The sequence below is a fragment of the Neltuma alba genome, unplaced genomic scaffold, assembly GCF_004799145.2.
Source record: "Neltuma alba isolate B1F8T4 unplaced genomic scaffold, ASM479914v2 tig00010238_pilon, whole genome shotgun sequence".
NCBI lineage: Eukaryota > Viridiplantae > Streptophyta > Magnoliopsida > Fabales > Fabaceae > Neltuma > Neltuma alba.
In genome coordinates, this window is record NW_021635168.1 from 1 (window position 1) to 53,269 (window position 53,269).

The 53,269-nt window shown below is 34.6% G+C and overlaps 4 protein-coding genes and 1 non-coding gene across 5 annotated transcripts; 3 read left to right on the top strand and 2 right to left on the bottom strand.

Annotated features, from left to right (window-relative positions):
- Positions 1–2,505: 2,505 nt before the first annotated feature.
- Positions 2,506–5,477, bottom strand: LOC114755211 (PXMP2/4 family protein 4-like). Its single transcript, XM_028944080.1, has 4 exons — positions 4,950–5,477; positions 3,341–3,572; positions 2,850–2,974; positions 2,506–2,717 (listed from the first exon to the last, which is right to left on the bottom strand). The coding sequence occupies exons 1-4, from the start codon at positions 5,265–5,267 to the stop codon at positions 2,652–2,654; spliced, it is 741 nt and encodes a 246-aa protein (XP_028799913.1). The 5' UTR covers positions 5,268–5,477; the 3' UTR covers positions 2,506–2,651.
- A 4,640-nt stretch (positions 5,478–10,117) lies between these two features.
- On the top strand, positions 10,118–12,662 carry LOC114755210 (protein COFACTOR ASSEMBLY OF COMPLEX C SUBUNIT B CCB3, chloroplastic). Its single transcript, XM_028944079.1, has 3 exons — positions 10,118–10,219; positions 10,331–10,374; positions 11,709–12,662. Exons 1-3 carry the CDS (start codon positions 10,174–10,176, stop codon positions 12,228–12,230), a joined length of 612 nt encoding a protein of 203 aa, XP_028799912.1. The 5' UTR covers positions 10,118–10,173; the 3' UTR covers positions 12,231–12,662.
- Positions 12,663–13,357: 695 nt separating this feature from the next.
- LOC114755208 (uncharacterized aarF domain-containing protein kinase At1g71810, chloroplastic-like) lies at positions 13,358–31,902 on the top strand. The gene is given in 22 exon segments (XM_028944077.1): positions 13,358–13,799; positions 13,965–14,009; positions 14,915–14,953; positions 15,533–15,650; positions 15,653–15,702; positions 15,820–15,972; positions 16,259–16,294; positions 17,722–17,765; positions 18,672–18,762; positions 19,562–19,603; positions 19,715–19,823; positions 26,376–26,490; positions 26,584–26,633; positions 26,762–26,840; positions 27,700–27,750; positions 27,831–27,972; positions 28,103–28,147; positions 29,655–29,759; positions 29,836–29,877; positions 30,027–30,209; positions 30,737–30,853; positions 31,456–31,902. Coding segments are annotated over 22 exon segments (2,181 nt in total). The 5' UTR covers positions 13,358–13,379; the 3' UTR covers positions 31,561–31,902.
- Positions 31,903–34,999: 3,097 nt separating this feature from the next.
- LOC114755209 (cleavage stimulating factor 64) lies at positions 35,000–42,338 on the bottom strand. Its single transcript, XM_028944078.1, has 10 exons — positions 42,080–42,338; positions 41,800–41,878; positions 41,142–41,316; positions 40,173–40,206; positions 39,826–40,070; positions 39,669–39,746; positions 38,646–38,681; positions 38,080–38,565; positions 37,205–37,540; positions 35,000–35,451 (listed from the first exon to the last, which is right to left on the bottom strand). Exons 1-10 carry the CDS (start codon positions 42,108–42,110, stop codon positions 35,302–35,304), a joined length of 1,650 nt encoding a protein of 549 aa, XP_028799911.1. The 5' UTR covers positions 42,111–42,338; the 3' UTR covers positions 35,000–35,301.
- An 8,661-nt stretch (positions 42,339–50,999) lies between these two features.
- TRNAL-CAG (transfer RNA leucine (anticodon CAG)) lies at positions 51,000–51,080 on the top strand. The gene has a single exon. It is a non-coding gene; the product is annotated as a tRNA-Leu (tRNA).
- Positions 51,081–53,269: the final 2,189 nt, after the last annotated feature.

The following is a 53,269-nucleotide window of genomic DNA, read 5'->3' on the forward strand; positions in this document are numbered from 1 at the left end:
TTTCTTGCTAAAGCATATGTCAGCCAAAATACTCATAAATTTATTAATATACCTTTGGGTATCTCGTTGATCTGATAGGCAAAAATCAACATGCTATAGATTCGATGATACATCCATCCTCTTTGTCTTCATTGTTTTCATAAACTTTCTCTGGTTTGATGATTATCTACACAAAAGAAAGCAAATACTAACACAATAATTGATTTTTCTTAGGTATAGTGTTTGTTTATTTTGAATCTAAATATTTGTATTTAATTACACAAAAAAAAAATGGACGCCAAAATCAAAATGGGACCCCAAAAAAAAAAACTTAAGGAAAAGGTCGAAATGACACCACCACAATATGAACAAGGAAGCTCCTAGATCCTAACCATCACCACTATAAAGACTTAAACCACTACCTCCCAGTTTACCAACCACAAAGCCTTTCATACCGAATCAAAATAAAATTGAAATAGTTGATGACTTTGATTCAAAAGTACCTTCATCATAAATCTAGATCCGAACGATTCGCCATCAATTAGTCTATTAGATGATGGATTCTCCACCACCATCACTGTCCACACACAAGAACCCTCAAAAGCCACAAGCCACAAACACAAGCAAAGGAAAAATTGCTCTCACAGAAGGGAGAGAGAAACGGAGACTTGATCATTTGCAACATATATAGATAATTGATTCAGTACTGTGTTCTCTCTAAAACATCTCGTAAATGAATTGGAAATAAAACCCTATAACAATTGTGAGCGTGCGGCATGAGAGAGAGAGAGAGAGAGCAAAGAGAGAATTTTCAGTGTCAAGAGAGGAGGAAGGGATGAGGTGGCTAGGGCTAGAGAGGAGTGAAGGAGGTTTAAACTAAATGCTAAGAGTAGTGGGTACATAGTTATAGATAAATCCTAACCATCAAGTTCAAAATAAACCCTATAGGTTAAAAGATAAGACTAAAAACAAAAACAGACAGGTCTCTTGATTTTTCTATGAAATGTTTTGCCCATTAAGGGTAATTGTTAATTAGGGGGAGAAGAGTAACTAGTTTAAATTTTTATTTATACAATGTATCTAATTATGTACTGTATATGTATTTAATTTTCCTTTCCTTATGTTGAGTGTGAATGGACGCCAAAAATGTACAAGGAATTGAGTAATTATGGTATGACACATAGTTAATAATTAATAAACCCTTTTAAATGTTTTGACCAAATTTTCAAATAAATTTAGATCTTTAGATTTTTATTGTTTACGTTCATTTTTATTCTCTGATGCATTTCCTCAACTTTTATTTATAAAATACAAATAATCAAATTATATAAATAAAAATGTTAGTTAAATTGATTAAAGACAATAAATACATAAGAAAAATGCAACGTATTTTTCAAGATATTTTTTTATTTATGAAGAATGGTAATAATCCTGATCAACAGACGCTAGCATGGCACCACCAACCGACATGCCCAAATGTTGATTTTAATTTTAATGGACAAAGTCCAAGTAAATTTGTCTCATAAATTCTTGTATTTTCTTTTTTATTCGTTATTAATTTATCAATTTGTTCGCACTTTGACAGCAGAAATGTATTAATAAGTGTGAATTGTCATGTATGGTTTCCTTGCAAGGTTGCTTTTAAATAGTGTCATTGTTCGATATTGTTATTCTTAGAAAAAATTTAAATGTGTAAATATTTTCTTCCATCTCTTATGCCAATACAACCTTATTGCAATAAAGAGCATAAGAGATAGCAAAAGCTTTATAGCCCAGTGACATAAAGATTCTCTTGTAAGGGAGATTGCGAATTTGATATCACTTATAATTTTAGGTCGCCAATACCCCTCGAATTCGTGGGAAAAAAGGAAGGGGGCGCCGGGGGACGACAAAAGATGGAAACAAATTGAGGAGAAAAAATCAATTGGATTTGATTTGACCATCATGATGACTATAATTCTCATTCAAAGTTCACTTGTTTTGATGCGAAGAAACTTTGATCCACAAACACCACCTTCGATTGTTTCAGGACAAAGTTGAACAATGTTCACACGTACAAGAGTAATTTTGAGCCTAGTAAGAAGAAAAAAACCCTTTCAAATCATTTACGGCAGAAAACAAACATATAGATCGATGTCACGTATCAGATCAAGCAAGGCTACGCTAGCCGATTGGACTGTGCAACTCAACCCAATCAACCTTCCCCTTTTAGCCTTTGACTCAATTTGGTTAAATTTGGCCAGAAAATAACATGGAAGGCATGCTAGATGAACATCCCTACTATTTACTTAAGAACATCATCAGAAAATAAAGCTACAACTTTAGAAGAGAATGTGCTTTAGGATATTAGAGATCATGAGTCCTCTCAATTGAAAAGACTGATAAAGTGACAAGGGAGATCAAAATTGTTTTAGTCTAAATTGCAGTTTTCCTTCTTCATTTTGCGTTTTTTTTTTTTGGCCCCCAATTTTGTTCTCTTTGAAACCCAAACGAACACGTCACTAGAGGGGAACCCAAGAAATAAAAAAAAAAAAATTTGAGTGCTCTCATCAAAACTGAATCTTTCAAAATCAATAATTGACCACTACATGGACCTGTTACCATTGAGAGGAATTGCTGCAAAAAGGAAAACATGAAAATCCTAGCCCTGACCAAACTGGCACTTCATCCGTTCATCGGTTTGCCATGTATGTCAAATAAATAGTCCACACATAGGCGCAGGAACTGTTCATCAATGGCTGCACCATTCGCAAAACGAAGATAAACATTAGTTGAGCAGCTAGAAGAGTTCATTCATTAACATCAAATTGAAAGTTGAAACAGAACAAAAATTATGAACAGAGAGGGGCCTTGGTTTATAATATACAAACCTGTAACTGAACTTGAACGAATTTGAATGTCACAAAATCACAGACAGGCCAAAACATAGCACCGCCCAGAAGTGTGGGAAGCAGATCACGCTTCAACTTAGCAACGATTTCAGAACCACTTTCACCTGAAATTGGCACAAAATTATTCATCAGAATTACAACAGTGTTATGCTACAAAATGAGGAGGAAAAAATTGTATCAGCTGACTTGAAATAAGCATTAATGAGACATCAATTTAGTGTGTTACATGTAGCACAGAGCATGCCCATTATATGACCCAAATTTACACTCTGTTGAATCTGAATGAAAAGCTGTGAAGGACCATCATGCAAGTATAGTAAAGACTCCTATAGACCTCTAGGAAGTAAAAAAAACATATCTTGATTGATCAAGATTCCTTACTGATGAATGATTACACAAACTAGGAGGCTTTTAGATATATGAGAAAGTGGAAGGTGACAACATTCTGGAAGGGAAAAGTTTTGAATTACCTCGCAGAACAGAGGTATAAGAGAAGAAAACAGTATTGATGATAGGACCAAATACCGCCTGCCCCATGAAAATTTTCTTCAAGGTTGATGGCACATCTGTCTTTGGGAAAACCTTGGACAAGAAGTTAAACCACATATGTTGTGATGGCCCCATAATGAATAACGCATATGTTCCCATGCTCAATGTCCTTTTCAAGTCATAGGAAGCAGACTCCGATGGCATGGTAATTGTCTAGCATGTATAAATCATTAAGTTAACTAAGGCACAAATACTAAGATAAAACCGGGAAGGATAAGACAAGCAGTGAAAAAATGTTCTCTAACTGGACAACATAATCATGGATAAGGTTCATTGTCAGGAATTTGTTAGAAATAGAAAACTGCTTCTTTGTTTGAATAAATATATAAATGAAATAAAAAGGACATTTTACTAAAGATTTTTCAAAGGCATTTCACATGAAGCATACATTGACTGTCCACTTTTTAATGTAAAAATAAACTAGGAGCTTATGCAATAAATTATTCAAGCAAATAAACTTGGAATTTACATTCACAGAAAGGAAGAAACCAATCCCAACTGGGGGAAACCCTGAAACTGGTAACAAATCTTATGTGCCTCACATTGTACAACAGAGAAAAATTTTTACGCCACTGCCTCGTAATAGGGATGAAGACCAACTTGTGCCTTGGACTGGAAAAAATTACTAGAAACAGAAACTGATGGCCAGTATTCAAAACTTAAGTGGAAGTCTTTTCTGTGCCATTGCGGAAAGAGAGAAAATGTTTAAAACAAACACTGCAAATAATTGAGTATACGTAATTGTGAAACAGTGGCAAATCAAACCATGTTAAAAGATAAACAAGAAGACAAAAGCATTAAAATTATTACAGTCACAAGCTCAATGAATATTATGAACGGCAACTAGCATGAATGTTAAAAAAGGAACTGTATTATTGACCTGAAGACAAAAGTAGTTCTAAAAATCTATTCCACAAACCTGCCAGAAACGGAGGTAAAGAAAAGCAAAGCATCACGGAAAAAGGTCTGACTTCGTAATGCACACGAACAAGTGGGTGCTAACCATGATCAAGCCAAAATAGAATTTCTAATGACTTTCAAGGCTAGTGAGGGAAAAATGATGCATATAGAAACTAGAAAGATCATGAAATTAAATTGGGAATAGAGTTAGCTCATTTCGAACCCCTTTCAAGGGAAGGGTTGAAGCTTCGATACTCTGATGATTAAACAAATTGTAGGCACAAAGCCCTCCAAACTCACCCAAGGCACATTTGGCTTAAACAGTGACAAGTCACGAGCCTACAGCTACATGCTAAAAAAAATTAATTTAAATGCATAAACAAAACAGTTCAGCTCCAACTCATTGTCAGCTAGTGCCATTTTAGGGAACTATGCATTTCAAACTATAAAATGTTAAGTAAAAACCCAAGCAGGGAAATTATCTCGAACAATTAATTATATTTGCAGCATTCCACTTTCCATAGATTCACGGCGTCGTTGCATAAAATACATACAAGTTGAAATTAGCCTATCGCAGCTACAATATCAGAGCAATGAGAATCTCTAGGATGCAAAACAAAAACCTTTCACCTGCGAAGTCAAGTCAGCTGCAATAAAAATAAGTGATGATGTTATGCTCTTTGTGATAATTGGCTGGGTTTCGAGCTTCCGCAGATACCAACTCACAAACCCAAACTTCAGAAAAAACGAAGAAGAATTCGATGAAGTAAACGAAGGCGAAGACCGTTTTCTCATTTCGTGATAATATCGAACACATGGTGGGCACTGGCGCAAATATGTAAAAGAACGGAATTCGCGTAAAGCACCGCCATCTAACGCTAATTTTCTATCGCGCGGTTGGAGGAAGCAGCGTTTGGCGATGTCCCGCATGATATTGAAGTTGCTCATTGCCAGAGATTTTTGTGAAGTTGTTCCTATGAACTATAAGCTTCATTCACGCAATCTTGCAAACGTTGAGCAGAAAACTCAAAATTTGACAAACTTTTTACGTAAATTCAACATGAAAATCTAATGACGACCAGGTATCTAAAGCTATTCAGGCACAACCGCGAGGGACATCGAGAACCCGACGAAATTGGAGAAGAGCATGGAGAGTCGTTTTTTGTTTGGGCCAAAGCGAATAGAGAGTCGGCAAAATCTAACGCGTCTTGTTGCACGCCTCAAACGACGTGACGTTCTGACTCTCAAATTGACAAAAGAAAAGTAAAAAGGAAAAATAACTCACCGATGAATATCGTGTTATTCTCCAGTCTAGCCTTCACTCATGATTAGGCTAATTTACATTTGGCTACTGGCATTATGTTGTTTCTGAATCAATTTGTAAATTCATTAATACCATTTGTTGGACCATTATACTGCATAAAACTAGAAGCAGAAAAATATACGTTATTTTTTATCATTCTTAATATTTTTTTCAGTCCTAATTATAAAACCTCATTTACAGTCTATAAATAAAGTTTTATAATTATGATAGGAAATATTTTATTTTTAAGGTCAATTTTTTCAACACTTTTGATGAATTGAAAAATAGAGGGGGATCACTTATTTAATTATGAGTATCTCCATTTCACTCTTTTTAAGATTATTGAATTCTCTCTTTTCCCTTCTAAGATCACATCACTACAACTTTTGGTACCCATTTAGACAATTTATTCAGGTGGCTGGTCAAATGAAAGGAATAGGAAGTGTAGTCTTGAGAATATTTTGACCTCTCTCTATTTACTATAGTTAACTGTGGTAGTAGTTAATCATTCTTCATTTATATTTGCTAACCTTTTTTTCCTTCTTTGGTATTGCCTTTATGATATACTTTATATTTATATTATTAATATTTTTTCCCTTTTTATCCAAAAAAAAAAAAGTTTATCCATCATCCTAAGGGCTATTTGCCAATTAATTTTTCAAGGAGAGATTTACTCCCATTTCCCCCTAAAATTTAATAGTATTTTACTAAAATATGTTTTTTTTTTTTGCCAACCTAAAATATCTTTGATTTAATTGCTATAATTTTTACCAAAAAGAATTACGGCATGAAATATATGATTGGAGTAGATTGAGACATAAGAAGGTAAAATAATTGGTAAATGAATAGTTAACGTTTCCCTTTTATTTTAAAAAAAAATTCTGAAATGGAAACCGTTAGTTTACAGATTACTTGCATTAACTGTACGCTAATCAGTTATGTCATTTGAAGCTTATAATTGACTTTTCTGAGGCATTCCTCAGCTAACGTGCTTTTTTAAAAAAATAATAAACTAACATATGCATGTTATAATTGTATTTATTATAGTAGTATGTTTAAAAATCCACAATAATTACCCTCCAAAAGCCCCTAGAATTTCAGGCCAAAACAGAAATATATGATAAATGTGGGAGCTGTTGTATAAATTTAACTCTCCTGAAGCCTTCCTCCATCAGCAGTAGAGAGTTACAATTCTTTCAGGCTTTATAGTGCTGTGAGAAGCTCCATTGCATATGGCGAAGTTTTTGTTTGCTTCATTTTCCTGCTACTCAGCATCATGTAATTTCATTCATTTATATATTACACTTCTTATCCTTTAATTTGTTCCCATAAAGTGATAAATACGTATTCTAACAAAACTTCGGCCAAGGTGCCTTTGATTTATCAAGTTGAGTAAATATACAAGTATGCATACGTATTTTAACAACTAGGAATAATAAAATACTCCTCCGGTCCTTAATATAAAACCTATTTAACTAATTTGATTAGATTAAGGAAGCTAGGTAAGTTAGTTAATTATAAGAAATATGACATGTTTTTCCTAAAACATCATAATCATCTTTCTTAATATCCTTCCTCTCTCTTCTACTTGATTATGGTTGAGGAAGTATCCATAGAGATAATTTAGGAAAAACTGATAAATATGAGAAATAGGTCTTATATTTAGGACCAAAATCAATTCAATAATTAAGTCTTATATTTAGGACTGAAGGAGTAACATGTATCCATAGTCTATAGGTAATTTTATAAGTGCATATATATATATATATATTTAAACAACTAACAATAACAAAAAATATATATCAAGTGTGACTGAAGAACCTGCCCGGATGAATGTTCCCTTTATTTTGAAGCAATGCACAAACTGGGGGGGAAAAAGTCATCAATCAATAAATAAGCTAAATTGCAACCAAATATATACAAACAGTGATTTAATTGAAAACTTTTCATGTCATTCCCATTTAGGTCCGATTCGGATCCCTCCATTGTTTCAACCGATCCATTCCTTATCGACAGAATTGGACAAAAGTTGTAACATGGGAAAACCACAGAAAACACAACTTATTTGAACAAGTTATTTATAGATTATATAGATACTTCTCACCGATTACTTCTTCCATTATTTTTTAATCCGTTGCTTTAATTTTTTTTTTTTGCATGGATTTTGCTTGAGATGTAAGATTTCCTGAAATTAATTAATCGATCACCAGCTTTATACAGTACGGAAAAAAATTAGATAAACATTTATGAAACTTGCAGGCTGGTGTTCATGTGGCAACAGATGACTATGGTTCCTGTGTTCATGCATTGAGTTTTGTAGTGGCACCGCTGGCAAAATCTGTCCTATTTGTATTGATAATCATTGTCATTCTAGCTGTGTTGCAACTTGCAAAGCCAAGTTTCCATCTCAAGTCTCAAAAGGCATATCCCAATAACCCATAGGATTTCTTTTATTACCTGGTTGTTCTCTATTTGTGGTACCCAATAAGATATCTAAGAGATGCTGGCCAAGACTGATAGGGGAAAAAAATATTTATGGTACTCCTCCGATCCTTAAGATAGGATCTAATTGTTAAATTGATTTAGTCCTAAATATAAGACCTATTTTTCATATTTATTAATTTTTTCTAAATTACCCATACGAATACTTCCTCAACCATAATCAAATAAGAGAGAGAGAGATATTAAAAAAGATGATTATGGTGTTTTAGGAAACACATGTCATATTTCTTATAATTAACTAACTTACTTAACTTCCTTAATCTAATCAAATTAGTTAAATAGGTCTTATATTAAGGATTAAGGATCGAAGAAGTATCTCGTTTGTTTATTCTCTTCATGTAATCAATATCTATAATGAGATTAAGGGTGTGTTTGGCAAGCACCCCAAACCATGGTTTGGGAAAAATGTTAGCCAAACACCCTTAAAAAAATCAAAACCATGGTTTGGGTTCAAAACCATGGTTTTGGGAAAAGCAGAAATTTTTTACTTTTAGAGAAAAAAGGGAGAGTGTGAGAGCCTATAGAATATGTATCTTGTTGTTTTTTTATAAACATATTTAATCTTATATCTTATAAATATATATACATATTAATTATTTATTAATTATATTATATTATATATTATTAATATATGTTAATAAAAAATATATTATTAACAATTTTATTCCTTCAAATTAAAATATATCATAAAATATATTTTTTCTATAATTATCATATTAATTTATGCCAATTTGTATATATAAAAAGTACTTCTAATAACAACTATCCAAACACTCACACTTCTCAAAATCACTTTTTCACAAAATCTATTCTTCCCAAAATCTATTTTTTTCAGAATCTATTCTCCAGAAGCTATTCTCCAAACTATGGTTTGGTTTCATCTAAACACACCCTAAAACAGAAGTAAGGAAAGAGAAAACAAGGAAAGTAAGGGGGAATAAATTTTCTCCTTTTTATATAATACTCCTCTGGTCCTTAATATAGGACCCAATTCTTGAGTTGGTTTTGGTCCTAAATATAAGACCCATTTCTCATATTTATCAATTTTCTCTAAATTATCCCTATAAATACTCCCTCAACCATAATTAAATAGAAGAGGGAGATGGAGTATTAAAAAAGATGATTATGGTGTTTTAGGAAAAATGTGTCACTTTTCTTATAATTAACTAACTTACCTAACTTTCTTAATCTAATCAAATTAGTTAAATGGGTCCTATATTAAGGACCGGAGGAGTAAGAGAAAATGTGAATGAAATAAAATCGAGAGAGAGAGAAGCTGAGAGACACTAGCTCATCATATGTTTTCTCCCAAAGTTCTTTTGAAAAATGGAGAGACTTCATGTCATCAACAAATTTGGTCTAATGATAAGCGCATAAAGATTTAATTCTAAGATAGAAGAGGTATCTGCAGATCAATTTTATAAAATGAGAAAAACCATACAACTAAAGTTAGACTAACAGAAACACAACATCAGTTTTTAAAAAAGGAGTGGCTAGTAAACGTTTAAAACAATGCATGAACATTCTTTTGTGAAGCGCCACTGAAATTTGAATGGAGAAAAAGACCATTCAACAAATTCTTCTTGCATGTGATAATGTTAAATCAATAATGTTGAAAATGTTCATAAAAAAAAAAAAATGTTGAAAATGTTAGTACAACCTGAGTAACTCAATTCAATACAAGTCTTAAACAGGAAAAGCAAAATAGGTGAGATCCCAAAATTGAACCCTACTCAAATAGTTTGTATTTCTTCACAATCAAAGTAAGTTATGGCAATACAAGAAATATGTCTATGAAGCTTTAACATTTTTGCGTGTAAATTTTTCACTCGTGTGCGGATTGGAGAATGTTGCCTATGTAGCAAGTGGGAGAAGCACACGTGGCACAATAGCTTATCAAAAGAAGCCTCCACGTCGGATTCGGGTCATCTTACCATTTCACCCGAGGTTATTTGTTATTCACGACAGCGTACCCGGAAAAATGCAGTTCGATATCAAAAACCACGGTCTCCCTCACTATCGTACTCTCTCTCGTTATCACTGCTGATAATGCTAGCTTCGCAATCTTATCTTCCGAACATCGTTCATGTAAAAGGTATTGTTCTTTTTTATTTTTTTTACTTTTTCCGTTTTCACTCTTTGTGGATTTTCCAAGTGGTCTTCTTTTTCACTTCCATCTCCTCTCTTTCTGTATTCAATTATGTAGGATGGAAACCTTCTATATATAAGCCGAGCAATTTCAATGTCTCTGTGAGTATCTTCCGCTCCCCTTTATGTGTTCTTTAATTTGAAAATTCCGTGCAGCTTCTATTGTAGCCAGTAGGAAATCCGTAAACTTCTTGTGGGAATGCTTCGAAGGGCTGAATAATTTGGAGCATTCACTTTAATTTTGCTTGTTTTGGGGCTTCAATTGATGTTCTTATTTGCTCTTATCTTGAATTTGTGTGGTTATTGCTGATGATAAGGAAAGGGGAAATACAAACCTAACCCAAATGCTAACGAGAAAAAGATAACATGCTTGCCTCTACCAAGATTCAGCCAACAAGCTCGTATTCCTGATTTTGAGAATGATTTTGTTTGCCAGGTCACTCTTTCTTGAGTAGAATGAATTCTTGGTTCCAAAGGTTAGGCATTAGTGTCTCATTTCAGTCCTTCATAGATTTTTATTTGAAAATGGTCCTCAGGTGAACACCAATAACGGACAAGGATTAAGTATCTAAGTTTTGATCTTATATTGGCACTAAGCAGCAGTAGAGTATTGCTAGGGGATATCTGAAACTAGTATTCTGCTTAAATGTTGAATAGGTTCACAGATCATCCATAACACACTTTTTATATGGCCTAGGTTCAATTTCTTTTTAAAGTAATATTCATTTGATTTTGCTGTTGTTCAAATTATTTATTGTGTTTGAATTGTCTATTAATCCATCTCTCTCTCTTTCACTCTCTCTCAGCATCTTTAGATCAGTGAAGAAATGCAGAACAATTACAGATTTAGCAAGCTTAATTTAATCAGTTTTCAACAATTTTTATTGCAACTTGACATTCATCTATGTGTGATTCATGAGATTGGCATTAATCGGCATTCTTCTAATTGAATTATTGATATGCTAATTAAAGTTGCTTCCATCAAAACAGAGTTGCTATCCACCTCTGCTTTGCTTATTTCTACTTGACACTGAATGATTCCGTTTGGCTTAACTTAGAGAGTAAATATGAAGTTGTATTTGGTACTCCGAGGAGATCACTTATCACCTACAGCCATTTACGAAATTTCATCGTTTTTTAAAAAAAAAAAAAGCCAAAGAAGCATGGATACTGTACAAATTTTCATAACTGGTCATCGTTTTTGTTTTTGTTTTTCTGAATTCCATCAAATTCAAATGCAACTCTTATATTACGCTTAGCATTCAAATGCAACTCTTATAGTACATTTAACCTACTGCTATATATGTTAAATTGGTGGCCACACCTTACTTTATAGGATCCGGCACTTGAATGACGACTGAATAGAATGCTTGGCTTTTGTACTTACTGGTACCATGTTCTACTTACCTTATAATCTGACGTTTCAAGTATTGCAGGAAAGATCAAGTTTTCCAACCAAGAGAGCTGCAGATGGTCGATCTCAAAACTTGCAATGTAGTGCCGGCACTGTATTCTCAACGTTGGATGCGGTGGTGACTTCATCGATGGCCTCTTCCAACTCAAATGCAGTTTCCAATACTCTAAAGCAGGCCACAACAGAAATAACACATGCACTTCCTCTTACAAACTTCAACTTGACGTTGGCTCTTGCAGATTTGGATCCTGCCACTGCAAAGCTAGCAATTGGGTTTTTAGGTCCCTTTCTGTCAGTGTTTGGATTTCTGTTTATCTTGAGAATAGTCATGTCCTGGTATCCCAAGCTTCCTGTGGGAAAGTTCCCATATGTTATAGCTTATGCTCCCACAGAACCACTTCTTGTTCAGACCCGCAAAGTGATCCCTCCGCTCGCTGGTGTGGACGTGACTCCAGTGGTTTGGTTTGGTTTACTCAGTTTTCTTAATGAGATATTGGTGGGACCTCAAGGGCTGCTTGTTCTTCTTTCTCAGCAAGTCAATTAGATTACATATGTGGGATTTGGGTGCATGATCAGAATGTGTTCCATCGTTCCTTTGGGCACATCCGATGAAATTGGAACGATTTGGAGATTGTAGCCATTACATTCTTGTCAATGGATGTATATGAGTATACAAATTTGGTCACTTTGTTGTGCTAGTGGCTTCAGTAGGTACGTGGATAATGAGATGGTTGAGAACAGACTACAGAGGAATCAAAATCTTGTACTTCTAGATCAGATCTTATGATTCAAGAAATCAACAGAGTCAATGGTTGAATCAACATCAACAATTGTTCTGGATCGTGTAATTCGCAATTCAAATGTTATGATTTGTAACAAGTACTGAAGTTAATGATATAAACCGATTACTGAATTAATTGTAAACTATGCATATCAAGTTAATATGCCGTAATAGAATGACTTTGTGATGTAGAAATATGCGACAACAATATATTGTCCTGACTGTTTTTTATATATAGTTGAGAAGAAAGAAAAATGATGCTGTTCGAGATTGTTTTAGTAATTAAGTAATTATTTATTAATTATATGAGCGATGGGTTAATTAATGAGTTATAATAAGTATTGTTTGGACACTGGAATTATATTTACTATACATAAATAATTTGTGAACTAATTTATAAGTTTAAGAGACTCTTTCATTTGATAGGATAGTTTTTTTAGATGAGAATCTCTTTTTAGATTTACACTTATCATATTAATGATATTTATCGGGAGAGTTAGTTGTGGAAGGTTCTAATAGGCAAGCTTGATGCCACATTATTCGCATATTCTTTTTATCTGTTTTTTTTTTTTTTAATTTTCTTTGTGCCAACATCTATTTTTTTATTTAAAAAGGATAAGAATTTTTATAAATATATGCCCTAATGCCTGTAGCTTGATGCTTACGTCGATATAATTTTAGCATCTTGAAAATCTGACAATAAGGTAAGCCACACGGTTCTGGTCAAAAAAAAGATAAGCCATGCGCGGTCCCGAAGCTAGCTTGTGGCATTTTCAAATATTTTCTTCACAAAAATTGAGGTCGAGACTTTCTGAGAGTTACGGAACAAATAGCTTCTGCAAAATTCCACTCCATTCCTTCCCACCTTCATACTGTGACTCCACTTTACAGTTGACGGTCCTCCCGCTACAAATGCTTATACATCCTTCTCTTTCTCTCTCATCGTTTCCCGCCACTCGCAAACCCCAATCTTCTTCTTCTCTATGCCTCAACCAATGCCGTTCGTCTCGCCCCTTCTGGTTTCTTCCACTTTTCCCTCATCCCCGTCAAATTTCTGGGACCCACCGATCCGGCATATGTGCTGCCATCGCTGCCGGTGGTGAGCGTGGTGAAGTCGATACCTTCACGGCGAAGTCTGGTTACCTCTTCGAGCTCAGCGACTCGGAGGCGGACTCTCTGGCTGAGTACAGGATATCTAAGATTGCTGCCATTTATAGGAGAAAGCCTTTGATTGTTATTCGCCGGTTGTTTCAGATAGGAACTACTTTTGGCAAATGGTTTGGCCTCCGTTTCATTGACAGACTGATGGAGCGGTCTGATGAAATGTTTGAGGTTTGTAAATTTTGTTTTGTGCAACCTAATTGGTTTATTTGCAGTATGTTTCTGATGGAGAGATTGGATTTTCATTATTACGCGAGGATAAATATTTTTGAAGCTTATGATTTGCGGGTTGCGTTGGCAAGCACTGAATGTTCCGTTTTGTTTCTTTACTTGTAGGTTAGAGCTGCAGAACTCAGGAAGATATTGGTGGAACTTGGGCCGGTATGTCAAGTTTTTTAAACTATAATAAAGTCTTGGGCTTTTTTCTGATCCCCTTTTCCTACAACTTGGTGTCATTCTGATTTTGATTGGTAATGATAAATGGGGTCCATACTGTTTTTCTAAGACGTCGAATTACCGTGTGACTTTGTTCAAGTGGTGTAAATGGATCAGCTCAATCATTGCAGCTTTCAGTTTGTTCAAGCCGAGGTTTCTGCATTTCGTTTTCTTCAATAAGTTTTCATGAACTTTTTGGGTTTTTGGATTTTCATCTTGTTGTTGAACTGAATCATTATGATTCGTGAGTGTCCGGTTGAGTTATACTGTTTATTATAAATGTTCCCTCTGTTTTCTTCATTCTTTTTCTCACTCCAGGTTTTGCCTTTGACGTCCTTTTGAGCCATATATCTGCTATATTCTTTGGCAGCTGGAGAAGAATGAAGTACATTATGTAATTTTCAGAATGTCAATCCTCTAAATTGGAAATCCTCGGGCATGGAGCACTGTTTAAGTAAAAATTCAATGTATCGCTTGATAATCATCTTAAATTTGTAGAAGTGTCTGCATCAACTCACCTTTACTGATATTTTTTATCAAGGTTCTTGTTGTAATGCCTAAGAGAGTCCCATGCCTAACTGCCATTTTTATGGAATATCTCATAATATTTGGTAGGTCCAATGTGCATTTTTTGTAACCACAACGGTTCTGTTATTTAAGGCTACTCTGCTATGGATGCTGAGTTTTGTGGATGATATTGTTTATTGTCGCATGTCAGTATTTTGTTTATATGATGCTAGTGTACTAAAATTTCTAATCTAATCCAGTGATATCAGTTACAACTCTTTCAATCGCTTTGGATAAAAGCAACTTCATTTTAAAAATTGAAGTGTTTTGTTACTTTCTCGCAGGCATATATTAAAATTGCTCAGGCTGTCTCATCTCGTCCAGTAAGTTACATCCAGTCTGATATTTTTTTTTTTTTAAGTGTTCCTTCTATGTGTTGCTGGTCTTTTAATACACTTCATATAACTTTCCTGTTGAATTGTTATTTACTTGATGATAAAGCTTCTTTTTCTTGTCAATTTTCATTATGCTAAATGAGTGCAAATAAAAACGTCATTTGGGATTAATTCTCTCTTCAAATTCAGTTATGCTATTTAAAGTACATATACAAAGCATGCCATTCTGTTGCACTTCGTATTAGAATGTTCCCTATTGATGTATATTCTTACTTTTGCTCTTTTTGATCTTTTGTTGTAATGGGCCAATGGCCTATACGTAGGCATTTGATAGTATTTATAACTTGATTGTTGTTTGGGTATTTAATTCACCATTGGTGTCCTATCTTGGTAATTACTTGCATAAGATATATTAACTTTATTAATCTCAATCACTTTCTAAACTCCATGTCTGTTTTCTTGCTTATCTAGGAGGATGGGAATTCATTTATGTGTTTGCAGGCTTGTTTCCATATAACATTGACGAAAATTTGATATACAAAAATTTTAAATAAATTATTCTTGTAGGATTTGTTACCACCATCATATGTGGATGAACTCTCATTGTTGCAAGATCGAATAAGCCCGTTTTCTACGGAAGTTGCTTTCAGTATGATAGAACAAGAACTTGGTTTGCCTATTGATGAACTTTTTCAGAGATTTCACCTATGCCTGTAGCTGCAGCATCCCTGGGCCAGGTTTACTTATTTTTATGGTTTTATCTTCCTAAGGTTTTGGAAGTTTTGTGAATTCTTAATTGTTTTTCCAAGTGTATCTCAAAATTCCTGAAAATTTGAACTTCTTTGTGTGGGTAGGTTTATCAAGCTAGGCTTCGCCAAAGGAGGCAGGTTGTTGCTGTTAAAGTCCAAAGACCAGGAGTCCAAGCTGCAATTTCCCTTGACATGTTAATATTACGTTTTCTGGCAGGTTTCATTAGGAGAGCTGGCAAATTTAATACTGATCTTCAGGTAGTGTAATGTCTGACAGAGATTAAATGGCAGAAGTATAAAATTTAGTTACATTGACACCAAAATGATTGTCATTGCTATTAATGGCTCTTTTATTCAAGGCTAGTTTACTATTGATTATTTTCATTTAACTCCACATGGGGCTGAATAAATTTTAATTTTTGACAACAATTAATCTTCTCTCTCTCTATGTATGGTTGTGTGTATATGTATATTTCTATGCATGTGTGGTATGTTTCCAGGATGATATTGTGTTTGGTTGCTAAAAATGATCTTACATATGCAGGCTGTTGTTGATGAGTGGGCATCAAGTCTTTTTCGGGTATGCATTGATATCCTTGTATCTTAAATTGAACCTTTCAATATGCATGTTTATATGGTCGAATGTGTGCGAACAAGGATTTAATGATAGAAAAAAGTTTGATATCTTCTCGTCAACTGAGGACTATTTAATTTATGCATGGATGATTTGACTACCTGGTTAAAGGCATGTAAGACATTGTTGTACTTGCTGCTGCGAGCCTGCAAATATACTTTGGATCCTGATCTGTCAATGGATTGTATTATTAGTTGGTCTATATGGGTTGAAGTCCAATTACTGACAGTGGAGCTTGAGTTTCAGTCGGGAGTAATAACTATAACACTTAGCCAGAAGCCAGAGTCATGATTAGAACTCTTTGCTAGAATCCAGATCATCCCATTTAGTGTCTGTGACTGTAAATGTTAATATTACCTTTAAATTAGCGTTCATAACTTAAATATACTTAGTTCCTTGTTAGTACTGGGTTTGATATTCTTTCTTTTGTGATTTTTCGGTTCAATTAGCTCATGAGGGGGGGGGGAGGAGGAAAGAAAATTAGATTACGTGAGCAAGGTAAGTCAACTAAATAATTAGTATAATGACTTCAACAATTATTATTGTTGGCTTGTGACTTATTTTTTGGGAAACTATTTTGCAGGTACCTATAGTTTCCCTCAATTTTTAATTTGGTACCTGGGTTTTTTCCCCTCTTAATTAAACACTCTAATTATACTCTGTTAGCATTATTAACTTCTGTAATTTTGCTCTATTAAAGCTAATTATGCTAACAAAACAAAATTATAGTGTTTATTAAGAAGAGAAAAACACACAGATACCAAATTAAAAATTGAGAAGAACTATAGGTACTTGCAAAATGGTTTTCTCCTACTTTTTTTATTATTTTTTAAGTAACTTGATTCCTTTTTTTCAGGAGCATACATGTTTTATCATCTTTTTGTTTTGCACCCTGGCGTAATACTTGAGCCCATAGGGCTCTGGACTCAAATGAATTCTAAAAGCTGGGTGATATTTGACAGAGCTTTTTTTTTTTTTTTTTTTGGTTAACTGGTTCTTTTCTTCTCTGCCTCCCCCAAAATCCAATTTTTCTTCCTTTTAAATGATGGAATGAGATGATATTTTATCCACATGATTTGTATTTTCCACTTCCTCTTCTGCTTAAAAATTTATTGCTTTGTGCTAAGTGATTCTATTATTATAAAAACTCTGATTAAAAGGACAACCTTACTTGATTTAAATTTTTAATCAGTGAAACTTATTCTCAAAATTATTCTTTCATTTCCTAATGCTGTTAGGCTTAAAACCTTAGAGAATTGGATAATGCAAGGATTTGTAATGTTGCTTAAGCTTGTCAAATCTTGTGTATATTTTATAAAAGTTATAATTCTTAGAAATTAAAATTGAATACAGGTAAATCACCTTGAATGCAGGAGATGGACTATAAGAACGAAGCTAGCAATGGTCTCAAGTTTAGGTAAGTGCACGCTATCAGTGCTTTTTTGACGTTCTAGTCTTTTTTAGAGTGGTATGCTTTGAAAACATAAGGATTGGTTTACCTTGTAGTGGCTGACTCGTTTTACACATTTGTATTACTGTCATCATCAGTCAACTTTCTCATATTGTGACTTGGTTTGGAAGTTATGAATTGAGCCCTTTGTTTTTATTTTGTTTTCTTTTTGTTTTTCTTATCAATTAGCCGATTCTTAGAACTTGGAACAAAATTATTTTTAAGCTTAGGGTGAAGAAAGGAGCAAAAGGCCTTGGAAAAAATGTGCATCAGTTGCGGGGACTTGGTGCCTTTGGTTGGAGCTTTACACCCTTTGGATTTTATTTTATTTCCCACTCCCATCCACTCCCCCCACCAAAAAAAAAACAAAAAACGTTTTTTGGATAGACTTTTACTGACTTTCTTGTTCTTTGTTCAGTCGACATCATTTTAATTCTTTCTAAACAAGCATCTCAGACTGACTTTTAACTTTTTACTCTATACATCTTATGGTAATAGGAGACAAGAGTGCTGATGAAAACACTCCGACTTGTCCAACACTTGAATTAAAGTAATTTGTTGCACTTTTGGGATGATTTGTCCCCATTTCCCCTGCTTTTCTAAGATTTGGGCTTTTAGGAGGCTGAAAGTTTGTCTAGCTAGCTCCTTATTCGTTATGTCACTGACTTACAAAGCCTCTGACTTGCTAAAAATTTCTTTATCTGCGTTTACCATAGCAGTCCCTCCCTGGCCCTTGAATGTTTAATTTTGTATATTTTTGTACCAAATTTGAGACCTAGCACTGCTAATGATGATGTTTTTTCAGTTCTCATTGAACATTAATTGAGGCATCATGGGTTCCTTTTTCTGTTATTCATTATCTGTGATGAGCAGGGAGTTATATGGCTCCATACAAGATGTGGTGGTTCCCTTAATGTATATGGAGTACACTACTCGCAAGGTCATTGTCATGGAATGGATTGAGGTATTTGTTTCATCTTTGTCGAGTTGTCTATTTACTTTAGTTGAGTAGGAACTAGAGATTTGTCCCACATTTTGCATGAAGCATTAGGAATGAACCACATTATCTATGGCTTGTGAGCAATGTAGCTTGTTATAGATTCAAAACACCCCCCCGGGGGGGGGGTCCTTATACATCAGTTGTCTTCTAAAAGATAAGGTTGGTCCAATTTATAAGTTGTTGTGTCAAAATATCAAATGATTTACCTTTTCACCCGTAGGATTTTAACTTGTGGTCTCATGACTTGAGTGAAGGTTCTATGATCTCTTTTACAAAAAATGAAGATGACTAGGGTTATGATTGGAATACTTCAATGCTTTTGGATAAATAAGTCCATGTAACAACTTTTCTTAATCTGCATGAAAATGTCTGAAGCATCTTATATTAAGAACTGGAGGGAATATTTCATATTGGTATATTGATAATTCTATGCATCTGTGGAGTTAAATTAACGTGGGGCATGAGATGTGTGACCCTAAAACTTTTCAAACTATTCTGAATCTTCCTTTCAGTGCTGGTATGAATTAGAATATTGCCGTTTACAAAATCAAATAATGAGAAAAATAGCAGTCATATTGTAATTTCTTTTATCAAACTCTTAAGAGTAATTTTCCAAGGATGCCTGAAGTTTCCTCCCTTCTAAATTCAAGAGAAATATAGAGGCCATTTTCTCTTGTAGGGGATAATTTTCCCCCTTCGGAATAGCTCTGAGACTTCTGAAGTAATTCTCTTTTTAATTTTTTTACATGCATTGTGATTGTAGGGGCAAAAGTTATCAGAAGTGAAGGATCTCTACTTGATTGAGGTCATTTGTGAACTGAATGCAGACATTCTTTTTTTAGTATTTACTCTGCTAGCAATCAGCTTTTACACAATGGACTGAGCAAGTTCATCTTTCCTTTCTGGTGATAATTAGGTGGGGGTCTCCTGCTCATTCAATCAACTTCTTGAGTGTGGATTCTATCATGCAGATCCACACCCTGGCAATCTTCTCCGTACATATGATGGAAAACTAGCTTATTTAGGTAACTTAAAAATGAAAAATTTGAAATATACAAATCCAGTGTATTTTCCTATGCGCTTTATTGCTTGCTTTATGTATGCTCTGTTGGCTTCGTGGTTGATTTCTGCACTAATCTTGTTTGACAACTTAACATTTCAAACACGTTGAACTCTTGGAATACTTACCTCATGGTGTGAAACCTTGCTTTCTCTCTGTGTAGAATTAGGATGCAGAACTGATTGATTTTATTCAAATGTGGACTCGGCACATATAGGAAGAGATTAGGGTTAGTTAGCCCATAATCTCCTAGAATCTCGGAAGCTTACAATCAAAGGAAAATCAAATCTGTAAAACAAATCTGAATATTTCTAACAATCTATAATTTAAAAGGATAAATATTAAATATTTAAATATTAAATATTCCTACTAAAACGGCGCTGTTCAACACTCCTCCTCAAGCTGGCAAATAGATGTTGATCATTCCCAGTTTGGAATTCAGAGCTTCGAATCTGTCCCTTGTGAGCACCTTAGTTAGGATGTCTGCCACTTGTGCCTTCGTGTGTATGTAGGCCAGATCAATAGTTCCATCTTGAATATGATCCTTTATGAAACTTCGGTCAATTTCCACATGCTTAGTTCGGTCATGTAAAATAGGGTTCTGTGCTATTTTCATTGCAGCTTTGTTGTCACACCAAACTTTCATAGGTTTATTGATTTCTATATTGAGGTCCTCCAGTACCCTTTTTATCCATACTATTTCACAGATTCCATGAGATAGGGATCTAAGTTCTGCTTCAGCAGAGCTTCTTGCAACCATACTTTGCTTCTTGCTTTTCCATGTTACTAAGTTTCCCCAAACATAACAACAATAACCTGTTGTGGATTTCCTATCAACCACACACCCTGCCCAATCTGCATCAATGTACAGATCAATATCTTTTTCCTCGTTTTTAGCAAAGAACAAACCTTTCCCTAAGATATCTTAGTATTCTATACAAGGCATCCATATGTTCTTTGTGAGGATCTTGTGTGAATTGACTTACTACCCCGACGGCGAAGCTAATATCAGGTTTGGTGTGAGATAAATAAATAAGTCTTCCAACTAGCCTTTGGTATCTTCCTTGGTCGACTGAGGGAGTTCCTTGTTTCTTGAACTCTGTTTTATAATTTGATTCTAGTGGAGTGTGTGCTGGTCTTGATCCTAGCATTCCTATTTCTTTTAACAAATCAATGGTATACTTTCTTTGAGAGACACTAATTCCTTTACTGGATCTAGCAACTTCTAAACCCAAGAAATATCTAAGTTTTCCCAAATCTTTGATTTCAAATTCCTTTGCTAGGCATCTCTTCAATCTTTGCAACTCATCCAAGTCATCACCAGTTATAACAATATCGTCGACATAAACAATTAGAATGGAAATTTTCCCATTATGGTGTTTCACGAACATGGTATGATCTGATTGGCACTGCTTATAATTTTCCTTTATCATTGCTTTTGCAAATCTATCAAACCACGCTCTTGGTGATTGTTTTAACCCATACAAAGACTTGTTAAGTTTACATACCTTGTTTGGGAAATTCTGCCTTTTTACACCAGGTGGAAGTTCCATATATACCTCTTTAGATAGCTCCCCATTTAAGAACGCTTTCTTGACGTCTAGCTGATGTAGTGGCCAATCCCTATTAGCTGCAAGCGACAAGAGAATTTTGATCGTATTGAATTTAGCAACGGGAGCAAAAGTCTTCTCATAGTCTACTCCATAGGTTTGGGTGTACCTTTTTGCCACTAGTCTGGCCTTGTACTTATTGACGGTACCATCAAGGTTGTGCTTGATAGTAAACACCCATCGGCATCCAACTGTCTTGCTACCTTTGGGCAAGTCAACTACTTCCCAAGTATTATTCTTTTCAAGTGCTTGAAGTTCTTCCATGATGGCCTCTCTCCATTTAGTATCAATTATGGCTTCCTGAAAATTTCTAGGGATTCTTTCTTCAGCAATATTAGCAATAAAGGTTCTCAAATTTGAAGATAATCCCTCATAGGAGACATACTTACAGATTGGATGCTGTGTACATAATCTCTTACCCTTTCTTACGGCAATAGGTAAACTCAACTCATTTGTATCTAGACTTTTCCCGATTGTAGACTCTTGACCAGGCATAGGCTTTGAGTCATCTCTACTATCTTTTCCTCTCACATTTGTTCCCTTATTTCGCTTGGCATACGTTCTCACCTCCTTTCCTACCTGGTCATCATTCGTTTCAGCTATATTATCAGGGTCTCCTCATTACAGTTAGGTTCTGTCATTGGTGAAGTGGACTGTTTGTCACTTAGTTCTGGTGGGATAGGAATTAGGTTGAGGTTCAGGCTCGGGAAAAAGAAGAGGGAAGGAGTAATTGTTGTTCCTTGTACTAACATCTGATTGATTTTGATCTTGACAAAGTGTCCATTCATTATTCCTATCACACTCCCCCTAAATGGGTAATTTAGAATAAAAAGGCTGATGTTCAAGAAAGGTTACATTCATCGTGACATAAAATTTGTGAGTTGTGGGAGAATAGCATTTGTACCCTTTTTGAGTAGGAGATTAGCCAAGGAAAATACATTTAATGCTGCGAGAATCAAGTTTGCCCCCTTTGTCGTTTTGTACAAAAATAGTACATCCAAAAACTTTTTGTGGAAGAGAGTTAATTAGGTGAGAAGTTTGAAAATAGTTTTGGAATGTGGTTAAAGGAGTTTGATATTGAAGGGTTTTAGAGGGCATTCGATTGATTAAATAGGCAGATGTAAGAAGAGCTCCCCCCTAATAAAAATGCGGAACATTGTTAGTGAACATAATTGCACGAGAAACTTCCAAAAGATGACGATTTTTAAGTTCAGCAACTCCATTTTGTTGTGGAGTGTTAACACAAGAGGTTTGATGGTGAATTTCATGGTTGGACAAATAAGTTTGAAAATTGGAGCTTAGGTACTCTCCCAAAATCACTACGTAAGATTTTAACGTCAGTTTGAAACTGATTTTTGATAAATGTGTGAAATTTCTTGAAATAGTAAAAAGCCTCGGATTTTTCTTTCATCAAAAAGACCCATGTTAGGCGAGTGTGATCATCGATAAAAGTAATAAACTATCGCACGTTAGACAACAAAACAACCCATGAGGGACCCCAAATGTCACTGTGAATTAAAGCAAAGGGGTGAGATGGAGTATAGGAAGAAGGTGGGTAGGACGGCTTTTTTTGTTTAGCCAAGTAACAAAACTCACAAGTAAAAGGGCTAATTTTATTATTGTCAAAAAAATGAGGAAACAAGTGCTTCATATAGCTGAAACTAGGATGACCTAACCTATAATGCCACAGCATTAAATCATTACTTGAAACAGTAGAATGTGTTTGAGCTAGCTCACATTTGGATGATTTGCCCTCAAGATAGTAGAGATCCCCCAATGCCTCAGCATGACCAATTGTCTTCCCCGAAGTCAAGTTCTGGAACAAACAGAATTCATGAGCAAACCAAACACCACAGTTGGATTGTTTAGTAGACCGCTTAACGGAAAGTAGGTTGCAGGGATAGTTGGAACATAGAGTACATTAGTCAATGTGATAGAATCTGAAAGAACCACAGTGCCAACTCCCAATACTTGGGCGTAGGTGTCATTAGCTACTTTGACTCTTGTATGCAGTGTATTAGTGGTGAAAACAGAAAACAAGTCTTGAAAACCATAGATATGATTAGTGGCCCCCGAATCAACAATCCAAATATTATTATGGTTGGAAACCGATTGAAAGGCTGCAGTAATTGATATACCTACTTGTGCTAAGGATACAGAGGGGGTTTTGTTAACCTGAACAGATTTGGAGTCATGTTTGTCAAGAAGGCTACGAAGAGCAGAGAATTCTGCGCGACTTAGAACCACACTGTCAGTGTTGGTATTTGTCATGTACCCTCTGGTGTCATCTTGTCCTCGAGGTTTGCTTGAGGGTTTGCCGTGCAGCTTCCCGCAGACTTCTTTGGTGTGTCCACCTTTATTACAGTGTTCACACCATCGGGAAGATTTTCTAGTGCGTTGATCAGAAAAATTATTGTTGTGGGAGGCAAAGGCCGATGCATGAAGGGGATTGGATGAGTCACCAATGTCATTGATGAGAAGTTTTCGACTTTCCTCACACTTGATCATATTAACCGTCTCTTCAAGAGAGGGTAGAGGTTTCATGCCCATAATACGACCTTGAACATCCTCAAAACGATCATGTAAAACAAGGAGAAACTCATAGGTTCTCTCCCTTTCGATTAGTTTCTTAAAATAAGCAGAATCAATAGAGCAAGACCATTGGTGTACCTCATATAAGTCAATTTGTTGCCACAGATGAAGGAGAGCACTATAGAATTGTGTGACAGACTTGTCGAGTTGTTTGAGTTCACGTAGTTTGCCCTTGAGTTGGAGGATAGCAGCTGTGTTTTCCCGAATTCCGTAAGTTTGTTTGGCAGATTCTCATATTTCGTGGGTAGTGGTGGCAAGTATCTAATTGGCGCCTATCTCAGTAGTCATGGAGCCCAGCAACCATGTCATCACCATACTGTTTTCTGCAATCCAGGTCTGATAAGATGCATCTGTTGGTGAGGGCTCCTTTGAAGCACCAGTTAAGTATTTCTCCTTGCCCTTGCCGTGGATATAGAGCAAGATGTTGTGTGACCAGAGGAGGTAGTTGTGCTCGGTGAGCCTGTGGGTGATGATAGCGGACGGGAAGGAGTCAGAAGCACCCATCGCAGAACCGTGCGACACATCTTGGGAGGGCGAGTCAGATGATGGTTCCGAGGTCGCACTTGTCTCACTAGCAAAGGCCCTCATAGAGCCAAAGGATAAGTTCTGCATCGCAGAAAGTGTTGCGCTCTGATACCATGTAGAATTAGGATGCAGAACTGATTGATTTTATTCAAATGTGGACTCGGTACATATAGGAAGAGATTAGGGTTAGTTAGCCCATAATCTCCTAGAATCTCATAAGCTTACAATTAAAGGAAAATCAAATCTGTAAAACAAATCTGAATATTTCTAACAATCTATAATTTAAAAGGATAAATATTAAATATTTAAATATTAAATATTCCTACTAAAACGGCGCTGTTCAACACTCTGTTTCTCACGTACATGTGTAAGCTTGGTCATTTCTGTTGATTTCTCCCCTGTTATGTTTTTCCTGGCTGCTCATAAAATCACATCCTCAAATATAAAAATAGACAGCGTAGAGTAATGAAGAGTTAAGGTATATGTTGATGCCTGTCATCCTAACTTTTTCATTTTTCTTTAAAAGAATAAAAATCGAGACCCTTATTCTGGACCAGGTCTTTGGATAGTTCTGATACTTCTTATTAAGATAATAAGATCTTTTGACTCTCATTCAGTTTTTGGGACAACCCCCGGGGGGGGGGGACTCTTTTTTCTTGCCTTATTTGGAAGTCTAAAGTCCCTTTAATGAAGAACTAAATCGTTCCAAAGGCTTAAGCTGTTTGGAGAAGACCACAAATGATATTTTTACGCGCACAAGCATAGCCCCTTGTGTTATTTTCACCAGGCCTTGAAATGTTGTCAAAACATATCGGGGGAGGTAAGCATTGAATGGTTGAATCCCTAAGCAGGTCATAGAGGTCCTAAAAAACTGTGCGAAGAACTGATTCATCCCCAAAGCTGAAGCTGTTTGGTGAAGGTCTAGCGATGGTATTCACATACACAACATATAGAAAGCAAACCCTTACAAAAAAGTTGTTAGGGCTTGAAGCATGTCAATGGTTCAATGGGCCCCAAGTACTCTAAAAAAAAAAAAATGTAATAAGGAAAAGTGGGAAAGGCAAGAATTGAACTCCTGACCAGATAACAGGACTTAATACCTGGTGAAGAACCAAGTCAGCTTAAGTTTCTTAGAGAAGTCTCACATGTGACATTGATGTACAATTATACATGCTTAACTTTTATTTAACTGTGATACATAGCAAGATCAAGTCTGTGATCTGTTGTGGGTAATTTCTCAAAATGCTCCCCCCCCCCCCCCACAGTGTCGATGTTTATATGTTTTATAATTATAATACCTATTTAGCCTAGCATTGGAGGTGAGGAAGCCCAACATTCCTAAAAAATTCTAAAGCAAAGCCATATTTTGCTTGAAACATGAGACTTTTCTGAAAGGACAGGATTAAACTCGAGGTCCTAAAATTCTGAGCTAAAGCAGGGAATCAATTAGACATAGTTCAGTAGTATTAAGTAAAAATTGTTTCTCAATCACCAGTTGTGTCTGAGATGGCTAAATTCATGCTAAAAATCAGTTGACATCTGGTACCTGGCAGTCATTGTGATGCCTCAAATGTTAGCAAAGTGGCTGGGTCTCACTTGTAGGAAATTCATAGCCATTGAATAGAGTAAAAGTGCCTTGTATCTATGGGCATGAACTTCATTGGCAAAGGTCAAGCCTTTCTCAGCTACACACTACTTGCTTACAAGCGACTCTGCCTGCCTAGCTCATTAAACATAGTTATACTTGTAAAAACTTTTTCCCTGTTTCTTATTTCTCCTTTTGCCACCAGATTTTGGTATGACAGGTGAATTTAAACAAGAATTGCGTGATGGTTTCATTGAAGCTTGTCTCCATCTTGTAAATCGTGATTTTGACTCATTGGCTAAGGACTTTGTCACTCTTGGGTATTTTTGAAATATGTTTATATGCCTTTATTTTTCAGTTTGAGTAGACTATTCTCATTTAGATGGGTCTAATTTAATTGTAAATTTTATCAGGCTTCTTCCACCAACTTCTGACAGAGAAGCTGTGACAAAGGCCTTGACAGGTTCTTACTTTATTATGTTTAGGTGAACTTTAATATTTTTCTGACTGTAATTTGCTGTAGAACTTAATTGCCGTTCCTTTCTAGGGAACTTATTAATTACTGATATTGCCTGTGTTATTTTGATGTAGGTGTCTTCAAAGATGCTGTCGCCAAAGGAGTTCGCAATATCAGCTTTGGAGATCTTTTAGGAGACTTAGGAACCACCATGTAAGTTCTTTTCACTAAGCCATGTAATATAAGGACGCAGAGAGTATTTGTAGGTCTTCTAGGTTTGTCAATGGCCCATAAAATGTACCTATAAATGTTAATTATGTATATTACATAAAAACATAACCACTGCATATCTGATTTGTACCTCTGCCACATGTACCTTTCAGCCAGATATATTCTTTACACACACACACACACACAAGGGCAAGACAAAAGTCTTGAGGTTACAAACAGTTAAATACTATGACAAGTCTATATCTGCATAGAGTCCGAAGTCAGAGTTATATGCCTGTAGAATAATAAAATTTAGTTGCAATTATTATAATTACAATTTTATAAGGAAATAAAAAAATGATATGTAGTATTTATCTTCTCATACGGACCCAAATTGGAAACAATTGACCTTTATATCTAGCCAAGATAAGCCTAATGTGCTTAACCAATAGCCTGATTTGAGTGTCAACTCAATGCATGGGAGTGATTCGGTGGCAGCATTGCAATGACCCTATTTTATTTTACCTGGTTCATGGTCACTTCACATCTATATGCTCCTTCCTTAGTCCCTGAATTGAACAAGTGTAATCACATCTTGTCACTAGCTTATTAAAGACTAAGAAAAAGTGTCATGTAGATTCCTGAGCTTCAAGCCAAAACTTAACTGTTTGAGGTTTCAACGTATAGGATTTAATAATTTTCTAAAGCCAACTCCATTGGGGGATGTAAATTTAATGTACTAGCGTATAATGGACCAAATTAACAACATATCTTGCTTATTCTTCTGCTATTTTCTTCCTGATGCTGGTTGGCTTATTCTTTATGTTTCTTTTTGACATGCTGTGTTGTCTTCTATTTCCAGGTATAAATTCAAATTCAGGATTCCTTCTTACTTCTCACTTGTTATCCGAAGGTAATGCTTTTGAATGTTGTATTAAGTTAAGATCTTTAGTTAGTTCATTATAATTTATAATCTTACATTTGATCTTTCAGCCTTGCTGTACTCGAAGGAATTGCTGTTGGTTTTAATCCTGAATACAAAGTTTTGGGTAGTACTTACCCTTTCATTGCTAAAAAAGTACTTACTGGCAGCTCTCCTCAGCTTAAATCTTCCTTGCAGACTCTTCTTTATAAGGTGAAACAAGAAAAAACACATTTATGTTGCTTGACCTGGAAATGGAATTTAAATTATCGTTGACATGCCTTTTCTCCTCTTGCTGACTCAATTACAAACTGCAATAGTGATTGATGTTCTTCTTTATCAGGATGGCGTGTTCAGAATAGATCGTCTAGAGTCCTTGGTAACAGAGGTAAATTTATTCTTTTCTTTCCTTTTTTTTTTTTTTTTTCCTTTTTTGCTTTCTTAACTGTTGTCTGCTTGAAGTTGACTTGTTAAATTACGTTGGAACTTGGGGTTTCTTTGTAGTCTATCTTTCTTGTCAAGTAACACACCAAATATCATGTTTAAGATTTTACAACATTTATTTGATTTTGTTTTATTCATACCCATGGGAAATATGAAGCCATATATACGGAAGGTTTTCATATGTTGGTTCAGTTTTATAAACATACTTTTGATTTCTGTAGTTGGACAGGTTGAGTGACAGAACCCTGCTGATAAAAACAGACAATACCAGAAAAATACAGCAGAAGAGATGAGGGAAATCCTTCGGTTTGCTATTAGATACTAGTTCATCACCCTTGTATCAAAACCCAATAGGCTTTCCGTTACAGCATTATTTGGGGCCATTAATAAAGGTTAAGTAATGGCCCAAGCTGTTAGGTAAACCTCAGGCATGGCCCAGTTTATTTGCACATAATTGAACACAGATTTGAAAAAATCATTTGACTGAATTTGACAAATTTGACATATAAAGAATAACATGCTTGGAAAAAATAAAAAAATAAAAAACAAATCATAGTACTATTTTCATCAGTCCGAACATTTTTCCCAAGTATTCACGTTTTTTACGTTGTTGATTTATTAGAAACGATCGAATTATAGTGTGAGGAAAATGAGATATGATACAATAAAAGGTAAAGAATAAAGGCAAATGATGTGAACTGAACATTTCAGTAGATTATGGGAGTGTTTGGATGAAACCAAACTATAGTTTGGAAAATAACTTCTGAAGAATAGATTTTTGGGAGAATAGATTTTGTAAAAAAGTGATTCTGATAAAATGAAAGTATTTGGATAATTATTATTAGAAGCATTTTTTATATGTGTAAATTACTAGATTTTATAATATATTTTAATTTGAAGAAATAAAATTGTTAATAATATATTTTTTACCAACATAATTAATAATATATGAGATAATGTAATTAATAAATAATTAATGTGTACATATATTTATAAAATATAAGATTAAATATGTTTATAAAAGAATAATTAGGGGGTGTTAAAGTCATATTATCGTTGAGGTCTATTCTGACAGACACAATCATACTCTTTACTTTGAGTCAAAAGCAGAATAGATTCACTTTTTCTGAAATCATGATTTTGGCCCAAAACTGGATTTGTGCTTCTTCCTCCTTGTTTTGCAATTTTTTTCCCCAAACCATGGTTTGGGCAATTACCCACTCAGGCCCTATATTGTTTGCCATGCCCACTGGGCTCAAAGCTGAATAGACCCTACTAAGTTGGGTCAGTAGCCCCATGGGCTAGACCTTTATTGGCAAGATCAACATTGCCTCGTGGAGAAACCATAAGTGAAATTGCACAAGATAGTCGTTTTTTCTTCCTTTCCTATCAATTTCTGCTTATTGCTCTTTCCTTTTCCGTACTTAAAACTAACAAATTCTTAATGACAGTCTCTACGTGCCAAAACAAACAAGGCCATAGTTAAAAAACAAAGGGACAACAGTGATTCAAGGATGGCTGTAAAGGAAGTCCTCTCTTTTACGCTAACGGAGGAGGTAGCTCAAGTTTGTCTTTTGTATTAAGTTTTCTATCCAGTGACTGATGCTATTCGTTTCATGGTAAAAACTGCAGGGTGCATTTGTGAGGGAAATCATTCTTCAAGAATTGGCGAAAGTATGTTTCTTCTTTTGAGGTCACCTACAATTACAATAAGGGGCGATTTAAGAAAATCATAGTACTTTATGTTCCAGCTAAAGAATGTGACTAAATTGGTTAGTCAATTCAAACCTAGCTCTTACTTAAGTGGACATTCTCTAATGCAGGGTTTGGATGCACTTGGACGAGCAACCTTGGATTCTATAACTTCTACAGCTGCTACAAATGTACCGTTCGCTGCTTTCTTTACATACCCTTTAATGACTGATGAAGACATCAACAACCTCAGAACCTTCCAACGCCTAATGCTATTGGTGTTGGGAAGTACAAGAGGTGAAGATTCTAATACGGTGAGATTTATAGTTCATTCAGGGGAAAACTACTTGTATATGAGTCTAAACTACAAATAAGTGTACAATTTTAGATCACTTGAGCAGGGACTAAAAAAATTTTGTTCCCCCATGAGGCAAAGGAGTGGGAAGTTTACATGCACTGGTTTAGGATGTTTCAATATACACACACACATATATATCATTATAATTTACTGTCTTAAAAAATGAGTGTAACTGAAACACAATAGAAGTGACTCAGACATATTCTCAAGGCTTGTCAAAGTGAAGGCCATAACCTCACATGCTCTTTCACGCTATGAAAATGAACCTTTTATTGGTACTCATACGACAAATATAGTTTGACTGTGTGAGAAAAGTAAACATCATTGATATAACTGTGTTACCTTGTGTTGCTGACCCAGTGCTGCATTTAATTTTCTTTTTCAATAGAATTATTTTTCACGATACATTAAGAATTTCCTAATAGAATGTGCCTGTATAGTCAAACGACTCGAGTCAGTTCTTGATAAGTTTCTGTCTTGTAGGGAAGCAGACAGGCCCAGGTTAGCCCCTACAAGAACCAGCCGGAGGAAGTATCGCTAGTATTAAGTCGTCTTGAATCAATTCAAGAGATTCTTCCTGTTCTTACTGTTATACCAGAGGTAAAATTAAGCATTTGCAAATGTGACGCATCTAATTTTGTCATTCTTCCATACAGTTACAACTCATTAGTAGGGATGCTGTCACTTGTGTTTTTTTGTTTTTTCCCCCGTTTTGGAGGGAAAGTGAATAACTATATTCAAAAACTCTATTTACAACAAAAAGGGGCATATCCCAATACTACTCAAAAGATGTAAAATCTCAAACCTATAGCTTTTGAATGCCTTTTCGTATCAATCAAACTATGCTTCTATGAGATCATCTGTCATCCTGATGCATATGCTATTTCAATTGGAAGTTTCTTGCTTGAAGATAACATCATTCTTGTCCTGCCAAAGCACATATATTGGTGCATAAAACATGGCTACTCTTAATCTTGAAAAACAGGCTGATTTTTATGTTTTAGATTGAATAAACACTTGGTGCCATGTTCCAAAACAAGAAAAAAATCCAATATTAAAATCTACTCTTTGCATCAGATTCCTTAAGATCCCAGAAGAAAATCTGCATCCAAAGAATGGTCTCTGCTTTTAGGATGAACATTACGAAACAAACATTTCCTCTTGATATTGTTTTTTCTGAAAGTATTTGTAAATGTTGGCAGCTTCCAACAGAATCTCAGCAACAGTTGCTTCAGCTGCCAGCTGACCTAGCTCAGCGGTTGATATCCCGTGCCGCAGCAAGAACACTAAGAAGAGTTATGTTATGATACGGTTAAATCAGGTCGCATAAAGGATTTATGGAGCATCTGAAATGGTTTGTGTCTATGGTCTCGTGACTTCAACAACTGGGATTTGGGAAATAAGCAGGACTTGTGACTTGGAGGGCCCTTTGGACGGCGAGCGCTATAAAGGACACTGTTAAGTCACTTAAAGATTTTCTGCTTCAACGCTTACAAGATGTCTAATGCCTCAAAACCTTTCATGTCTAGACTAAGATTTGAGGCCAAAGATTTTGATGTATAAATAGAGGATTCATGTTATAAATATATAAATTCTACTGGGTATTGAATTTTGGGTTATAAATTGGGTAGTAAAATTTTATTCATTGATATCTTGTATTCAAGGAGGAAAAAACCGGACCGACCAGTTCAACCGGAAAACCGGTGAACCGGTCTAAGATCCGGTTTGGTTTAGCTTGAAAACCGGCCTTCAGTCAAATCGGAGCAACTCGGAATGAATCGGAAAAAACTGGTCAAAACCGGGCAAACCGCTAGCTTCACTGGGTTGGCCGGTTGCTTCCCCCCCTCTTTCTTGCTCTCACGTTCGTCGGATGTCTCGCCGCTTGTGGAGACCATGGACACTGTAGAGATAAGTGGTAGAAGCAGAGGAGATCATTAAAGTGAAGAAAGACAGAACTTTGTTTGTGCCACTTTGAAGTGTACTCGTGAAAGATTAGAAGGCAAGCAGAAAGATAATAGAGAGAGTAGGATGAATGAACAAAGTGTAGAGAGAAAAAATGGTGGGATTGTTTGCTGTTTCTTCGTCTAAGAAAGAAAAGGAAGTGAGGAACGTAGGAAGCACTTTAGAGGACGAAGGGAGAAATGAGTCAAATGACCATGAGTACTCAGGAGGTAAGATGAGCTCCCCCTGCCTATTCTACCTTGCTACTCTACTTGTTCATTGTCCAAGGATGAGAGAGGAAAGAAGAATTGCTCCGTGAGGCGTGACATAGGGAGGAAAATGTGGAGTGCACGTGGGAGAGAGAAGAAATAGTAAAAACAATTAAAAAAAACAAAAGATTCTGGTGGGTGAGATGAGAGAAAAGAAAAGGAAAAAAAAATGAAAAAGAGAAGTAAAAAATTTCATATACATGAATATTTTGCAAGATAATTACCCATTAAAAAATTAAATATTATTTTTATAATTCTATTTTTACTAATTTTAATTAAATTATATTATTTTAATTATTACCGGTTTGATCCGGTCTGACCCTGATCTGACTCACTAACCCTTAAACCAGTGTCTTGATCGGTTCATTATCCGGTCCGGTTTTTTGTTCCTTGCTTGTATTAGCCTTATCAACAGCATCCTAATAATTAGAAATGAAGTGGAAAATGTCATAAATATACTCGCTAGACCCCATGCTGCCAATGATTCTGTACAAGTCTTTTGGCTTCCTGCAAATGTGTCGTGTGTGTGTATTTTAATTATTATATCCCTTATTCATTATATCGAAAATTTTAATTATACATATGTATGATTAGAAAACTTAACATAATGAATATAAGAAAGTTGATGTAAATATGGTTTTTAGTTCTTTATAAAATACAGGTAAAATTTAACATCATTATCTTCGAAAAAGTTATGTTATCTTAAAATTACAAATCAAGAAAGGTGAACATTTTACTATTTTTGCTACATGTATGTAAATCATTTTTTAATAATTAAAATATTAATACCAAATATTTAAAATATTGGGCATTAACCAAATACAAATATTCATTTATTTTCACAACATACCAAACATGTCTACTTCAATAAAACCACATTCTTTCTCAAACATTTTTCATGAACTAACCAGTTCTTGATTGTTGATCTAATATTTCTCTCCGTCTCCCTCTCATCAATTTGTTTGAATTTCAATATTATCCTTATTAGATCAAGCATAATATTTCCCTACTATAATAAAATAACAATACCACATAATGCTATTTTATAGCAAATATTCCGTTGAATCCTAAGTGCAAGAGTTGTCTAAAGGATTTGTTTTGGTCATACATGTAAATTTTTAATCCACCGTGTTTTTTAATTTATTTTTCTGTGACTATCCCTATGAATTATGCATCTTAAAGGGATTTCTATAAAAATAAAGGTAGTTTTTTTAATTTTAAGAAAACCAACACATGATTTTACAAACAACTAACTAAATTAATTTTCTCAATCTTTATAAATTAGTTATTTAGTTCTTATATTTAAGGAATGAGAAAATATGATATCCAAACTTATTTTTAATTAAATAAAATATGAAGCAACAATATTTTTCCAGATTTAAACTTTTAAAATGTCTTTTGAAATATTTGTACGTGCAATAAAACCAACACCACGTATTGTCATTTTACAATAGCATGTTTGCGTTACTAATTTTCCAACAGCAGAGTATTTATTCTCTTTAAATCAAATTATCCCTGTTCTCTTTTTTCCCTTAATTGAAAAAGAAAAAGCTTTCATGCATTTTTTTTTATTAATCTTGTTCAGACTCAAATTAACAAGGGTAATTTGAAGAACAAATTTAAGAGATAAAGTGAATTGTGATTTTTCATTTAAGACCATAGTAAACCCATTTATTAAATTTTACATTTAGAACTAGATGAGTAATCTGTAATTTTCTAACTAGGTTTCTTTCTCTTGTGTGTTTAAAATTGAGAAGATTTATCCCCCAGAAAAAAAATTAGAAGAAAACTATACTACAGACTGACTAGTGACAATAATATTCAAATTAACTTCAAGTTGATAATGAACAAAGCGTAAAATGAGAACTCTTTATTGGTGCTTAGAGGTGCATTTTATCTGTAACAATAGCACCGTACAACAGATATTTATAAGAAGAAGTGTTCGTAACAGTGCAAGTAAAAATAAAGATAAGAAGAGAACGATAATCACTCTTTCCGGTTCAAAATATAAAATTTAAATCTTTAAATGTGTCTAGTGTTTCTTACAGGGTTATTTATCTTATCATTTAATATATCTTTTTTTCTGTTTTACTCCTAAATAATTATATATTTCACTTATCTTTTTTCCCACTCATTCTTTTTCATCTTTTTTTACACTTATTCTCCCTTACTCACCTTCTCTATAAGGTTATTTTAGAAAAAATAAGTTACATTTTTTTTACAGGTGTGTTGTCTTTAACCAACCTTGATCAACTTTTTGAATTGCACAATTTAGTTTTTTTCACGCTTATATTTTGACTCAGGAAATATATCAATATGCATAAATATTTCAATTCCATTGACATTATCCAAATTCATCAACTAATACAGGCTATCTGTGTAGCCCCATATCAAGAACTTGATAGCAAACCAACTTTGCGCGAAAGGATAGCATTCAAACATAGTTTTATGTTTACCAACAAAAACACGTTAACTTAAATAACAGGGCAATTATGTTCATAGGGAGTTGGGGGGGGGGGGGACAGACTAGGCAAGGGAGAGAGAAAGTCCTCAAGGCCAAAGTCATTATTCTCCAAATTCTCTCTTCTAAATAATTTCATATGAACTCATTTATAGCTCCTAACTGTTACATGATATGTAAGGCCAAAAAATTACAAGAATGCAATGGTACTGACAAAAATTTTAAATATTTGAACCTGATCTAAGCAAATGATAATATACAAAGCAACCTGCCTTGATAAGTCTTCAGACATATTCTGGAAATTGCAAGAGTTAGCAACACGACAATCTCTGTCGGCAGGTTGCTGCGTATTCGAAGCGTTCGTATGTTGCTGCCTGCTATGAAGGCTGGGTCTGATCTTGCCGGAGAGCCTGCTGAAGCTGAAAAACCTGCTGTTGCTGCTCCGGCGGCAAGGAACTCAATTGCTCCGGCGTTAGACTCAACACTTGTTGCAGTAAAACCGATTCCACATCCGAAGGTAGCTGAGCCTGGACAAGGAAGTTAGCATGAATGATATTATCTTATACAGAATTAGTGGCTTCTTTGGTCAGATATAAAACACACAGATGTAACAAGTTGGTTTATAATCAAAGATGGGTTTGTGGTCCAAATGCAAATAAACTCAATCCCAGTTTCATTTCAAGTAGGTGTTAAGCATCATATTTTTTGTTTGGTTGGTTGAATGGGGAAAAAAGCTGTCGCGTAGATGTTATAGAGAAATGAAGTAGATGACTTTCTATAATCACAGTAAAATTTGGATGAAATAGAAAACAAATATATGAAGTACTACCTGTATCTCTTATTATAAAATCCAAATAACTGAACTGCGTGATTTAAAAAAACTGTTAAAATTAGTTAAAAATGATAAATATGTAAGAAATATACAAATTTTTTTTTTTTCAATATAGGCCCTTATTTATAAGCGGGTAGGTAAGAGTGAGAAAGAACATGAGAGTATATATGAGAAAAAGATAACAAGAGAGAATATATTAATTAAGGGTAAAATAAGTAAAACTGTATCTAATGTATAGAGAAAACCTCAAGTGGATTTGATAAAAAAAAGACAAACCAATTCAAAAATTTGAATCTTATAATAAGAGACAGAGAGTAATAAAGAATTTAAATGATGTTGAGAAGACCAAAAATTATTTAAGGATATATTATCTTGGAAAAAAAATGATTTTAATATCTTCTATATGCACCCTCTTTTTTACACGAATTAGTTATTGAACAATCAGTTCTAAATTCTAGAGGCATAATAATAGTAATTTAGTTGACAATGCAGATACCTTCACTCGAGGAGGGAGAAAAGAATCTTTGTATGAAATTATTTGGACCTAACTACAAAAAGATTTATTTTTGGATAAACAAACAGAAAGGGACAATTAGAAGGAAAGAAGAGAAACTGTGAATGAGCGAACAGAGTATCCTCGTCTTGGATAGAAAAACATACTCCCCCTTTCCCTTTTATTAAAAACAACTGACCAAATAACATTGATAAAAAAGTTGGTTAAAATTGATTAGAAACAATAGATATCTAAAAACCGCAATTTTTACTGAAAAATACCCTTATCTATTGGGGGGGGGGGAGTATTCAGGAGAGAATAAGGAAATTATTAACATAAAGAGGATTGTGGAAGAAAGAGTGTGATGTAGAGAAGGCCAAGGGTAATATGTAATAATAAATGTATTGATATTAAAATGAGTAATTAAAGGGGGGCAAAATGGAAAATTAACAAAGAAAATTTGAGATGTCATCTAAATGTCTCTTATAAATAAGAACAAGTCATAGATGGTGATTGTTTCTTATAAAAAGGAACGGAGGGAATATAAGTTATGCAAGAAAGGGGAAAAAAATAATACAAATGAGCTTTCAAGTCCCTCTACAGGTCTAACAAGGAAATTTCATGAAAGAAATCGTGTGAAAAGCGAACAAGAAACCTTCAAAACAAAACCATTTCAAAGCAAGCCCAAAATAAAACGTTTAAAAGTAGAACAGAGTTCATGGCATTATTGAACGGAACAATACAGAACTTAAAAAAAAAAAAAAAGAATATGAAACCAATTACTCCGAAACTTCAATACCACTCAGAAATTCGTATGACAATGATTGACAAAATCTCGTCATTATGATTGAGAATTCAGAAATAATTATCAAATTCGAGCATAGATAAACCAACAAAACATAAACAAAAGTTGGTAGAGAAAATTTTCATTGGAATATCACCAAGTTATACATACCTGAGAGGATTGTTGCTCAGGGTATCGCGCTTCTGATTTGGAAGTTGCATTTACAGGCAATGACACACTTCCAAGAACATGGGAAGATCCCTTGGAAACAGGTACATTCGCAACTGCTGCGGAGAAAGAGGAGCTCCTTCCATCATCCAATTTAGCCAGCTTTGAAGGGCGGCTAAATGGTTCCAAAGGCTCATTTGTTTTCTCTCCTGATCCGAGAGCAATGTTTGAATATGTACTACTTTTCTTGGCCCAATTAGAATCTTCAACGACTTTAGCTGATCTGTCTGCTTCCCTACCAATTGACTGAGGAATACCTGATGATATGGACGAGCCAGGCTGTGTTGATCAATAAATTAGAGGCATATGTTAGTACACTCCATTGACAAAAGAAAGATAAACTTGGCAGGAGAAAATAGAAAAACAGCTTCTATACATGATCAGCTCTGGAGCATGTTAAAATGAAAGCATTCAGAATATAAGAGTCAGATGGTGCAGAATGATGTTGAACATACTCAAGCATGAATCATTTATGCATGTTTAAAAAGCATAAGTTGCATTAGAAAAGTCAAAATGCATGCAGGGTAGACTATAAAGAAATGCATCCAGTGTCAAAATGTCAAAAGCTGTTTTCGTCTAATGTTTTTTTTTTTTTGGGGGGGGGGGTTGTTTTGTTGGGACACTTGGTCCCAAAAACATATCTGGGCTTTTGCAAGAAAAGCTCATCCAAACAATCTACTCTTTCTTGGTGCCATAGGACTATATATTTATGTCATTTCAGAAGCATGGGCCTAAGAATAGAGGGTGAATTCCTTCGTCACTTCCTATTGGTCTGCTTTCCAATAAACAAGGCAAAATTCACAAAAATTGGATCGCACCTGAAAGCCTGCATCGGGATGAATCATCCGAATACTTTGTCCTACACTTGAGTTACCAATTTGTCCGGAATGTTGTAGCAAATGCAATGGCTGATTCAGAGAATTTGAACTTGCCAGCTGAATTGGTGGTCTAACAGGCAAACCAAATGAAGACTGGGGGCGCATAGAAGGAAGAGATGAACTAGAATGCCCAGGCAATGTGCCCAGCTGTACCACTGGGTTGCTTGGATGTTGTGGAAGCTGGATTCGAGGCTGCAAAGGAGGCTTTGGGTGTGCAGGTAATTGATTAGGAACCAAAGAATTATGATGTAAAGCACTTGCTTGAGTTTCTTGAATATTGGGCATCAAGCCAGATGGCAATTTGATCTGCGCATGAGAAGGCAGCCCAGCTAGCGATTGAAGCACTGCAGACTGACCGAGCTGGCTTTCATCTACCAGAGGCTGGGAGGTTTCACCTGCAACTTGCCTAAGGTTTGGCATTTGCAACTGCAAATATAAAAAAGATAACAATAAAGTAAAAGGGATAAAGTTGATGTGAACAAAATAATGTACGGTAGTGAACATACCACTTGAGGGGTCACCATTCCTAGCATTATCTGTGCCTGCAAATACAGAAAAATATTTATGACAAAGGCAGACAATGCCCTAAACGCTTCAACCATTAATTTCTTGCTGTATAAATTAAATGGGAACAGGATTAAACATATGTATAGCTATAATGAGATGAGGGTAACTATGCTTTCAGTTGACAAAGGGAACATCTGTTACAAATATCAACACAATGCAAGCACAGAGAATTGAAAATTAGAAAGGTATAAAACATATATTTGCATATATACTCTTCTATGTAAAGAAAAGAATGTAAGCATTCCTTGAAAAGAAAAAAAGTCTTTCTTATTTAAAATGAAAGTGCATAAGCAATTTCCCAGAAGAAACAAAATCACTGAATGGACTTAAAACAAAAAGAAGGAAAAGTAGCTTATAAGCATCTTCTACTCCTGCAGCATATTAGAAGCACAATGAAAAGGAAAACTCCGAGGTTTCTCTTAATAGTCCTGCCTATTATTGGCTTTGACTGACCCTTCCAAGTCATCTTCTCATCATCCAAATATAGCAATAATAGGCCTGCCTCAAGTTTTCAGTTCTATCACATAGAAAGACACAGTCTATGATGAAAGACAATGAGAAGAGGATAACTCACACTGGAGTGAAAGGGAACCCCTTTTTTGCATACAGAAAAATCTCAAACTACAGATATATCAATCTCTCATCCTCATTAAGTGACTGTGTCCCACATTTTCACTAATTTTGTAATTTTTTGCACTTTTTCTGTCCAAAATAGTTCTATATGGTATAATTGGTGTGCTGTCCTCATCATACAATTCAGTATCATCTATGCTGTCCAATGAAATGTATCACTGTCATCTGTCTTAGAGCATACAAAGACAGAGAGAATATGCATACAGAAAATAAGCAACCCAAGTCTCAACAGTACAGAATTGAGTATCTTTTAAAGAAAAAGTGAACTAATAAAGAACTATGCGCTTGCACAAACATACTAAGAAAAGAGGAGAGACAAAACTCCAAACCTGAAAAAGAGCCTTAGGCAACTGCGGTCTAGAAAGTAACAATTGACGAGCTAATTCCTTGTTATGTGTAGCCATTGCCTGCCACATTACAAATATATAGTAAGAAATAGTAACTTACTAATTTATACAAGAAGATGATCTTAGCTTAACCCAACACCTTGAGCTCAGAGATAATCTCAGTCAGCTGATTCCGAGATAGTCTAGCCAGATGCAAAGTTAAAGGGTCATGGGCCAATCCTGACTGAACCCGCAAACCATTTTGATTTGGCTGGATGCCAGATTGAGGCCCTCCTAGAGCTGCTTCCATGACAGTTGCAGCTGTTATGGCAATATGAAGACCAATAGGTTGACGGTGGGCAGCTTCCCCATGGACAGCTGGCCCAGCTACTTGTTTGTGAGGGTCTTTTATACATTGGAGAAAAAAAGAGATGATAGAAACAATTCAGAGCCTATAGTCTGAGATAATTAATCAAAACAACTAAAGGAGAAGGATAAAGAACCAACCAACATTTGCAGCCAATCCAGGCCCACCACGACCCTGTAACAAAAGGAACAACCATATAACATTTTCAATAAACTGACGTCTGGAGCATGACTGATTCATCCACGTTAGATAAAAAGATAAAAAGCAACAACAGTAAAAATATACAATTATTTACAGGATCCAAGATACCTTTCACATTAGTTATGAATTTTATGAAACCCATTAATTTTAAGTAGGAAAATCTAGCTCACTTTAATTTGTTTTTAGCAAGAATTAATTAATAAACATTAATCTCTTTAAGCTGTTTCATTAAAGGGGATATATGTTTGGAATTGGTTGATTGATTGGTCATACATGCAAACTTAAACATCTAGTTTAAACATCTAGCCTAAGCAAGTTAGAAAACATCCATCATGATTACTAGATTAAGTTTTTAGTTTAAGGATGTAATCCTAACATCAGCTAGGAAAAAATGGTGTCCTCTTTCACTAGGAAAAAAGAGGCCTTTTGGCCCCTTTGGTGCTGACAATTCAAGTAAAAGAACAGTTCTTTGTTGCTATATTTTTATATCCTCATCTTATTTGATATGCATAGCAATCCGTGTATTAGGAAATCATAAACAAAGCATTACACAGGAACTAGCCTACTCATGTGTTAGATTTAGGTCCATGATAAATGACAATAGCAACAGTAAATAATTGAAATTATTGTGTGATTTTAGTAACTATAATTTCAAATTGATAAAAACCTCATCATTCAGCACAGTGGAAAAAATTTGATAACAGTAGCTGAGATAGACAAGTCCGAGTAAGTTTGCTACTAAAACTAACATAGAGAAAAGAGGGGATACGTATATAGTGATTTACACCTTACACTGTCTCAGTTTTTTCATTATAAATCTGATTTTTATTAAAAGCAACACAGATCATATATGACAACAAGGCAAGGCGAGATACATTAATGTAAGAAAATAAATTCTACCAACATACCTGTTCTCTATTTCTGTCAGCGCCTTTGTCATTTTCAGCAAAATCAACACGCAACTGCCGTCCATTAATTTCATAACCCTGAAGGTTACGGCGGGCACTTAGAGCAGTCTCTTCATCCTTATACTCACAGAACCCATAACCTTTTGGTTTTCCAGTTTCTCTATCGATGACTAATCTGCAGAATGTATGAGAATAAAATACCTCAACCAAATAATTTCTTAACCATATTAGAAATAATTAGGAAAACCTATATTAGAATATGAACTTTATCCACTATTACAAACATAGCGAAAATCTGTTTAACCATTGCAGGAATACAAATCAAAGGCGTGTAAATGTACAGAAGCTTTTAACCTCCTCGTGATAGATTAAGGAAAATTTTGAAGCAAGCTGTTAACTATAGCCACTTTGATGTTAAGTAAGAATATCCGAGTTACCAAGATCTCAAGATTAACATGACTACATTTACCCTATTGATGACATCAATCCCCACTTAGAACTTCAATTTTTTGCACAGCAGAGGAAGTCTGCCTACTCTTCTCAAACAATATAGCAATAATTTAATAAACTCAACCAGTCAAATTTTCAACTTCTTTTATTTTTCCTTAAAATAGAAAAGCTAAAGATCCCAAATAACGGCTTCTACTTTAAAATTTACCTGAATGATACTACAGGCCCAACCTCCTGGCAGATTTCAATAAGCTGTTCCTCTGTGGCATCATATGGTATATTCCCAACTAAAATATATCCAAAGGGGCAAACCAACTGTCATAATTTGCAACAACTAATGTTCATAAAACATCACACGAAAAAAAAAATTCAATCAGTCAAAGAATAAAACTTTGAAATTCTCATAACTACCCCGACATTCATCAGCTCCCAATCACTTAAAACTTGAAATCTATCAAGAAAACCGAGCTTTAAGGATAAAGAAATACCAAAAACGCAGCGATGCTGGGAGGTGGCCATGAAATCAAGAAGAGAGGGAGAAGGTGAAGCGCTGCTCCATCTTCTTCCTCCTCGCGAGCATGACTCTGCAAATTGATGCAAAAACCAGATGCCTTATAAAAGGCTTTTGGAGATATTGAAAATCTTCGTCTCGGAGCGCGGGAGAGCAGATTCGTACCAGTTTATTGGTGCGGTTCCCTCTATTGCAGAGAGTGGTTCGAGGAAGACAAAAACTTGGGGTTTCGATCTTTGATTAGTCCAGGCTTAACGCCATTGCTCGGGCCTTTTCTTTTCCTTTTTATTTCCTAAAAAACAAAAAAAGAAAATTCAGACAGAAACAGAAACGGGATGGTCTTCACCTAAAAAAAAAAAGAAAAAGAAAGAAAGAAAGACAACGGGATAGTACACAACTCAATTTAAATTAAAAACACATTTTATAAATTAATAAAAAATATTTTCTAATAAGTTAGACCATTTATAATTATAATTCATAATAATTATTTTTAATATATTTAATTTTAATCAAAAAATACTTTTCAATCTTTATACCTATACAACTCATTATAGATTAAAATAATTTTTATGAATTACAAATAATATAACTCATTACAGATTAAAAATAATTTTTTGATGGTTTAAACATATATTTTATAATTTAACCAAAAAAATTACTTTTTTTGGTTATTAAAATTATAGATTAAAATTACTATTTGGTTAAATTATAAGATATATTTTTAAACAATCAAAAATAATTAAAATTTACTAAAGTAAATTAAAAATACTTTTCAATTTATTTTGCTAAATTTATACTTTTTAGTTAATGAAAAATATTTGTGGTTAGTTTATGAAAAGTATTTTTAAGTTTATAATGATTGAACAAATTTCTAAATTAATTATTAAAAAGACCTCAAATTTATCCTACATAACATAAATTTATTGGTTGAATTATGAAGAACGGAAAAAAAGAGAGAGAGAAGGAGAGCATCAAAGGGAAGAAAGAGAAGAAGGTGGGTTATTTTCTTCTTGTTTTTTTTTTGCTAGATTTCACAATTTAATTTAGGACTCAATCCCTTCAAGCAATTTAGCTTGTTAAAGTGTTCATTTTGCTATTTCATATTTTCAGGGACTTTTTAATGAGAATTTTCCTAAAATCAATCATGAATCCTCAATCATCAACAAACAAGACACATTAAAGAAATTATAATTATTAACCAACGAACCAACGAAGCAAAAAAAAATTTATAGTAGTAATTATTAACCTTGTCTTAAAATATAGTATTTTTTAATTTTATTATATACTTTCTAATAAAAGTAATTGTCTACGCAATAACAAATAAAATTAAAATAAGTCATGCCAAATCATTTTTGACATTTTCCATGAAGTACTATTAAAAATATTTGAAATAAACAGAAAATTATCTCAACCAAACCATCAGATTTTAAATTATTCGATGCGTAAGTTCTATATCGTGGTGTGTTTTTCTTCTATTTATAATTGGTACGAATTAAACCAAAAGAAATTTGATTTGAGCGGTAAGAAACTCAACATTATTTTAAGTATATTCTTTTCGAACCTTATTTAAGAAATCCATGACAACGTACTTCTCCGTCAATTAGTACATTATTGAGAACATTTTAAAAATAAATAAACAAATAAACCATATGTACTTAAAATTATGTCACGTAGACACCTCTCGGGAGTTGGAACACCTTAAACAAAATCCAACTAATACATCATTAAACCCAAACAAAATATAATTTGTATGACAAAAAATTCTGGTTGAAACGATACCCTTTTTCCGGTAAAAACTTGAACTACAAATCACAAATGAAGTACTCTTCCAGTCTTTAATATAAGACCTATTTAAACAATTTGATTAGATTAATAAAGTTAGGTAAGTTAGTTAATTATAAAAGATATGACATATTTTCTTAAAACCAAATTCATGACAACGTACTTCTCCCCCAATTAGTACATTATTGAGAACATTTTAAAAATAAATAAATAAATAAACAAATAAACCATATGTACTTAAAATTACGTCACATAGACACCTCTCGGAAGTTGGAACACCTTAAACAAAATCCAACTAATACATCATTAAACCTAAACAAAATATAATTTGTATGACAAAAAATTCTGGTTGAAACGATGCCCTTTTTCCAGGAAAAACTTGAACTACAAATCACAAATGAAGTACTCTTCCGGTCTTTAATATAAGAACTACTTAATTAATTTGATTAGATTAATAAAGCTAGGTAAGTTAGTTAATTATAAAAAATATGACATGTTTTTCCTAAAACAACATAATCATATTCTTTAATATCCATCTCTCTTCTATTTGATTATGGTTGAGGGAGTATCCACAGGAATAATTAGGAAAAATTGATAAATATGATAAATAAGTCTTGTATAGAGGACAAAATCAACTCAATAATTATGTCATATATTAAGGATTGGAAGAGTAATAGTTATGATCATAATCCAAATCTATCATGTTTTCCGAAAACTTAACAAAATACAATGACAAACTTTTTTTTAATCAAATGCTAAAATCTTACAATATAACAAACAAGACAACAAGACCTAATTCCTCTATCAATCTTCCCCTCAACATTAGAGGGTGGTCTATTCAAAATACAAAAATTACTCTCTATGGAATGAGAGCTTAGTTAAGTGATCAACAGTAGGGATAGACTCCTTAAAAGTATAAATTGGTACAACCATCCAATCTATGTGAAATAAAAGTCTAGCATCATCAACAATATCCCTAAATTGATATGTACCATCACAGCCTCTACATAACATGGACAAGGCTTCCACACAATCAAAGTAAACGGCTATATTTTTGTAACCTTTGTCCCAACAAAGTTGCGGACCATGAATTATGCCAAGTAATTCTGCTATTGCTAGAGGTAGAGCTGCACATGGGCAGGACAAGGTTGGGCAAGGTAAGCCCCCAACTCGATGCACAACCAGAAAGATGACTAGCTACATCAGCCCTGCCCAGTAGAAGCCCAAACCATTTTGGGCTGGGTAAGGGCGGGCTAGGCAGAGTGGGCTTTCCTACCTAACTTAATTACACCTTGCCTATATCATATGTAGAAAAAAATTAAATTATCATGCTTTGAAACAAGGTGAAAGAAAAAAATTTATCACGAATGACTCAATCACTCATATATGCAAGGCTTATGTAGTGTGTTCTTCAGCTTTCTTTTTCTTATGAGAGGTAAAAAAATATTAATAATTAAAACATTAATAACTAAGCCAATTTTGTATTTAATTCTTTAGTTTATTCATATAGTTGGCACATTCTTATGGTCATGTGAAAGTATAAGATTTGAAAAGGGTTTTAGTTTTTTTTTTTTTTTAAGATTGGAGGTAAGAGTAAAGAAGGAAATTTGATTAGGAACAATTTAGCATATTTAATATCATATTTTGATATTTGGTTTTTTTATATAATATAATTTTTATGTTCCTTTCATTTTTTCTAATGTTACCTAATTTTTTAGCCAAAATAAAAGGGGATAATTGCTGAAAATAATATTATATTATATAGGCAAACCATCTTGTAGTACTTATAGTTTCTCTCAATTTTTAATTTGGTACCTATACTTTTTTGTTTTTAAGTCTTTCAACTTCTTTCCGTCAATACCGTTACCCCCTTGTGTCTTTGGATATGTCCTCAAGGGCCAACAGACTGTAAACAGCGTTGAAATTAGGGGGAAAAGAAAAAGAAAAGGAGGGGAAATAACTGAAGATGCAAAGACGCAAGCTACGATTGGATCGTCTCTTTCATGTGTGCGTGTCTTGTATTTTGATTGTTTATTCTCTGTTGATAGCACTGAAATCATTGATAACTTATGGCAAAATAAACAAGAACGAAAAAAAAATCATTGATAACACCAATTCTCCCCATAATGACTTGACATAGAAAACTTGGTGCTTCCATTTGAAATGGATCACTGCATCTTTACAAAGTTATTACTTGTTTCCGGTAGCTCCACCTCTGTCACAAACATCTAAAGTACTGCTGGCGTGCTGTGATAGTGATATAATAGAACAGTGCGAGTTGTGCTTTATTTAAAAACCTTCATTCCTAGACGAGCTCTATAGATGAACTAAATAAATACGTAAAAACGAATTGCATAAGGTCATATAACACACTATCTCCCAAGTTAGACAAATTAGTAGTTAGATCAAACAGCCAAAATTTTACAAAATTTGATCAAGTGATTTGGAAATTGTTGTGTTTCCATCCGGCTGCAAGTTGCGGTCCTGCTGAATTGGCTACTTCAGAGCAGAAGCTAATGTTCAACGATATTTTGCGGAGGATTTTTTTTTGACGTCAAGCAGAAGAAATTACTTGTTCATGAAAAGACACAAAAACAATGACATATGAAACCGTTCATACCAGATGATGAATTCAAGAATGGAACAGAAATATATACTTGTCATTGTATATTGATCATTTCCTTGCTCAATGGAATAGAGAATGCGTTGCGTCTTCATAACTGCCGCTGCGCTACGATGCTCAACGAACGAAGGAGACAATCCAGTCATGACTTACGTCCTTGGATCTTCAATTTTTTGCCCTTTTTTAACGCCGTTTATATTTGTTGGCCCTTGAAATGATATCCAAAACATAGTGGGTAATGGTATTGATGGAAAAAAGTTGAAGGATTTTAAAAAAGAAATAAAAAGTATGGATACCAAATTAAAAATTGAGAGAAACTATAAGTACCTACAAGATGGTTTTTCCTATTATATATCATAATATATATAATTATATATTTTTTGTGCAAGTCTAATTGGGCAAGGCAGCATACCCTGCTCGCGTCTCGGCATGGCCCTACCCATGAATCAGCCCTGCTGAAAATGCCTATTTTTGTTCTGGCAGCTTTTTCTTGGGCTGGGCTGGGTGGTTTTTTTGGCGGGCTCAGGCAAGTATATGGGCATGCGAGCCTCATGAACAGCACTCGCTAGAGGTGTAGAAATAAATTTGCAAGTAAACCCTACTAGCCATTGGTCATGACAGTTCCCCACAATTCCACCAGAGCACAGTTCACCAGAGCCGCTTCTGCCATCTTACAAGACTGAGCCATCTACCTCTAATTTAACAAAGCTATCATTGATACGGGGATTGTAGTCTTTGTAAGTCAAGTCAAGACTAGAGCAGAATTTACAATGAAACATGAAATCTTTATCAAGAAGACTCTGAAAAAACTATCGTGCTCATTTGAATAAACTATTCTCTTTAGAATCAAACAGCTGTTATAATGAGAGACTCATGTATCCCAACACATGTAACCAAAGAGTAGCCCATTGGATATTCTTAGTGTAGTGACATACTGCTTCTGTAGATAGATTCCACTGAACTATTTGAACTTTGTAAGCAATAGAAAATAGGCCATAGATGTGGGTCAACTACTATTTTCACCTTTCTCGAGCATTGGCATAGCTCCTCAACAAGTGTATGGAGTCTTCATCTCATCGCAACCAAAGGACATGCTGCTATTGTTGCAAGACATTTGCTTCGCCTCAAGCCTCCAATATGAGCTTTACCATGGGTAAACAACCATATAAAAGAGCAGATCGTCTCTAGTACCTGCCATCTCCATAAAAGTTTCTAGATGCTGTCCTGTTGTCTTGGTTACATGCAAGTAGAAAATTAGAGGTAGACTTAATAGTGAAGTGACCATCAATAAATAGCCACCAAATATATTTATCCTCTCCTCTCTCCCTACAAAGGGTGGTGTGCATAAGTAATATGATTCATAAGATGATAAGGGAGCCAATAGCTTAGTTTCTAAAAGTTCCACACTCTCTATAGAGGTCACATAGTCTACAACTCACTCATCTTTATCCACCCAACCTTTATACCCTGGTACTAACTCAATGAGAGGTCTATTTAACTTCAACTAGCCACCAAACCAAAAAGAAATAGACCTACCATTGCCAATTTTCTTTGTTAATTCACTCTTGACAGGTTTCCAAAGCGCAGAAATATCCCTCCAAATTAGGGACTGGTTGACAGTTTTTTAACAGATGAAAGCTCCATGTCCCACAATTATATTGCTTCTTAAGACCTTTACCCAGAGTACTTCTTGGTCATGCACCAAGTTCCAAGAAAGTTTCACTATAAAAGCCTCATTTTGCTTCCTGAGATCTTTGATCCCCAAGCCCCCATCTGTTCTCTTGTCTGTGATTTGTTCCCAGGCTATCAAATGAAGTTTTCTAGTATTGTTTTCTTTTTTTTTAATGTAATTCTTAATTATGATTTTTATTTAAAAAAGGTCAGCCCAAGATTGTGGCCCACAATGGAAAACGGAAAAGCCCAGCCAATAACACAAAATAGGCCCAATGAATGACTCATGAGTCTTTTTAAAAGTCTGCCGGACCTGAAATTATTTCCCAATGTTCGCCTTTGGAATACTTTCTGTTTGGTTGTGTTTACGGTTTCTGGTTGTTGAGAATAATTTCGGGGTTTAAATAAAAACCTTAAAAAAAGTGTTTAATGACGTTTTTTAATAAACTATTTTCCCCCAAAAAATAAAATAAAATAATGTTTTATGGAATATAGGCTTTCTAATTTTTTTCCTGTTCTATTCATAATTTCTTCTTTATTTTCTCTCAATCTACACATAGCATTACAGTATAGTCAAATTTCTCAAGACTTCCCGCCCATAAAGCATAATCAAATCTTTTGAGAGTTTTCAAATTTTTTGGCTGCTTGGTCTGAGGTGGCTTTATAACATTCTTTAACAACGTCATTACTGTGGCCTCCTCAAACTAATCATCGTTGATTTCTGCTCATTGATATGAAGCAATTCTTGTTACACCAAATCTCCACGTTTGCTCAATTCAAAATCACACTGCTTGTTCTAGAGTCCTTTCAGAATTGACATAAGAATATATTATCACCATAATGACCTCTACTTGCTGTATGCTTCTTCGATCAGAGTTTTTATTGGTGTCTGAGCTATAAAATCTACCATCTTGGAAAAGCTCTCTCTCTCTCTCTCTCTTATATATATATATATGTGCTTGTTTATAGAAATGATGGGTAAGAAGTATCCTTGAGAAGCATGGTTTTGGCTTCTGCTATAATGGGGAAGGTGGTTCCGGATATACCAAATCCAGAGGGCAGCATAATTGACATATTACTAATCAACATGTATTTTTTAAATGTGGGGTGGGGCAGATCCTGCAGGCAATTACTAAGCAAGGTTTGGTTGTGAATTCTATGATTTCCAATGTGGATTCTATTAGCAGCAGCACTTATAGAATAATAGTTGAGCCTGAGGACATTGTTCTAGATAAATTAATTTTGTGTATTTGCACAAAAATATCTCTAATAAAAGTGCCCCAACTGAAATTTTAACTCATGGGCTGGAAGGCAATCATAAAATCGGTCTCCAGTAGCATTGTATTCCTCTTAGCCATTTAGTAATTTAAGATCACAATGCACTATAATAAAAAATACCCAACCCTCATTTTAACTCAAGAATAGGAGAGCAATAACAAAATTGGCCTTCGATTGGCCATTGCTGTGGGCACAAAGCCATTCTCCTTTTAGCCTATTCATTAGCGCAAGACCACAAGTTACTGTATATTCATTTGAGCTCATTACACAGCTCTTGAGCAAATGTGAGACTTTTCCGCTTTGACACGCCCCACGTAAAATAACTCCAACTGGTACAATCTTGCTGCTTTATCGTTGTTATGTTCAAAGTAAGTGATCTGTATAGAATTTTAATTCCATATTAAGTTACAATTATGCATTTGGACAAATCTAATTATTGCTCTGAAGCTTGTTTGCCAAAGCACAAAGAAGCTAGCCAGGCCGAATGAATTTTCTGTTTTACGTGTATGATTATGCAGGTTTTTTATGTACATGCACAAGAGCAAGCATCTATGTGTTTTGGTTGATGGAATTTATGGGAAAATATTAATACTGTGTGATCCTGGGATGAGTCCTAATAAAGGGCTTGATACGCTAAACTCAGTCAAAAAACAAGGAGAAGGATTAAACAACACATTATGATCACCAAGCAAGAGGTCTGATTACAATTGCAGTAACATAGTGCAGAGTTTATATACACGCAAAAGATTTATAGCTAGATAAGGCCACCAACAAAATCAGCTGATTTCCTTAAGAGCTTCATACTTGTACTCTGTTCTGGACCAGGTTCTGCCGCACTATTATGTTGAACTGGCTTATCAGGCTAGTGATTGTGCCAATCCTTCAATATCATTTATAATAACCATGCCCCTCGGATATTAGTGTTACAGTAGGATCTCTAGATTAGTCTTACACCTCATAATCATCAAGAATTTTTTTATCCTAAGTTTAGCTTAAGTTTTTTTTAAGGGGTAATTAATCTTTTGGTCCTTATAGTTTAACTAATTTGTAACTCAATTCTTCACTTTGACTCAATGCAATTCAATCCTTATAATTTGACTCAGTTGCGATTTGTTATAAAATGGTAAAAATATAGGGACTAAGTTGCAGCAAATCAAATTTTCGGGAACTGAGTTCAATCAAGTTAAAATTATAGGGAGTAAGTTATACCAAGTTAAAGATTACAATTAAGTTACAGACGAGTCAAAAGTATAAGACTAAAAGTTAATTTTTCGTTCTATTGATTTATCATTTAAAGCAGCCCTATAAGTGATAGCTCTTGAACCCACAATATGAATATAGTATGAACTTTGCGAACATGTGTTCCTAGGAAGACGGAAAAGGATTTTTTTTTTTTTTAAGTTTTTCTTTTGTTTTATCGCTCTCAACTATATCTACAGATAATTATCTGAATTTCGGAAACAAACATTTTCGTTCTATTGGAAGTTACCCTCTGAAGGAGAAAAGCGATGTTAATTAAATTTGCTCGCGAACTCACCATCGAGTCAAGATGGCCGAGTTGGTCTAAGGCGCCAGTTTCAGGTACTGGTCCGAAAGGGCATGGGTTCGAATCCCATTCTTGACAGATTCTCCTTTTTCTAAGTTTATATTCAAATAACCAAAATCCTTTTCTTATTCTCACTCATTGACCGCCAATAGTATTATTTATTGCTACGGGATTGAATTGAATAACACAAATCTACAACAAAAAGGCTAAACTTTCGTGGAAACGTGATTACCCCTTCCAAACATAAGAAAGGGCCTGGGACTCCGCAAGAGGACGTCATCTTGGTCAAAGTCATATACTTTACCTCCTCTCTTCACCTAGCTTTTCTGTTGCTGCATATTCCCATATTCTATAGTAAGGTTTCTGCCAAATCATCCATTCTGGTGTGAATTTCAGGTTTGATGAGATCCAGCAAAAGCTACAAGCTTAGATAAACTATCCATCTCATGCTGCTGCTAAAAGAGGCAACTCCACCGATGACGAGGAAAAGATGATAATCCATATCCAAGCTCTACTCAGCAACAATGTACTTCAAGCTTTGATACTGCCTCTAATTTAAATATAAGTCATCTTTCTAAACTTTTTATGATTATAAGTCCTGTTTCATAACATTTAGGATATTAGTTTTTTTCTTTTTTATTTAATTTCCTTTGTACATAATTAAATATTATGAGTAGTTTAATTCACCTGGGATAATCTTTGACTTTAGTAAGGATAATTTTAGATAGTGTTATCACTTTTTTGACAGATTAATGAAGTACTAAACTGTGAAGCATTGGATGAATTAGCTTTTTTTTTCTTTTGACGAATCAATATATACAGCCTGATGTATTTGAATTAACACATATAGTTTAATCATGTCATGCGTTTATCGGGCATTAAAACGCTATCTTATAAACAAACAATAATTGAAGATTAAATACTAATTGGAGAAGTTAATTCAATTGTTTCCAGTAAAATCGTGAAGGCATACACTACATATTAAAACAACCCGTATTAATATTATTATCACCCACACTGAAACCTTACATGATACTGGCAACAAAAGAGACAGCAAAAATACGCATGGCTACAAAAAGGATCAACCATGGGCATGGTTTGTGAGCAGCCTCTTCAGCTTTGTTATTTTATTGAGGCGTATATCTCACTTGCTACATCTTCCACTCTTTGAAACAAGCATATCTCCAACTCTCTTTAACACTAGAGTCCCAATAACACTCTAAAAGCCAATGGCAAACCCAACCGCTGTCACAAAATAAAACCACAGTTTTCCAAAATCATTGTCATCTTCAATTCTTTGGTTTTATGAACTTGATGAGTATCATCACCTTGACACTTATTTTGCAATGGATTCCACAAAGATAAGGGTTTCCAGCATAAATAGATGGATCATTGAAGTCAAGAATTGATTTTCAGTTGGAATTGGCCCTGAAATGTTATTATATGACATGTTCAAATGGCTCAATGCAGTTAGCTTGGGACACTCTTTGGAATTGTGCCTAAAATTTGGTTGCAAGAGATATCAAAGGATTCAAGGTGTTGCATATTTCCAAATTTCTCTAGAATTTCTCCATTCAAATGATTGTGTGAAAGGTTTAAACCCATCAATCCAACAAGCGAGAACAATTCAAGAGGAATTGATCCTGCCAAAATGTTACTTGATAAATCCAAGTTAACCACAAGCTTCAAGTTTCTAATATAGTCTAATTTGTTCCTTTTATAACTTGTTTCGCATCTGATGATCCCATTCTTTCGCAATAGCCATCAGGTCATTGATAGTACATTGATTGAATGATTTCCATATATCAACACTATCTTTGGTCATTCCTGTAAGATTGTCAATGCAAGGGTATTGAGCCATTTAACTGTTGTTTGCAAGGTCCAAAATCTGAGAGATTTGAGTTGCACAAAGTGGACGAAATGTACCATCTAACATGTTATTCCTTAGTCTCAGAATTGCAAGGTAGGAAAAGTGTTACTGGTCCATGATGATAGGATAATTCCAATAAACTTATTTTTGCTCAAATCTAAAATTCTCAGTTGCTTCAAAATTTTTCAAGTCAATGGTTCCCTTCAAGATGGTATTGTTCAAATGCAAACCACAACAATAAAGGAAAGCTTGTTGATGAGAGAGGGTAGGCGGCAGACAATTTGTTGAATGAAAAATATATTTCCATCAATCCAAATGGTGGATTATCTTTCCTGTAATTTGGAATTTCACTAGAGAAATTGTTGCGAGGCAAATCAAGATTATTTAAACTCTCAAA

Coding starts and splice junctions, on each gene's coding strand:
- LOC114755211 (XM_028944080.1), bottom strand. CDS start 5,267: ATGAGCAACTTCAATATCATGCGGGACATCGCCAAACGCTGCTTCCTC. Junction 3,573..4,949: donor CAGCTGACTTGACTTCGCAG/GTGAAAGGTTTT, acceptor TATACATGCTAG/ACAATTACCATGCCATCGGA. Junction 2,718..2,849: donor TCGTTCAAGTTCAGTTACAG/GTTTGTATATTA, acceptor CGAATGGTGCAG/CCATTGATGAACAGTTCCTG.
- LOC114755210 (XM_028944079.1), top strand. CDS start 10,174: ATGCTAGCTTCGCAATCTTATCTTCCGAACATCGTTCATGTAAAAG. Junction 10,220..10,330: donor GAACATCGTTCATGTAAAAG/GTATTGTTCTTT, acceptor TCAATTATGTAG/GATGGAAACCTTCTATATAT. Junction 10,375..11,708: donor CGAGCAATTTCAATGTCTCT/GTGAGTATCTTC, acceptor CAAGTATTGCAG/GAAAGATCAAGTTTTCCAAC.
- LOC114755209 (XM_028944078.1), bottom strand. CDS start 42,110: ATGGCCACCTCCCAGCATCGCTGCGTTTTTG. Junction 39,747..39,825: donor AGATTATCTCTGAGCTCAAG/GTGTTGGGTTAA, acceptor GTAATGTGGCAG/GCAATGGCTACACATAACAA. Junction 35,452..37,204: donor CTGAGCAACAATCCTCTCAG/GTATGTATAACT, acceptor TTCCTTGTCCAG/GCTCAGCTACCTTCGGATGT.